Source organism: Cebidichthys violaceus, unplaced genomic scaffold (genome assembly GCF_023349555.1).
Source record: "Cebidichthys violaceus isolate CVI_PGR_0920_01 unplaced genomic scaffold, fCebVio1.0.p SCAF_24, whole genome shotgun sequence".
Taxonomy (NCBI): Eukaryota; Metazoa; Chordata; class Actinopteri; order Perciformes; family Stichaeidae; genus Cebidichthys; species Cebidichthys violaceus.
The window spans coordinates 2206078-2268583 of NW_027176417.1; the positions used below are offsets into that span (position 1 = coordinate 2206078).

The window sequence follows — 62506 nt, forward strand, 5'->3', positions numbered from 1 at the left end:
TGTTCATGAAACTATATAACTATATGAATCCCACCTAGCTACTTCATTTTTTAAATTAATTAATGAATCCACTGTTACAGCTCAAAAAACAAAATAAGACCATTAAAAGGAACCCTACTCCATGTTGGCAGTAAGTTAACTGAAGAACCACCACACATAGTGTAAGAGAGTATAATGCTCTCAACAAAGTAATAATGACAGATAATATGGTTATGTTCAATAAAAAACATGTAAGGAAGCCAACTGCTGTATCGTTTGTACTTCAAATGGAGACATGCCCACTTGTAGCTTGAGAGCAATTAGCTCGCGTATTTACCCGCCGACAGTTGGCTTCCGTTACACTGTAATTTAACCACGATTTGTAGCGAACGGTCGACAACAACCGTTACAGTCTTGGTAAAAAAAAACGTTAACGTTAGCAGCAACGGCACACCAGAACTGAAACTATTTAAATACATACGTTCGACAACAACCGTTACAGTCTTGGTAAAACGTTAGCTGCAACGGCTGAAACTATTTGAGTACAAACGTTTGACAACAACCGTTACAGCACAACTGAAACAATTGAAATACATACGTTGGACAACAGCCGTTACAGTCTTGGTAAAACGTTAGCTGCAACGGCTGAAACTAATTAAATACATACGTTTGACGTGTCAAAAAGACGTGTTTTCTGAGTTCCACTCGGTAAAAAACCCCACAAATTTTAGCCGGTAAACGACTCTTCATTCCAAAATGCTCCTCATGAAGTGAGAAGGTGGCCGTTGAAAGCCTGACATTTTCACGCTAGTTAGTGGGTGTAGTCCACATAACGGTTCTCCTCGCTCATAACGTAACTTACATGTGGAGTTTTACAACCTAAAAAAACAAAAACGTTTGGTCATCATTAATTCACCACATTTACCAACAAAAAAAGAAACGATAAATTGTGACTACGTACGGCGAGCTACGGTGCGTTTACAGGCAGTTTAATGGGCACAACTTCGTACAAGTCGCCCTTTCTAACGTGTCGTTTACAATATAAATTGGGTGAACACGAGGATTTCCGCTATTGCACCAAACTTGGAAGAGAAGCTCATCTTTTAGGGAGAGGCAACTCACCGTGGGGACGAAGTATTATATCTTTAAATTTGATAGGAAAAGCCCGGTGTCTTCACACGTAACACAATATCCACGGTGGGAAATCCGTTCTGTTCGTTGTCCCTTATCTCTTAGTTGGTCTTGACGAAACAAATTCCCGCAGAAAAACCGTTGAAGTCTTAACAACCTTAAGGCGATTTGAGGTGCTAGTGTCGCGCTAGCCGGAGTACTACGGCTTCCGGTCTTAACTTTAAAAAATAAAAGCCTCCTGAAAGTTTGAGAAGAAGAAGAAAATAATTTATTGACTTTTAATATCATAATAATAACCATAATAATCTAATTGTCTCAAATACAAACAATAATTATTAAGAACAAATGTTAAATACAATTATCTTGAGAGATTATGCAGCAACGGTGCATCATTATGTCAAAAAAACTGAACAAAAATAACAATAATTTCACTTTGTATCTTAACAATCAAAGTTAAGGCTGCAAGTGAGGTTGCAAGACTTTTTTTTTGCACAGCCAAATTGTTTTCTCCCAACAGTTATTAATGTTTTAAGTTTACTTTGAAGGAAACATGCCTAATTTCCTGTCTTGTTTTCAGTTTCTGTTGCATACTTGACGCAGCTAATTGTGGAGATGTTCAATATGGCTGTCAGCAGCTGAGGAGTGGATGCATGGTATGTTTGGGGCATTCATCGTGCCAATAGCTGTATGAGGAGTGATTAATATCAGACTAAGTATTATTTCATAGACTACCTTTGTCCCTGGCAGACTGCATAAGTGCATTGGATTGCCCTAGAAATGTTTAATTTGGTATGTACAACAAATTTGCTGCAGAAAGAAGGAAAAGTGTGACCCTATTCTTTCAAGACTTTTGCATCCCAAACTGCCTGAAATTAGAAATAGGTTAAGTTTGAATAGTTAATCACAGGGACATGCGGTCAGGGGAGGCCTCACCTGTCATGACAAGTAAAAAACAAATAATGCTAAAATAAAATAAATATGAATATGTCTCTACTGATCTGTGCTATAAATGTAATTTCTGTATGATTCCAATCATTCCAAGCATTTGTATAATCAAAATCGCTGAATTAGCGCATGTCCTGTTCAAACAGGACATGCGGGCTGAGGCAGCGACGAGCTGTTCCTCACCTCAGACTGTGAATCTCTCACAAACTGGGTTGAGCGCGTGCCTTTTGCTTTCTCATTGTTTGTCACCACTGTAATATCTGTAGATATTTGTATTATATGTCCTTTCTTTCCATAGAATAGGTATTGTATTTCACGTCTGTGTAGAACATATTTAGTGTTGCTGATCTGACATTAAACCGCAGTGAAAAAGCACAGAGGGGCAAACAGTACCTCTGCCTCACTGAAGAGGGCGTGCGAGAGCCCACGGGTCGGGTTCATGCTTGTTCTGTCGTTGCTCTTCTTCTACACTTCTCTTCTTCTTATATTTAGCTTTGACCGCGAAAATGTAAGATTCTATATCCAAGCTTAAACATGTCTCAAAAAACAGGGAAATATGACCAAATCAACAGCAATTCAACGTCGGACAGGTAAAGTAACCGTTTATGTGTTTGTTGTTCTCTTTATACATCCGGGGTTGTTACTCACGATTTTCGCGGGTGGCGCTCGCGAGCGCTCCACTTCTGAAACGCTCCCGGTGTAATCAAATATGTACCTTACCTATGTGTGTGTGTAAACAATGCTGATATGAAAAACAACCAGTAGTCAATGTGCAAGCTGCAAATTGAATGGTGATTGAAGCTACTCTATTGGGTTCATATATTTGTAAATCTGACTTCTGTAGTGTCAGTGCCTCACCAGCCACGAACCTCACCGCACGTCACTGGTTAATCATAAATAACCAATAATCCAAGGACCTGTTGTTGCCTACAACCACAGAAATACATCTATATCCAATTTTACAATGTAGGCTAGTGATGGTCACCGACTAGTATCATTCCAACTGCAGTTCAAATGTATCATCATGCTTTATTTAGACAGTAAAAGCATCACCTTTAGGCTTGCACGTAACATTTGACAGTCAGTCCTTTTAGTCATGCTTCTACAGCTGATCAGTTTCGGCCTATAACCTGGTGAAATAAACATTTCAACTTTCTGGCATAGAGCAGGTTTGTTTGTAAAAGTTTTTTTTGTGCACTTATTTTGTTCTACCACCAGAGGTCATGGTGTCCCTCCTCTTGCTGTCCTAGACGACTTATTGAAAGTCTGGGTAAAGCTAATTGAATGGGCGGAGCTGTTTGCTTTGGGGATAACGTGCAGGTAAGGACACGCCGTTTATATTAGCTATTAATAGAGTGCACACATCATTCACAATAATAACTCAATAGAGCATGACATCCTCTTTGATGTATTAATGCACTGTCCTAATAGGATGCACGGAGGCAGCACCGCTGTGTCGGTAGGCGTGCTAATTATTAATCTACGGATCCGTATGAAGATGTTAGCGCGCCAAGTTCCATTATTTATCGGGGAAATTAAGTGTTTGCATGTTGACAAAGGAAAGCTTTTCAACCCACAGTGGACATTTAAATGAATACAGTCAGGCTGACAATTCGGCATATAAATTGAGTTCTTGTCACTAACTAAATTTAATTTAATGTGATTTATGCATCATTCTCAATGTCCAAACCATCGCATACAAACATTTGTATTGGTTGGAACATTTGGTTGAAACTGAAAGTGAGCGTGTGAGGTTTTTTTTCCTTGGAAAACACCAAAGCACTTGAAATCTGTTGACTCTTTTATTTCCATGTGTTCTTGATGACATCCTTAAGGCCACGTCTGTGAACTTGGCCGGTGGAAGTGTCACATTGTATTGCATGTGGGACTAGCCTCGGTCTTTATTTAGCCTGGCATATCACCACGTCACAAGATCTCTGTCCATATGACTCAGGGCATGCTGCTCTATTGTCAAAGAAATGAAAGGAGCCACTGTAGGGAAACTGGTAATTGGATGCATTTGCTTCGATGGATCAATCAGAAGTCATCAGATGTGTGTGTGTGTGTGTGTGTGTGTGTGTGTGTGTGTGTGTGTGTGTGTGTGTGTGTGTGTGTGTGTGTGTGTGTGAGAGTCTGTTTTTTAATTGACTGGAACTAACACTAGAATTACAATTAGTTGAAAAATAAATAAAACGCTTACATTATATCTGCAACAGTTAGTGGAAAAAAAACATCTGCTAATTGGGCCTTTTAACTTGCATCATTCAGCAGATGTTGGCTCAGATCACTGCAGGCATCAATAGAGTCATGCTATTTTGTATATTGAATTGCTCCAGTAAAGTACATCTCTCTAAAAATATATTGTTCTTTTCTTTAAGGGAAGTTCAATTTTGTTATACCAGTTTACAGTAAGATAAATTGCTGCACAGCACAATTTAGAGAAAAGATCAAATTAGCGCCGGTAATGTTGTTAACGCCCCTTTTTGGTGCACAGAGGCATGGATGTTGTTATGTGTTACGCAATTGCGAAAGTGCCCTCAGTGTCCTGTGTGTGTGTGTGTGTGTGTGTGTGTGTGTGTGTCTTCCTTCCTCCCTCCCTCCCTCTACACTGCTGACCAAATTAAATGTACAGTGCATCAGTCTCTTTCTGTTCCCGTTATTCCCCCTGGGTTCTTTCACCCGAGTCTACTGCTGGTCACGGTTCAGTATTCCCTCTTCTCGTTGCTGTTCGAGTAATGTTTGGTATCTTTTAGGAACCTGCGAAGTCCATGTGAAGAAGAACGTCTGCTGAGCTTTGGTGTCCCCGGGGCAAAGATGGGACAGAAGCTGTCGGTGCCGGACGACTTGGAGCAAACGCTGGAGGTGCTGTCGACAATCAGTGGTAGGGATCCCTGCAGTAACTTGTCACTTTATCGTCCTATTTGTGCACAGACGGTCATCTGTGCAATATGTCAAAATGAGTGAAAGAGAAAAATAACCTCACGTGGCAAGTCACTGCTTGTGTTTTGCAAATTTGGGTTTGAAAATGGGATTTTGACCCGAGGTGTCTTGTCGGAGGTTCCACCATAACAAGGAGTAATTTAACCCAGTGAGACGATATGAGAAAGTGACTTAACGGTGGACAAAACATTGTAGTGAACTACAACATCCGTAATTCAAATACAGTTGTACCTTGTGCATCATGTTCTCCAGGCGGAGAGCGACAGGTTGCATGCAAGCCCCCTTTATTCCATTGCTGTGTCTCTCTGGGACGTTGTTGTTTAAAAGACGGATATAAATAGTACCAGTGTAAATAGTATCAAATACTATAACCAGTATTATTAACTATTGTCGATCATGCTAGAATGTGCTTTACCAAGAACAAGTCCGAATAATTGAGTTTTGTTGTCGGTGTGGTTCGTTTTGCTGCCATTCCAGATAAGGAGGGCATAGGTTTAGATTTTTTTGTCCTTCTTGATTGATTGATAAATCTAATGAATGCCACATAATAAAAAGGTTACGACCATCACCGCTTACTACCTTTTGAACTTAACATTGGGAATGTTTGTGCGGCTGTGAGACGATGAATTCGGTGGAATAAAGATAATGTGATTTAGCTGGGTCTAAACCCAGCGATGCTGCAGAAGCTCCTGTTGTCTGAGCTGCTGCAATAAATCAGGACTGAGATACGAAGAAGAAACTGAAAGCAGCAAGAAACCATTTGTAAAACAGTTTTGGTTTCTCCAGCATTCTGCTTTCTTGTTCCCCGCTTTCAGACCTTTTAATAAGCTGCCCACGTGTTCGATGTCACATTAAATAGTGTGTAATATCATCATTCATGGTGTTAAAACGTAGCCTTGTGCAACTTTTGGGATCATGTGTTGATGAAAAAAAATCCGTCACCAGTTTCCTCATAAGGACAAAGTGAGTTGGTAGTTGTTATTGGGAAGATAATATGGGATAGTTGACACTTTCTTTATCTTAGGGAAGAAAAACACACATTATTGATTAACTCCGACACCAGAGAATGTGTTGATGCGCTTTTAAGTTGGAAATAAAACCAAAAAACAAGGTGATTGTATCTGTTTATAGTGTACTTTTGTACCCTGGGCGAACGTCCAAATCTCTCACACACACACACACACACACACACACACACACACACACACACACATCTGCTAAGTTTGTATAATTAGCTGTAGAGGGGTTGATGTCATCCCCCCCAACCCGCCCCTCTCTTCCTGCGATAAACACAGAGTCGACATGAAGTGAGATAAACAATCACACGTTCACAAGAGCAAACGCAGCGGCTCCATCGAGGAAGAGGAGAGGTCGGGCGGCTCGAAGAACAAGCTCTCAGACGTAGCATGAAAGCTGCTGTGATGTGACGATGTCTCTACTGGAGTTGGTTCAAGAGGGCCAAGAGGTGATGAGTGGACTGCTTCGCGATCTGTCCTCGTCCATCGGCCTGTTGACCCGCAGGAGCTGTGGACCGACGGGACCAACGGAGCGTTCTGGTCAGTAGCGTCTGCTATTTTAAAAAAAAATCAATGTGACAGGATGGCAGGACAGGATTTCCCCTCTGCCGTGTTTCTCCCCTTATTATTCAAACATAATAGAGGAACTTACTTTTTAGTTTACTGCTGATGCTGCAGTATGTCTGCGGTAGTTTTAAGTGGCTTGAAATTTGACCGTAGGGAACAACACCACCACCAAATGCCACACGTGATTTTACATGTACTTCTCACTCTAGATAATATCAATGCATATTATTTGAAGAGTTGTTTACAAGTTCAGGGACCGACCCCTAAAACAATAGGACTTCATTCCCAATCTGTTAAATGAATGCATTATTTAGTTGCTTTTGCTAGAGGTTATGGTATTTGAAGGGGTTTTCTGCAGCTTATATTATGCTGGATGAATAACTTTATTACTCGGATCAGTATACCAGGATTGTCCTCATGTTGCGCAATAGTGAGTTGTTCTCATGACACTTGCGAGTAGAGTTGTGAATTTGTGACGTGTATTATTGGATATGCTATACATTAATACATGTAAATATGACGGCAGTGGAGTTGTCAAAAGGCACTTTAAGGGAGCTGAACTAACTGTCTTCCTGCTTCAAGTCTCTGTGCTGAGCTAGGCCTTTAGGACCAGTGTCTGTGTTGTATGAAGTCGGCAATATTCTCACCTATCATCCAGTAAACGGTAAACGAATGCACTGCGCTTCCCAACATGCTGCAGTATTCCTTAATGTGCAGACTGAGCGGACCAGCAGAGGCACTAGCTGTCACTTTCTACACAGTGTAAATCCTTGAACGCTGCCCTCATTGGTGTTTGACCTCTGTAACTGATTACCTGATACCTTGTGAGTGGCTTAATTGATAACTCACCGCATGTCTCAATACACCAAGCGGCAGAAACGTTCGCTCACGGACGGATAAACGGAAACTGATTTCGAAAGTCGAGCGGACTGGTGTCGGTCTTCATCATGTCTGCAAACCTTTGCTGCGTCTGTCAACCAGCGGAAAGGAAACACAATCGTAAATCCACGCAGACGAGCAGACCAGGTGAGTGTTCACCGGTCGGTTTTCGGAAAGGAGTCATTTTAAGGGTTTTAGTCGGATAAAATGCATTGATTGTTAACAAAAACGTGTTAGTCACGCGGCACAGCCTAATCAATACTTGTCCACATGAACAACTTTCTCACAGGGCCAGAAGCCAGACGGGTCAGAGGAGTCCTCTTGGTTTGTAGACATTATGGGAGGATGACTTTGTGTCGCCGCTTTTCTATCCAAACACTGTAATCCTTTTAAGATCTTTATGTGTTTATAAAGACATCTGACTTCCAGCGTAAAGCTGATTCACATTTGCCGATGACACTGAGAGATCAAGCTGAGAACGTCATAGTTCCAGCTAAAATAACACAGCCTCTGCTAACAAACCGTGCAAACCAGCACAGGTCTGATATCAAGGTTGTCGCCAGAATACTAGTTTGTGTCGCTGCGCTGTAGATTAAAGGCTTTCAGTGTAAGGCGGGAAGTTAGAGACACTGACAACCAGTTCCTTGCTGGACTATGAACCCTTTAGTATATACAACTCTTATCTGCAGCGTCAGCGCTCTTGTTTTATAATAGTCTTATTGTGAAAGGATTCTAAAGAAGTTTAGGAAAACGATTTGTGTGCATGTGCTTGGTGGTGTCTTGATCCAGTCAGTGCAAGTGATTATTTATCAGCATGTATTGTGAGTGTCTCGTCCAGATAGAGGTCTACAGATCTGCACAGCAGCAGGGAGGGGCGGAGGAAAGAGGAGTGGTGTAATCACTCCATAACTCGCACAGGTGTGTGTGTGTGTGTGTGTGTGTGTGTGTGTGTGTGTGTGTGTGTGTGTGTGTGTGTGTGTGTGTGTGTGTGTGTGTGTGTGTGTGTGTGTGTGTGTGTGTGTGTGTGTGCGCAAGAGAGACAGACGGGGAGGGAGTGGAAATACAAATGAGGAGAGCAGGATGAGGCGGGCGATACTCTTCTGTCTCTGTCGCTGAGGGAGGAAGAGGAGAGCAGACGGAGGGACGCGATGAAGGAATGCACAGACGGGAGACAGGAACATGCGGGAGAGAGGTTTGTCCGCATCTCTCTGGAGGAGATGGAGAGCTACTTCAGATGCACCCAGTGCTGTCAACGGCTGCTTCGTGAGTTTTGCAGGGGTGTGTGTGTGTGTGTGTGTGTGTGTGTGTCCGTCCGTGTGTGTGTGTGTCCGTGCGTGGAGAGGGCTCGAGTTGGGATGGAAAACGTTTCTTTAGGGTGGGGAGGACAGAACTCTTAAGTCGATATCATGATGTTTCGTAGGTAGCGTAATCTCTTGCATTTGTTTGCCACATGATAATTACATGTATATTATTCCAATACCCTCAGGAGCTGCAGGCGTCGCATATAGACCCTTAAATGTTCAGAAAAGCACCAACTCATGTTTGTTTCCTTAAGCAAGACCGTCTCTGCTCTTCTATCGTGAAGAGGAAGCATTCATCGCAATCACAAAGAAGTAATTCTAGTCGAGTTGGAAAATAAGTGAAAAATGCAACAAACTGCAGCGTTGGCTGACTTTTGAATTCATGTGCAAAGTCAGCGGGGTAACGACAGTAGAGATGATGCGTTCTGTCTTCAGGGCGTTTCTACAAGGGGTCTTTATTAATTGATTTAATGGAGAAAGTTAATTTTCTCTTCTTTGGAGTTTGAGTGGAGCTGCTTGACAACAAAGTCAGTCTCATATTTATATATATATATATATATATATTTATATATATTTATATATACAAAGCTCTCATATTTCCACATTTTCATATTATGTAAAGTGTAGATTTAAAGCTGGACAAGAAAACATAGCGACTTTATTTCTGCCTCTGATAAATGTCTCCTGTGGCCTATCAAAGGAGAACAAAGTACATGTGGGAAACAAGCATAACGTAGCATCCTCTATCCTTATTTACTCAAGGAGGTCCAATAAAAGGTGGCTTAATGATCTGACAGCCTGTGTGCGTATGAGACTATTTGTGCTCCATCGATCGGGAAGACTCCCAGGTGTCTGAAGACTGCTGTGTGTGCTTAATGGTTTTCAGATCGGTGACGATTCAGCTCTATTCTGGTCTGTTTCCTGTTGGCTTTGGTCTGTATTTAGAGACGACGTGTGTATTTTTAGCAAGAGCTGTTCTAGCAATGCTGTGTCACGGAGACAGGTGCTGCGTTTCTTTTGCTCTTGATCTTATTTTCCTCCTTGCTGTTGCTTCATCGACTCACATTCCCACAACTTGCTTGTTTTTGGGGGTTTAAAATGTCGACGCAAGCTGAGATGCTTAGCGTAGATTTGTCTTGTAGATCTTTAAAGCCGTGGTTTTGTTTTGGTCAGCTGCTGTAACTTCCTCTAGTGTTTCCCTGAATGATGATCCATCGTGACATAGTCCCGTCAAAACTTCCTCTTTCACAGGTATTCTCATGATTGTCTTTCCCGTGACATCCCTCTGGCAGCACGCTCTTTGTTTCTTTGACCTGTTTGACACCTGCTGACCTTTTTTAAAGATAAAAATCCCTGCTCATCATCTGAGTGGTTGTTGACTGACCCCGACCCTTCGACACACACTCTCCTCTCCCTCGTGTTCATCGTCCTCCTCCTGATCGGGGATTGAACATCACTGACTCCCCGGATGAAAGTTGCAGCTAAAAAAACGCTTGTGACACATCTGTCACATGTATAAAGCATGAGTTTAACTGTGGTCAGTGGTTTGTTTTTTAAATTAGTGTTTTTTTTGGCAGGTGACCGTATAGAAATAGGAGGAAGAGGAAGATATCACATGCAACAAAGGCTCCTGGCTGTGGTCTTTGTTTGATTGACTTCCCTTCTCCAAACCAGTCAGCCACAGTTGGTGGTGATTATGATGATGCATGCACAGTTAGATTATCATAACTGTTTGATTTTTGCACAGAGAAAGAGTCAAAAAGACAATAAATTGTGAGGCAAGTTGGATAAAAATGGCTCAGAATCGCTTGTAGATTCTCTTTTGTTCCACAAAATTTGTTTGAGTTTTCTGCTCGTTGTTTTTCTGCTCTCACACTTCTCTTTACTGTCCTGCTCTTCACTGTATCTTTCAGACATTGCAACTGGTTTCCAGCCAGTTAATTGCCGATTCAAACTGTTCACACCTTTTCTTCTTCTCCTCTGCTGCTTGTCTCGGCCTGTGAGTCACTTCTCAATTGGTCTCTTCCTGTTTACGCTCCGGCCGGCCAATAGTGTTTGATCTTTGGGTCTCAAATAAATAATCGAGCTGGGAGTTATTCTAGCTGTAGTCTGCACCACATCCCTCACGCACACAGGTCTCCTTTATATCCCGTACACACACACACACACACACACACACACACACACACACACACACACACACACACACACACACTGAAGTCTGCTCTGCATCCCATGTAAACACACTCGGATGTCCCGTTGATGTTCGAGGCTTCGCACGTGTCAGATTAACTGATGCACTAACGCACACCGTTTATTGTTGAACAAATGAAGTCCTGCAAATGACCGGAGGTCGGATGACGACGACCCTTTCATGAGAGAAGATCGCGTCACAATAAAGTTTATTTTGTGGCTGATTTCAGCCGTGATGATTCCCTCGTACATAAGACAATGCACGGCGTCTTAAACCAGCTCATTATTGACACTTGTAGTGTACCAAAATAAATGTGAGTGTTCAGGGTGTGACTGTAAATCTGGCACCCGTGGGTGAAACTGGCTGCTGTCAGAGCTGCTGGAGCATAAGGCAGCAGAGACAGGAAATGAACCATTATAAAGCCTCTGGCTTTTCCTGTCGCACAGTCAACGTGCTCTATCATCTAAATCTGACAGGAGGTAAACACACACACAGTCACACAACTCTGTGACAACACGCTAACCGACCTCCATTCTCACAGCCAGACCTTTTTAAATCCCGTCGGCTCAAACTCTGTCGAATCCCTTCATGTATTGATAATCTTATCTCAGACTAGACGGAGAGATCCATCTTTAATCTAACTCTTAATCTCACACATGCATTGTTTTTCATCTGCCTGTGTTCTAATCGCGGTCCTTCTACAATTTCTGCCACCATGACCCCATATTTGAGTCCATATTTAGCTAAATGTTGACCCCTAGTGATGAACGCATTTCTGTTTTTGTCCAGAGAAACAGCCAAGATGAAGCTCGTGTCCTATTTGGACTTTATCATAAATGGATGGACTACCCATCCCACAATGCAGCTCTCTAGCCTGTGCCGTGAGACCATCTTTTTTTATGCAAACTAGAATTTATTTTGAGTGAAGCGCTAATTCCAGAGCACACCGACCGGGCTATCCTGCATAGATAAACAGAAGCAACCACGCCTTGTGTGTCTTAAATGTCAAAGTTTTTGACATGTATCCCAGTATCAACAGTTAAGTGAGGCGATAATTTGGGGCAGGTCGGGAAGATACAAGCAGGCTTGATGGCCTCGTGAGAAAATCAAATGTGAGGAATTACTGTATTCCTTGTTCATGTGAAGGAGAACGAGCAACAGTTTAAAAATGTGTGTTTTTCCTCAGCAACAAAAGCATTTTATGAATTGAGTTCCTGAGGGGTCCATTCACGTTTTCACCAGTCCAGCTTCTCACTGCATCTCTGTGTGAGAGAATGTGTTCTGTGTGGCACACTGGGTCCCCCTGCTGTCTTCACTGGCATTGTGTGTGTGTGTGTTTGTGTGTGTGTTTCGTGTCTGTGAGAGTGTGAGAAAGAGGCCTCCGTTCCCTCTGGCACCATGAGTACACACTTTGTGTTGACTTTACATGAGCTGAGATGAGAACAAGTTGGAACTTTTTGTTTCACTGCTCTGCCAGCTCGATGCGTTCAAACGTTGCTTTGAATCTGGGATATCGGACATTTAAAAGTTGAGCTTATTCACTAAAGCCAGAAGACGAGCAGCTAAGATGAACTCAAGACGAGAGTGATTTTGCATCATTCACTAAAAAGGCTATTTACATTATTCTTATGCAAGATTGAGCAGAACAATGTAAACCGACTTCTAACAAATTAGATGAAGAGATCCTTTGGTTTCAGATAATTTAGACCATATTTCATACAGCACAATGTTCAAAACAAATAAATGTATTAATGCAGAAATGTAATTCATCAACTAAATAGCGACACTGGTGAGATTATTCATAAGAAGGATGATCATCATTATAATTTATGAGCAGTTGCTGTCTCTGCAAAGGGCTGAAGCCTTTCAGTGAAAACACTGTGACACGTGAAACTGGAGGCGGATCATGTGAAACTCCGCCTCTCTGGCTGGTACAGATGGGGTGGGGGGGAGGTCTGTGTGTCTGTGTGTGTGTGTCTGTGTGTGTGTGTGTGTGTGTGTGTGTGCGTGTGCGTGTGTGTGGGCTGCGCTGATGCACTGACAGCTCAGTAAGCGGCTGAAGTCCTCTGCCGCGGTGGAATGGACCGCCTGAACTTCCACCGCGATGTGCTCTGACAGAATATACGGCTGTGTGTGAGTGTGTTTTAACTGTGTGTGTGTGTGTGTGCATGTGTGTCAGGGGGGCATACATGTACCGGCAAAACAATGGCTCTAAACCGAGTGTCTCTACTCTGCCACGATATCACCAGACTGTGGCTGCAACTGAAGATGATGACAGGTAAAGTGTCTGAGGATGAACTGGACTGTCGATGTTGTTGGGGTGTGTGTGTGTGTGTGTGTGTGTGTGTGTGTGTGTGTGTGTGTGTGTGTGTGTGTGTGTGTGTGTGTGTGTGTGTGTGTGTGTGTGTGTGTGTGTGTGTGTGTGTGTGTGTGTGTGTGTGTGTGTTTCTTGTGTGTGAATAAGTTTATATATAGAGAGAGAGAGAGAGAGAGAGAGAGAGAGAGAAAAATGTGAGAACTCTGCAGGTGTTTTTGTGTGTGTGTGTGTGTGTGTGTGTGTGTGTGTGTGTGTGTGTGTGTGTGTGTGTGTGTGTGTGTGTGTGTGTGTGCGCGTGCTGCGCAGACACACACTTCTTGCAGTTCTTAAAGGTTTTTGTGTGAGTTTTCTTCATTGTTGTCCTGGTACCAGCCGTGCCACAAGTTTAACTGAACACTGCGGCTGTTTGCTTTCCTTTGGTTCTCCGTCACGCTTCGCGAGACATGGAGAGCGCTGACGCGTCTGTTTTTCATCTGTAAAACGTCCCTCTATATAGTGGACGCAAGTGTTAGACGCACTCAAGTCACCGCCGCCGTTACAAATGTCTTTACAAGTATTCCGTAATCGGCTGTTGAAAGCATATCGGTCGTAAGTATGAACGAGCAAAATGAATGAACATGACCTGACTTTGTTACCCACATTGATTTCGTCTCATTGTCCAAAGATGCTTCCCCTGCCGAAGGCGTTTGCGTCCATCAGACGGTTGCATAACCTAATGTGAAGTGCTCCTCAGGCTCTAACTCCTACCGTGTACAGTACGCACGCACACACACACACACACACACACACACACACACACACACACACAGCGGAGAGCACGCTGGCAGCATGTTAATCACATCGGTCCCATTAACACAGTGCGTTTCCTCCTGTCAGTTGGGAGCAGCGTTGGGACAAAACCCTTTTGAGAGTTTGAACGTCAACATCTCCTCCCCTTTTATTTTCCACTCTCACTTGTGTTCGTTGGTCGACTCTTATTTATTCAGTTTGTGTTTGCGCTGATGTGCGCTAATGGAAAACCTGTGAACCTCAATGTTGATAATATTACAAAGAGAGCTAGTCGTGCTTTTCTTGGCCCTCTGTGGGCTTTTTTTTTAAGGTGTGTCGATGGTGAGTTTTGCTTCGTGTTGCTGTGCAGTGACCCTGTTTGCTCTCCTGGCAGATGGACTGAGTGTAGCCTGCTCTCACACACACACACACACACACACACACACACACACACACACACACACACACACACACACACACACACAGTTAGTACCAAGGTATCAACCTGTCCCACATTTGCTTTTTTGCCAAATCAAGATTAGTAGTTGACAAGTCTCAGCTAAGCTGCCGTAATGCAATCAGGGGTGTGTGTGTGTGTGTTTCACAGCAGTTGTTGTCGTGTACCAGTCAGTCAATTTATTTTGTCCTCCAAAGTCATTTACAGCAAAAGAAGAGCAGCAACACACAAGCAAGACTCCTTTATCAATAAATGTACTAGAGAGCTAGATTGTATAAAGTGGATGGGATGAATCTATAATGATCCCTGAGGGGGGATAGGATGACATCAACAGCAAGACACAACAAATCAAACATATTGATTTTGAAGGTAGCAACATATCGATCAGGCTAACACACAGCTCAGAGCAGCTCCAGTGACTTCTCACAGCATTGTTTTTTTATGTTAGACGTGTCCTTTTAAATGCTACACCCCAAGTAAAATAAACCTGAACTATAAAATTGCCCCTTTTTAACATTGGTCAGAATGAATGCATTTGGCATTATGTACATTGTCGTCGGCCAAAAAGATGCAAACACACCTTCTAACTTAGTTGAAATGAGTCGACGCTGCATGTGACCCTGGGGCAGATCTCCCTCTCATCGTGCCCGACAGGTCAGCTTTTAAGAGAAGGATCACTTTCTGTTGAGGATTGCTGACCTTTTCATTATGACCTGTTCAACTTCAGCACAGATGCATTTTAGTATCAACTTATTAGGATCACATGTCTGTGCAAGCTAAGTTCAGGTTACTCTCAATTTTGAATTGAGGTGGTTTTCTTGCACAAAGCAATTCCTACTGTCCTCAAAACCTCCTAAAGTGAATCCAACACGCCCTCAGCGACCTTTTAAGCGTACAGAGGATAAGTCTTACTTCCAGTGCATGATGTCATTGTGTAAAAGAGTAGTGTCAGTGTTTTCCTACAGCTGCGGGTTTCTTTGAGGGCAAGTAAAAACACAGACCTCCTGGATTCTTTAGTCATTCGCTGCCTCCCTCTTCTTCTCTCTGTCTTCCTCAGTTTTCATGTTCTTCTTTGTTCTGTGTGGTGTAATCACCGGCATAGCCAGAGGCAGCTAAAAAAAGGCTGCTGTTTTTTTTTTTTTTTTTACTCGAATGGTGGCGAGAGAGGAAGGGAGGAGGACCTGCATTTAAACCCACAGGATTGCGAGTGTGCGCTTTGTAGTTTAGTGCGTTGCACAACACATGCCTCAACAGCTCACATGTGTTTAGGTGGCGCTATGATTGATAAATTCCCACGAGAATATCGACTGAAGCAGGTGGAGGTCCCATCTCCATGCAGAAAGGGTGGATGCACATTTTTAACTTAACATTATGTGACAACAGCTATTTTTGTATTTACTTAATGCAATTCAAGCCCAAATCTTCTCTGCTAATTGTTAGATTTTGCAACAGATTTGCGTGAGCGTTGGATGGGTACTCGTCCTCCGATCTGGTGTGTGTGTGTGTGTGTGTGTGTGTGTGTGTGTGTGTGTGTGTGTGTGTGTTGTGACGGCAGCACAGACTGCAGACAGGGGGACAGTAGTGTATTGTTTTGCTGAGATGATGATGCCACCATCTATTCAGTAAATCGGGGCTCGCTGCCGGTGACGGAGTCGGGCCTGAAGCCATTGTTGTGGATTTCTAACCGTTGGAGGAAGAGCACATGACTTTCAGCTTCTTGGCCTCAACAAAGACACACATGTGTCGGAGGTTTGATGCTGATCAAAACGACTCAACCGAGGAAACTATTGCAGAAAGCAAATATAGATGATGGAATATCCTCAGTGGGGTGTCCCCTGATGGCACAAACGATGAGGATTGAACTCGTGTGAGTAATATTAATAGTAATAGTAATATTTTAATGTTCGTCTGGCTGCTTTTCTTCCTGATCTGCACTAATTCAAGCTCCGGGAGTTGGACATGGGGCACTACACACACACACACACACACACACACACACACACACACACACACACACACACACACACACACACACACACACACACACACACACACACACACACACGTTGAAGGCCACTGTTGGTCGTCTGACCCAGTTGTTGTTTGGCATGGTGTGTGTTTGTGCCCTTGTCCTGTATGTGTGTATGTGATACCCCACAACAGTGACAGATGGGACTTTGGTAAACCCTGACTATAATGCCAGATAATAGAGCTCAGATTCCCTCACACACGTGCGCACACACACACACACACACACACACACACACACACACACACACACACACACACACACACACACACACAGCTGCAGAGCGGCTGGCAAATCCTTGCTTCTCTATATGCAAATACACACAACGCAGCTGGCCATCTCTCTCTGCTGGCATTTGATACCAACGCAGCAACTTTTAACCCCGCTGCCACACCCTCCACACACACACACACACACACACACACACACACACAAACCTCGTTTCTCTCTAGTGCCTTCAAGTCTACGTTCCAAGTCGGTCCGTTCCATTTGTTGCATACCAGAGCAGCAGATGGAGGGGCGGAAGGTCTCAGTGACGCCTGAGTGCTGGACGTCCGTCTTATAAATGTCTTGATCCACTACTTTTTAATGGCAAAGCATTAGACGGGATCGATAGCTGAGCTCACTCGACATCACCGTTTATTTCCTATGGCGCTCCGTTGCAGCCCGAAATATTGGGATTATCGTTTTAGACAGAAATCTATTGAACAAACTGCTTGAATCTAGCGGAGAAGTCACTGAAGTGTGACTAGATTCTTGCAGCTGTAGCATCCGAAACATGTTCGTAGTGTCTCGTGTCTTTTGTCATCCGTCAATATCAGATGTGTAACTGCAACTTCAGTGCATTAAATTAGAAATGAAGAAAGTTTGATCCCAACAACAAATCATGAAATAAATGTATACTGTTATCAATGGACCCGGATTTGTTTGCACGGTCCTCGGCCGGGGTCCCGTGTGTGTGCATGAGTGTGTTTGAGCGAACATCAGACGGCTCTCACAGCTTCCCGTGGCTTTGAACTTTGACCAGCACACCAGCACCGGCGGCCATTAACCTGCACAGAACAGCTGGCTGCCATCTTTGAACTGACAATGTGTTGTCGGCAATGAAAACCTGTAGGAACTGGAGCGCGGAAACAAAGGAAGAGGAGGAGGCGGCGTCGTGGTTGAGATGGTCATAGGCGACGCTTTGTGCGTGTGTAATGGACTGCACCTTCATGAGCCTTAATTGGGCCGTTGCCTCTCTTTCACCTCCCAGTGCTGACCTAACCAAGAGTGCGTTTCACAAATTGAGTTTTTACAAATTACATTGGAAAGGAGTGTTGGCTGTAATCAAATCCAAACACATGTACACAGTGTGTGCACTCACTCATTTAGTGTTTAAGTGTGTGGGGTGAGATGCTGAGACAGATGAGATAATCAGCCTGTAGGCTTTGCCTCAAACCAACATGTGTTTTGCTGGTATTTTAGACCATAGTGCCGTTTGAAGGCCAATAGTTGACATTATTCAGTTAGACCGATACTGGCCTTATGATTTCAGCATACTGATTCATTAGTTCAACCCTAATTTTTGAGGCTGGCAGGACTCCAAGCGCCATAGAAAAGTGGTTGAAAAATGCATGTTTCATAGAATAAGATAATACCTTCACAAAGTTGATGATTGTGTTGAGGCCTAAAACAATGTTTTCACTTATAACATGGAGACAAATGTCTGTTGTAATTCCAGGATCTCAGATTACTGTCATACTGTGAATAATAAATCGATTATCAAATGATAGCAATTCTTGAAACGGTGGCTCAAAATGGGAAAGAAAGAGATGGCCACCTTGTCGTATACAATGTGTGTATTTTACAGTGAAGTGTTGTTCTGTTGTTGACCTCCCACCACACAGAACACACATCCACAGTATCAACTAGCACCAGGCCAACACATTAAATATGTAGGCATGTGTAAAGAAACCCTGTCCTCCATTTCATCCTATTGAGACCAGAGCACCTCCACACTCTTTTTTTCCGACTGCCCCCCCCCCTCCTCTTCCTCCTCCTCCTCCTCCTCACTATCTTTTCATCTCTAAATCCTCTCTCACACATGCAGACGCACACAAACAGGCTTTCAAGAATCTGTGTGATTCAGTTGGCTTTTGCTTGTTGTTGAGTTTGTCCCATATTTAAATCCTGAAAACGTAAATATAAGTAATGACACAAGTTATTACAACATTTCTTTGAGAGCAACTTAAGGGTGACTTTAACAGTTGAATAGAGCTGAAGTGACACTGCTAAACTAGAGATGAAAGCTGTAATATATATACTTCTAATGGGCCGATAGTTGGGTTATGTATCAGTTTTCCCCTCAGCTAAGCCCCCGAAAAAGGATGAATGAAATAGTGAAGGGGTGTCGGGGCTTGGGGGAAGGGTACAAGGAGGCGGAGGGACATTCTTTCTAGGCCCCCCATAATCACTATTTGTGTTTGGCCGCATTGCCCCACTTCCAGAGTGTGTGTGTGTGTGTGTGTGTGTGTGTGTGTGTGTGTGTTGTTTGGTGGGTAAAGGGGTTCACTTGCAGCCCTGGCCGCTATAGTTTAATTTCATTCATTCGGCTGAGGACAAAGCGGGGAGTTTTAGGGTTTCAGCAGCAGTGAAAAGCAGCCCGACGCCTGAATGTCTGATATGTCCTCGCCCATTCACCCCAACGAGCATGCGTGGTTGATGAACGTTTGTTTATTGGTTATTTACATTAAAATCAAAAGACATCTTTTTTTTCTTTTTTCCTATATTCCGAAAGATGAATTGTTGAAAAGTGGACGCTAAACTACACAGCTGGTTTTAATTTGAGTAAGAGTTGTAAAAGTGGAGAAGGGGTCTAATTAGCTGCTCTCAATCAGCTGTGTGTTCCCACCTGCAAACTACATGCTGAGTGACTCCTGGGTCAGAGTTCTTTTGATGGAGACTCAAAAGCTGTGATTCCTATCGTCTACATTTTTACACACACACACACACACACACACACACACACACACACACACACACACACACATATATATACACATACACACACACTATACAGTAGAGTCAGAGAGGGATGCACATGTCTGGCGGTGCTCCAGAGTTTGGGTCTTAACCCCAGCTTCACTGCCCGACACACTGAACTGACAGCTGTCCGAAACACACACACCCTGACACACGACTTGCTCGCACACAGTCTGAACATCGGAGCGTTTCTAACAGACAGCCGTGGCTCTCTCAAGCTCTACTTATTGTGTTTTTTTTATAGAGCCGTTCACATTTCCAAAGCACATCCTCTCTTCCTCCTTTCTGGTTTCTGCTAATTGTGGCAGAGTTGTTGTTTCGGGTTAAATTACAGGGCTGGTCGACTTTGATGGAAGCTCTGTGGTCTGTTAAAGTCTATTAAAGTGGACCTGCTTTACCATCTCTCTAAACTGCATCCTGCTCTTTTAGACTCTTCCTTAACTATTTCCCTTCTTCTGTCCTGTTTTTCTACTACCCTTTTTTTTGCCTAATTATATAATTCCTTATATAAATCCTTTAATAATATCTTCCCTTCCCTGCTTCCTTCTTTCCTCTTCTGTCCCTGCTGCCTCTCTCCTGTAGCGTATTGCTCTCGAGGTGGTAGAAAATGTATGACTCGTGTCAGCGGGATGGTGTTTGTGTATCGAAGCCGGATGATTCCTGAGTCACTGTTGTGTCATCTTAATGTAATCCCTTGATATCAGGAGCCATGCCCAGTGCCTTACTGGCATTACAACTCTGTGTGTGTGTGTGTCAGCCAGTGTTGTCCCCATCCAGTGTAATAGATTCCTGCCCGACCACAACTACATGTGTTTTGCGTTGCCTGTTTAGTCGTAAACGGCTCTAACGCATGCTGCTAAGTGCGGACTACACATGAGACCTGCGGTGTGCGTCACAGTCTAGCCAACGGTGCGCTGACACACTGTACGTAGCATTACCGAGGATCTAAGCCCTTAATCTGCCGGGTTTCTTCATCACATGCAGAAAAACAACGGTGTCCTCAGGTCACATCTGATCATGATGCAGAATGTGCAGTTTTCTTGCACGATGCATTTATGATGGAGGATGCTCTTCTATGATCTACAAAAACAGCCTCCTGGTATCGGTTTGTGCACATGGAAGCCCGGTGAAGTATCAGTAAGAAAGCCGTTTGGTCGGCTGGCTCTCTTCTAAAATATGAACAGTTTGCTCGTTTTGCGCTTATATGGTAATTGATGGCGCTCGCTGCCAGCCTCGCCATACTGCCTGGAAACCTTGCAACACTCCCCTCGCACCGCTCTCAGCGCCAGCCTTTGTCCATACTGCTGAGCGCACACACACACACACACACACACACACACACACACACACACACATATGCACTTCACAATGACGCTGCTTCTCACTCACACACACACACACACACACACACTGACATGACGGAAACATCACAGTTTTCATTCACACACGATTGTACACAATTCCCTCCCTTGTGTTTTTGGCATACATGGGTCACACATGGCAGCTGAATGGGTGGTGGAGAACGTCGTTTTTATCTCTGTGTTTCTGTGTCTACATGTCTCGGAGGGCTAAATGAGATTACTGTAATCCAGCTTGGCCGGAGAGAGGAGGAAATCTTACCTCGCTTTCTCCCCTCTCCTTCCCTTTCTCCTCTTTGGAAGCTCTCCTCTTTGCACTTCCTGGTCTCTTCTCTTAGTGTCATCTGAACCTATACGCATATACAATTTATTCTTAACAAGGCTTGCGATGGTTACATAGTGGGACACCAATAGCTAGCCAACAAGTTTATATATATATACGTATACACCTCATACACACCTCAGCTGTTGCCTATAAAGATGGGTCACACTGAATTATTGGCTCCATTTCTGAACGTGGTTAAACTGCCACGACGCTCCCCACAGTTTCGTCTTCGTCTTTGCCGTCTGATCCCGTTTGTAACGTTTCAGCCGACCTCAGCCAAATGCCGTCAGCTGTTCTTAAATCGCAAAGAGCTTCGTCCGCCGGTTCTACAGGGTGACAATAACGATGTGTTTCGGGTCTTTTTCCTCAGATGGCGTTCTGCAGAGCGAGGATGGTCCCCTGTGTGCTGCAGAAATCGGCTCTGAACTCCAGAAACAGTTTGCCATCCGGCCAGGTTGGTTTAATTCCTGTCTCGCACACACACACACACACACACACACACACACACACACACACACACACACACACACACACACACACACACACACACACACACACACACACACACACCATTCTCGTGTTATTGTACCATCGGGCTTCGTGGTAATTAGCTTGTGAGAGATGCTCGTTTACCAAAATTGAACTAATTAACTGCAGCTCTAGCGACCACTGTTTTTCTACATTCTAACACAATTAGACCCAACATTTTGAATACTTCACAACTGCAATTGAATGAAACAATGCATTACTGTTGAATGATTGTGTTAGACTTACAGTGAAGTAAAGGTCAGGATGAACTAGTGACCCCAGAGAGGTAGCGTGGATTAGATTAGATTGGGTTGTTTTTGCAAATCCGCATTCAAGTAAACTAAAGGTTGATTTAATTTACAGATTTACAAATAATGCAACAGATGTCCACCATTTTTTCTTAGTTCATTTTTGTGGATTCACTCCTGTTGCTTTCTTTTACCAACATGTTTTGTTGTTCTGCTTTTGTGCTGTTTATTTTTCCTGTGATTTATATTTTAAAAAGTAAGAAAAGTACACAAATTCTGTACTTGAACTAGTTCATCTAAAGTAGTCCTGTCATGGAAAGTAAATTTCTCATGAAAAGAAGCGTCACGTTTTAAAGTTTGACACAAACGACTGCTCACATAGAAACGTGTGCACACAGAAACACACACTTCGGGCCCAGTGTTGGTTTACCATGGCGATAATGCCTGCCGAGTGACAGCATGTGAATAATTCATCATCATGATGATCTGCTTTGCAACTTGACCCACCAATGAAAGACAAGGCCGTGTGTGTGTGTGTGTGTGTGTGTGTGTGTGTGTGTGTGTGTGTGTGTGTGTGTGTGTGTGTGTGAGGCCCGTCTGATTTTACACTTTTGTTTTAGTTTCTGTCCTTTCAGAAGTGATTTGTGGAAAACGGTTTTAAAATCACGTCGCATGTATTTCCATCTTGAATCATGACCTCTGTGTCTCCAGGGGGCCGCGGGGTGAACGGCAACCCCGTCATCGTCTTCCCAGAGTTCCCAGATTTCAGCGAGCTGGAGGAGGAGGAGGTCCAAAATGTCCTTGGTTACCTCAGCAGCATCCACAGGTTAGCGTCTCACACACACACACACACACACACACACACACACACACACACACACACACACGCCCGCACACAGCATCCTCCTCAGCTTCCTTTGGTTTGACAACAAACAAACTGTGACGGGGATCTGGTCTGTGAAGGTGCGATACCACGTGGAGCCAGCAGATGTCAGCAGAGCGATACCAAAGGCCTGCCGCAAGGACAGCTGCTGCACAAAAGACATAAAGAAATACATTTTGGAGAGAATGGAAGATTACACGGAAATATATTTTGAGAATGGAAAGAAACAAGAAACATTATTTAAATATTAAGACCCCCACTTATAATCACGTGATTTGAATCTAGTTGGATAGAAATAACATACCGCAATAATCCTCACCTTGAAAGAAAGGTTTTAGATGTGGCTTGAGGTTGAATTTAACACAATTTGTTTTGCTCATTGAATTGAAATGAAATCATTATACACACCTCTTTCCTTCCCTCTGTCTTTCCTCCTCCTCTCCTCCTTTATCCTCTCCTCCCTCTCACCTCCCTCCTTTATTGCTGAGCACTGCATACTCATGCATACACACACATAATTAAGGGGAGGAGAAAGGATGGAGATGTATGCATCTCTATAGAAACGTTCTTGTGTGTGTGTGTGTGTGTGTGTGTGTGTGTGTGTGTGTGTGTGTGTGTGTGTGTGTGTGTGTGTGTGTGTGTGTCATGGCGGACTCAATTTTTTCTCTTTTTTTTTTGTGGCTCATCACCTTTCTCCCCCCCCCCCGAGTTCCCTCCCTTTCTCCCCGCCAGCTTTCTGCACCAAGCTGCCAATCGGCTGCACTCTGCGCCCTGATTGGCTGTGGGAGAACAGCAAGATGCAGGGCCTGTTTTTAATTGGCCGAGGCTGGGAGGCAGGTGGTGGAGGAGCAGAGGGAGAAGGGAAAGGAGGAGGGAGATGCTCTTTAAGGATGTGAACGGTCACCTCTTTCCATCCGCAAGCTGCAAACAGATGATTGTGGATGCAGGGATTGAACACTCACTACAGCGGAATAAGGGAAATTGAAGGAGGACTGGATTATTGCTGGATGCAAAGGGATATTAAGGATTTGTGTGTTTTTTTTTGTCTTGGAATAGCAAAGATCTCCCTCAGATTTTCAGCCAGGTTCATTCAAGTGGTTCGGAATTTTTTTTTTTTTCCAGTAGAGATGGATTGAGGATTTGATGTCGCAGCGTTCACTGGGTAGTGTTATATTTTCTTAATGTATCTGTGAGTGATGATGGAAATTGGCTGATAATGACGCACAGATGGACCAACTCAGCAGTATTTCTATGTTGGCCCCGCAGTGTGTGTCTGTGCGCGTTAGGCTTTATTCGTTATTCTTGTGTGTTTAGATGTCAGGATGCCCAGCAGGACCTCAGCCGGAAATACTGCATTCACACACACACACACACACACACACACACACACACACAGCTTAATGAGGTTGCTACATATGGTGCTGCCTGTGGAATGAATGAAATGGAATGAATATTTTCACACACACACACACACACACACACACACACACACACACACACACACACACACACACACACACATATTAACGCAGAGCCAAGGTTACCATGGTAATCACAAGGGTCTCTAATATGATGATTACCACAGACTCACTGGCAGTAGTTACAAAGGTTTTAACCTCTCCCAGCATTGCTTTTTAATCCCCAAATAATATTCTCTCCTGTTGTGAAGACCACTGAGTACCCGTCATTTTTACATAATTTTTATATTTGCTAGTGTGTGTCAGTTGCAGTGACCTGGTCTGATGTAAAGAAAGCTTGCACTTTTGAAAGATGGGGATACATTTGAACATTTGCAACTTATTTGTGGGTTAAAAATTCAAAGTATATTTTCTGTGATTGGGCTGAAATCTGCAAAATTGAATTAGCGGCTTGTGAATTTATTCCTTAATCGTCATTTGGACCTGTTGTCTAACAACTGACGTGGTGTCCAATCCAAAGGACACAGGGGTGATAACGGCGTGTGCTTCTCCCCTGCAGCGTTGCAGCATCAGCCGTGGGTTTCATCCTGGTCATCGACAGACGACTGGACCGATGGGCCGCCGTCAGGGCTACCCTGCTCCGCATCGCTGTAAGACCGTGTGTGTGTGTGTGTGTGTGTGTGTGTGTGTGTGTGTGAGGGATCAGTTTGTTTGTGTGCATCATTTGCTGATCATGTACCTCTGACGACTACAAATGGCTGTTTTGGTCTGTGTGCATTGCTTCTTTAAACACAGATCTGTGGGTGTCGTTGCTGGTGTCAGCTATGTGTGTGTGTGTGTGTGTGTGTGTGTGTGTGTGTGTGTGTGTGTGTGTAATTTGGTTTGTCACCCCTTAGAGTAATGGATGTTTTTGTGTGCGTTTGCTAGCTTGTACAATCTTGACATTATGTGTGTGTGAGTTTTGATTTATTCGCCGTGTATAGGAAGAACACGGATGGCAATTAAGCGACTGTGTTGTTTTTCCTTCTGGATGTTGAAATGAAGCAGGAGGGGAGTTATAAATAGCGTATTATGCCGGAGTGGGCGGTGCATTCTCGCAACGTGTGAACACAGTGTGTGCACACAGTGTGTTTGCAATGAGATGCCGTCCTGTTAGACGCAGACAGAAAGTCCAAACTGTGCGAGCCGTTAGCCTACTAGCCCACTAGCCCACTTCCTCTTGGACCGTGTCAAACTATCTCTCCTCTCTGAGATGATGAATCCAAGAGGCGTTACACGAGTGAAAGAGAAGGGGATGTAGGGGAGTGTTTAAAAATGGGGGGATGACGAGTTTAGAAAAGGCAAAGAGGAAGACGGGAAAATAAACCGATAATATGAAAAATTTTAAAAAGTAGAAAAGAAAACAGTTGTATCTGAAAGAAGTGTGTGTAAGGGTGAAGTCTCCACACTATCACTACCTTATTAGCTCCCTTTGTTTAATATCTACTCTATCAGCTTCCTGGATTCCATGCACTCCACCTTTGAATCATGATTACCCAACATGAGGACAAGGCTTCACCACACCCTACACATCTGTTGTTAAGATGCTCATCCTGCATTACACCGCCTAGCATGTTCGGCATATGCAGATATATGCTAATATATGCTAATTGGACACTGATTATAATCAAATCTAATCGTCCTGTCCTGGTATTTCTAAGAAACTATCCCCACTGTGACAATACGTCTTTATGAAGCTCCTCGCTTTATAATTACCAAGTCAATTTAATCTGGAGAAACAAACCTCTGCATACTCAAGACACCCCCCCACCAATCACAATGGACCATTCCAGGTCTATTATCTTAGTCCAGTCCATTGGCCCGGTCCATGTCCTTGAAGTTGATGGACTGTGGGTTTCTCTGATAGCAGGGAGCCAGTTAGTCGCTGGCTCTCTGTTTTAATCCGTGTGGAATAATGAGAAACAAACCGAAATACATGGAAACACTTGTATTTTATCAGTATAATAAGTATAAATGTTAAGGAGGAATTGATATTAATGCAGAACACTTCAGCAAACAATAAACCAAAGTCCTTTTAAAAATGTAAAAAAAAAATGCTTATCTATTTTATTGCCAACAGTTGGATGAGATGATTAATACTAACATGAAGCTGGAGCCAGCAGCCAGTTAGCATAGCTTAGCATTAAGTAAACACTGTGTCCAAAGGTAACAAAGTCCACCTAGCAGCACCTGTAAGGCTCATTTATTAACCTGTTATAGCTCGATTGTTTAATCAGCATTAAGCTCAAGTTCTATATTTGAGGACAATAAAACTAGGGCAATAAAAACATAATAGCTAAGATAAAATCTGTGTAGAAAAGCAGGTCTTTTTTTATCCATTACGTCACTTCTTTGCTCTACTTTTGTGATTCTACCGTCTCTTTGCTCCTCGGAGTCATCTTCTACTTCCCATCCCACACTCTAAACACCTGGGAACACTGCATCTCTTATTTTCGGCTGTATTTGTTGAAATGTTCAGGCTTTGGTTGAAGTTACCGTTTGTCTTCTCTGTTGTGGATTATCATGTCGGAAGTGATTTCTGCAGCTTTTAAATCTCCTGCTGCGGAGCGGGTTAGACGCTGGTATTCTTGTCGGCGGTGCCTTTTGTTGACGGGAAGCTTACTAATATTTAAAAAAAGATTGCAGTAGTGATTTACTGATCCCAAGATGCTGCACCTGTTACAGACATGTTGCACTCAAGAGGACACCAAACAAGCGAGAACAAGGTGGAATGATGTAGTGAATGAAAAATGCAAACAAATCACTGTGATATCTTGTATGAGGACAAAAGCTTTTATCAGCTAAATCAGGTCGGTCCTTATTTAGTCAATTAGTCCCTTAAACATGAGTCCCATTTAAAAAGATACACCAGGTGTTTCATGTATAGGGAGCAGAATTGTGTCCCCAGATGTTCGCGATGGAAGCGGGCAGCATTATAACGTGACCTGAAGGCGTGAGGAGCAGGTGTCTCACATGTTCTCCACCAGCCAGTGACTGCAGGACGAAGGTCGCTCGTCTTCCCGTGAGACGCTGTGCTCACCAAGGCCGTTCAAGGTTGCCCGCTGCCATTTGCCGGTTCTCCCGCCAGATAGAAAAAAAAGAAAAGAAAGAGAAGACGAGTCATGTATAGCCAGAGACTAGTGTACAGCTGATGCTCTCACACTGCCATGTTGTTCATCTGACCAGCAGTTTGTAGTCTCCGACACAGTGATGTGCTCCAGCGGTAAATAAAACTAATGGTGAACTTTGTCGTCGCCTTTGAAATAGGCAACAGTTGCTTATTCTGGAAGGAAATTAGGGCAAACGGGGCGAATCCACATGCTTACGCAGTCAAATGAAGATGGGGTATTTTCGCCGTGATTTGGGGATAATAGATATGCAGTCATTGAAGCGTACGGGGAACATTGCTGCGGGGCTGAAGACGCAGGCCGCTCCATCAGCTGGTGCAAAGAAGAGGCTTGAATTTAACATACCGGCTAAAAGGCAGTTACGGGACGGCGTCCTTTGTCAATCTCTTTGTCATAGGGTGGACACTTTTCATGGCCAAAAGCAGAGATGCAGACAGAGGGGGTTTGAGCGTGTGGAGGGAGGTATATCCAGCTCCCAGGAGAACAATGTGGATGTCATTAGAGGACACCACTGGAGTGGTTTTCCTCCCCGAAAGAATATAAATCACCCTGGTCAACAGAAAATGATATTCTAATCCTAATCATTTATTTATGTGCGCTCTTTATCTGCGAGAAGTGTGCCCCGCTTTAACGTCGAAGTGTGTGTCCAGGGGATGTGTGTGCGCATTAGCATGCCTGTGTTCATCTGTCAGGGGAATGCGCCCAGCAGATTGTGTATTATCATGTTAATGCAGAGGCACAAATTAGACCGCGACCTCTCAGGGTTTATTGAATTTAATGGATTCCAATTACAGAAGTATTGCTTGCTGTGTTTTTGTCTGGTGTGTTTTTAATATTTTCATCTAATTAACGTCCGAAATAGCAGTTATTTTGCTTTTTAGTTGCATCTATCCTACACTTTATCATCTGCGGGTGTTATGGAAAATACGCTGTCGGTTTCGGTGAAAATTAGAGAGGAACCTACAGTATGTAGAGCGAGCGTTGAATTTTCCAACCTGGCTGTCTTTCATCAGCATCACAGCAGGGTGTGTGTGTGTGTGTGTGTGTGTGTGTGTGTGTGTGTGTGTGTGCGTGTGTGTGTGTGTGTGCGCCAAAAATAAATGAGTGGAGCAGCAGAGTGACTTTTAAAAGACTCCCTCATACACACACACACTCTCTCTCGCTCTCTCTCTCTCTCTCTCTCTCTCTCTCTCTCTCTCTCTCTCTCTCTCTCTCTCTCTCTCTCTCTCTCTCTCTCTGTATCATCACTCTCTCGCATTCCTTCATCTCTCCATCTCGCTCCATGCGTTTTTCTCAGTGAGAATGGTTTCCATGGCAACGTGGTGCAGTCATTTAATGACTGTGATGTATGTGCGCCCCTGTGTGAGCGCAGGCCTACTTGCAGACTAAATTTAAGCCATGTACGATATTTATAAAAAATGTTTTACCGGTTCTGTCGAAGCACTCGTGTCTGTTTTTACGGGATGTTATTCTGTGATTCTGATGGACATCGGCGACGACGGATGCAGGCCATGGGTGGCACCATTTTGTACAGTTACTATGTTGTTTCCTCACATCCCTCGAAATGGTTTAAAGATTTAAAGAACCAAAACATTTCCATTGCTATTCTACTATGTTTTCGTCTGTTGGTTGTTTGCATGAGCAGCTCAGGACACACCACTGCTACTAAAATGTCAGCGACAGAAAAGCCAGGAACAAACAGGAATGAGGTTTGATCGGGAGGTGATCCAGCTTCATGCGTCCTGATTATTTTCAATGCTTTCTACAATATCCCTGCTTAATTTATGCCAACGCTGAGGATTTAATGAGCTTGTCACACATCTCTCAGCTTGCCTCTGGCCCTGAGTGTGTGTGTGTGTGTGTGTGTGTGTGTGTGTGTGTGTGTGTGTGTGTGTGTGTGTGTGTGTGTGTGTGTGTGTGTGTGTGTGTGTGTGTGTGTGTGTGTGTGTGTGAGAGCATGTCATCCTACATCGATTTATGATGCCTAACAGGGTGGAGCAATCCACCCAGGGTTTTAGAGGAAGCCATAACCAATATAGCCTTTCAGCTGAGTGGCCTCTTGGGCTGTTGTCTGTGTAAAGGCAATTCTACGCTTTTAACCTGTTAGCGCGGAGGTGGAAAGACAAAGGCTGTGGTTACTCCCAAAGCCACAGGACTAATTTACCTTGTAGTCACAGCTTGCTAGATGAGGAGGGGCAACAAGGGAGCAACTGGGAGGCAATGTGGGAGATTTAGTGGATATTAAAACCCAGAAAAAAACCAACTCTTCATGGTTCAGGATTGTAGCAGAGGGACAGCTGTTTTACTGCGTCTAGCTTCACACCTCTCCAGCAGCACTGAACTTGATATGTTACCAAAAAAATGAAGCATAAAAGTGAAGAAAGCAGCTATATTAAAACATTGTTTTTTAGTTGTGTTAATCAAATCAAATATGGCATCTGTGACCATTTTCTTTCAACCTCACTATAAAAACAAAAGGTGAAGCCCTGAATTTGATCCTGACGGATTATTTCTACACCTGATTTCCTCTTAAACATACCTGATTACTAAAAAGTGAACTACTTCCTGTTTTTCTCTCTCAGGGTTCATTTCCAGGGAACTTACACTTGGTTCTGGTGTTGCGTCCCACTACTTTGCTCCAGCGGACTCTGTCAGACTTCCTGTTCAAGTACAACAGGGATGAGTTCAAAATGAAGGTGTGACTCGTGCTCTGTCTCTCCTCCTTTATGCATTGTAAGTTACGCAGGATTTTCCTTTAACAAATGACACTTTGTATAATCAGCCGGTTGTGTTTTATCAGGTGGTGATGCTGAGTTCGGTGACTGAGCTCCATGCTTATATCGACCCAGGACAACTGACCACAGAGCTGGGAGGAACGCAGGAATACCGCCATGACAGCTGGATCTCACACCGCACGGTGTGTACATGCAAACATTCATTTTGTTTAATTTTTTGTGTTCCATGGCAAAAAAAACCCACCCAGTTTGACTATTCTTGTGCGACCTGTATGTCTACCTCCACAGGCAATCGAGGCGTTCGCCCTCATGGTGAAGACCACGGCTCAGACCCTGCAGGCGTTCGGCACTGAGCTTGCAGAGACAGAGTTGCCCAACGATGCCGAGGCCACCACCAACCTGCTGCACACACACACTCTGAAGAAGGATACGATGAAGGTCAGATATGCGGTTTACGATGGCAGGCACAGTGGAGGTGATTGTTCTCTGTTGCCACAAAGTGTTGAAGAAAATGATTTGTTGTATTTTTCCAGGAGGACCTGCAGGTGGCTCTGTCTCAAGGGGAACGGCTGTTGGAGTGTATAAACGAGCCTCTACAGGCGGACCCTGAATACAGCATGACCAACGACGAACTGGAAAACTTAGCTACTGTGCAGAGGTAGAGGAAGGGATGAATGTAAACATTAACGGACAAGGAAGTTGACCCTGAATGCATCAATGAGTCCTCCCTCCTTCTCTCCTCCTTCCTCTCAGACTCCTGGGTCAGCTGGACGAAACCGAGACAGCGTTTGATGATTTCTGGGAGCGTCACCGCACCAAGCTGGAGCAGTGTCTGCAGCTCCGCCATTTTGAACAGCACTTCCGTGAAGTGAGTTGAATCATGGGAAGTGTTGCTTTGGACGGCCGAACGGCAATATGTGTGTCAACACGTTGACGATGTGCTCGTGTGCTCGTTCGCAGGTGCGCGCCCATCTCGACGTGACATCAGAGCGGCTGTCAGGTTTCTCTGAGGTCAGCGTAAGCCCCGCCCACGCTGAGCACGTCCTCCGAGAGCTCAGCGGACATGAGGACAAAGCCTGTGTAAGACACACACACACACACACACACACACACACACACACACACACTGTCCTGATTCATCATGCGACATATGCCCGACACTTTCCCCTTTGATGCATCCTTGAAGCCATATGACTAATGATATAATCAATGTGATGCTCTATCCCATCCCCCACTCACTGCGCAAGCTTCACATGTGAAAATGCTGATATAGGTTCTTTAAAAAAAAAAAAAAATGAAAGAGGTTGATTGATTTGTACAAAGCTCCATCCCGCTCTACTTGGACACAGAGGACAGAGAAGGAGAACAGGTTGTTTCATAGTCAGCAATTGATTGAGGACGTGTCCACTGCTGACAGCCCAGCATTCTCCACATATCCTCAATATTCCGATATTAAAAAAAACCCGGACATCTCCGCTGTGTTTTGACAGGACGCACTGGACCATGCCCTGTCCCTGGCGTGTGAAGGTGACAGGCTGATAGACAATTCCCACTACGCCGAGGACTCCATCAGGCCTAAGTGCAGCGAGCTGAGAGCAGTGTGCGAGGAGATCAGCTCCACTCTGAGGAGCAAGAAGAGCCTCCTGCTCAAGACGATGGAGCTCCACCACGCTCTGGAGAAGGTAGGAGTGTGGGCCAGATTGTGTGTGCATGGGATGTGGAGAAAGATGATGGAACATTGTTCCAGACTTTGTGGTCCATAATTTCCATGAATATTTTCCTCCTAGGCGTCACGGTGGTGTGAGGAGGGCATCTTCCTGTTGGCCAGTCAGCCAGTGGACCGCTGTCAGTCTCAGGATGGAGCTGAAGCAGCTCTGCAGGAGCTGGAGCGATACCTGGACACAGCGCCGCTGCACACCATCACCGACCGCAGCGCCATCTGCTGCCAGCATGAGGCGGTGCTCACAACTCAGCTCAGGGTCAGTAGGACGTGGATTTAACAGATGAAATTATATTCGGTTGAAGTTTTTAAGTTAATTCGCTGCAATACCTGCGATCGTGTTTGGTCTCCATCAGGACCAGGTGGAGAGGGTTTTCCAGAAGCAAAGCTCCGTTCAGGAGATGTTCGAGAAGAGACGCGTCAGCCTGAAGAAACTCGCCGCCAAACAGACCAGACCAGTCCAGCCAGTGGCACCAAGGCCTGAAGTGAAGTCTCCGCTCTCCTCTCCCAGTAAGCCTGGATCAATAGATAAACTGGTTTAGCGAAGAAGACTTGGTTTTTAAATCTTCTGACCTGGTAGGCGTTTTTTCTCTGTCCTTCAGATCAACAGAGAAAAGAGAGAAGATACTCTGCAGATAATGCCATCTGCAAAAAGGTAAATGTATGACTAGTAATCAACTGATTGGCAGTCAATATTAAAACTAGATTTTATTTCATTTTTCTTACTTTATGATGATTAGTTTGAGTCAATTATCCCTTAAAATGATTAGAGATGTTTAGTCAAATACTCCATATGAATGTGTGCATGTCCAGGTGGAGTCTCCCATACATAACGGTGGCACCAGACATGCTTCTCTCTCAGAAGAGGAAGAAAACCTGGCAGTGCTTCGGCGGTAAGGGGGAGGGGTCAAAGATCATCCTCAGAGCCATAGATAAGAAAATCAGTGATACTGCAACTGACGGAAACTTCTGCTTTTGCTGTGTTGCAGCCACGTGATGAATGAACTGCTGGAGACGGAGAGAGCGTACGTGGAGGAGCTGCTGTGCGTGCTGGAGGTGAGCGTCGGTCGTGTCACCGAGATGTAATTCGGTACATGTGTGCATCTGTTCTCCGTATCTGTGACGCATCTGTAATGTTGAAACTCCAGGGCTACGCGGCCGAGATGGACAACCCAGCCATGGCTCACCTCATCCCCAGCACCCTGCTGAGCAAGAAGGTCGTCCTGTTTGGCAACATGTCTGAAATCTACCAGTTTCATAAGAGGTACCACCACCCCCCCAGTATTTATGCTAAACTAAGCTGCCGGCTCCAGCTTCACGCTTACCGTACAGATGCGAGAGTGGTATCAATCTTGACAGGAAGGTGAATAACTGTATAACCGACACTCTGAACCTTCATGTCGTTTGTCTCCAGGACGTTTCTTAAAGAACTGGAAGCGTACACTGACTGCCCAGAACTAGTGGGCCACTGCTTTTTAGAGAGGGTGAGCACTTACCTCCTGCTTTCTGGTGTGGACTCATAATGAGCCAATAAAAAAACCATATCTTTATCTTAAAAAGTCAAATCAATGACGGACATGATTTTACGTCTGTCTGTAGATGAAGGACCTGCAGATCTACGAGGCGTACTGCCAGAATAAGCCTCGCTCTGAGAGCTTGTGGAGACAGTGCTCCGACTGTGCCTTCTTCCAGGTAGAGCTTTTCACCCCATACTTTAGCAACACCTTCCTTTCCGCGTGGCTCATAAGAACGATGAACTCAAAGTGTCCTCGTTGCTTTGTGTTTTATGTGAACCAGGAGTGCCAGAAGAAGCTGGAACATAAACTTGGTTTGGACTCCTACCTCCTGAAACCTGTCCAGAGAATCACCAAGTACCAGCTGCTGCTGAAGGTGAGCTGATGTTTTTTTGACTGTGTATCCATGTGGGTTTATTTCAGTCTCACTGTATTCACACGTTGTGTTGTGTGTTTGCAGGAGTTGTTGAAGTACAGCAAGGGATGCGACGGCTGTGATGACCTACAGGAAGCTCTCTCCTCCATCCTGGGGATCTTGAAGGCTGTCAACGACTCCATGCACCTCATCGCCATCACGGGATACGAGGTCGGAGACGGTTCGGATGATTCGGATGCAGACGTTTAGTCAGTTGACGGAGGATTAAATATCTGTCCGTCTTCTCCCTACTTCAGGGTAACCTGTCGGATCTGGGTCGCCTGCTGATGCAGGGCTCCTTCAGCGTGTGGACGGAGCACAAAAAAGGTCACGCCAAGGTAAAAGACCTGGCCCGGTTCAAGCCCATGCAGAGGCACCTGTTCCTGCACGAGAAGGCGCTGCTCTTCTGCAAGAGGAGGGAGGAGAACGGGGAGGGCTACGAGAAAGCTCCGTCTTACAGCTTCAAGCACTCCCTCAGTGTAAGCTCTCATTAATCAGGTTTTGAGTTGCCGGGGGGGGAGATCAGGGCTGACTGTGTGCCTTCATTGTCCTCTCAGATGACTGCGGTGGGCATTACAGAGAGCGCTAAAGGAGACAACAAGAAGTTTGAGGTTTGGTGTAACTCCAGAGACGAAGTCTTCATAGTCCAGGTGAGCTCACTCAGCCTCGCTGCTTTGATAGACAGAGAAGAAACCCGATCACTGTTAATGCCGTGTTATTGATTTTCTCATCTAGGCTCCAACACCAGAGATTAAAACCTCATGGGTGAACGAGATCCGCAAAGTTCTGACCCAGCAGCTCAAAGCCTGCAGAGGTATCGTGAACACACCCGGCCGCACAAACGCCAAATCATTTAGCATTTCTTCTTCTCTGTCTTTTTGCGCAACACCGCTCTCAACTGCAGTTCATGTTTTAGATGCCAGTCAGCAGAAGAGCTCAGACTCCGTTTTCCCGAGTCCCACCAGCAACAGCAGCTCCCTCTCCCTCAGGTGGGTGTCTAGCCTTGTATAAACATCGCGCACACAAGGCTCACCCACGGATAAGATGCCTTTTATTTGTGGTTTTTTTACGTTTCTTTCTTCTTGTTCCCAGTCCATTTCGTAGCAGTGGTCAGAAAAATCAGAAGAAGCAAGAGGAGAAGAAGGCGGAGACGAGCTCGGTGTTTGACTCCTCTTCTTCACCGAGACTCAAAGGTAAAGGTTTGATAGATCCTCCACACTTAGACATGAAATGTATTAATCTGTGGCTGAGATGCTCCTACGGAGAGCTGCAGAGTAAACTCTCACTAATCTTCTTTTTCTTCATCACCTTCATCTTCATGGTTCCTCCTTCTGTCTCTCTACCTCTCCATTTATTTTTCCATTCTTGCAAACCTTTCTTTTTCTTTTCCTCCATTTCAAACCATTGTTTCCAGATGAACCAGTGACCAGTCCGACCACTGACAGGTCTTCAGTGGCTAAAAAGCGTTTTACTTTGCAGGGCTTCAGCAATCTGAAGAGTCCGAAAGGTAACATTGGCAGACCGAAAGAGGATTTTAGCTTTCATTCTGTCTTTAACGAATTAAAAGTTTGATTTATAAGCACTAAAAGGAACCCCTCATTTACATAAATAAGGAAGGACAGTGTTTTCCCTTCAGCCAGTATAGTTATCATCAGTTTTATAATAAATACAGTACATACATGTGCTGTGGTATTCATTGAATATCAATTATTGCATTATAATATGGCTGTGAGGTGATTCTAGTTGTTATGTTGCAGTCACTCTGCCTCCTGGTGGTAAAAGTCAAACATTGCTACTGCTGTAGATGCACCAGACCTTAAACAAGCAGTTACTGCATGTTCACACTTCACAGGAAGCAGTATTAATTCTGTGTTTTTTTTTAACCTGATGCTGACCAAAGACTGGAGGTCACACTAGGCACAATATGTACCATCTTCTCGCTGGTTTAGATATTTAATAAGTGTCGTATTCTTGCTCCGTTCTCTTTCTCACTCTTCTTCTTCTCCTTCCCCCTCTTCACTTTTTTTCTGCCTGTGTGGCCAGGCTCGGCCCTGAGCCCCGAGCACGGCTCCAAACGCCACTTGGTCAAGAGTGACCCCACACCGTTTGGGTTCAAAGGTACATTGTCGTCCGATATCAAGGGGCCGTCATCCATCCTCCCATCCCTCACCACTAAAGCGTACTCCAGTGTGTGTGTTTAGATTTCACCCGTGTCTCACATAGAAGGATGCAACTGGATGTGATGCGACACCAAACATGAATCCAGCCGTATAAGCTGGTCTTCATACCATCACCCTGCATTTACCGTCACAGTACTGTACCAGTGTTGAGAGAGAAATGTGTTCAAAGAATATCTGCAGGACCTTGAAGTCTTGAAATGCTGTTGCCATGTGCATAACAACATTTTTTTCCACAGGTCATAATCATCACTGAAGTATAACAATAATGTTTGTAACTTTTAATTTTGGGAATTATTTTTCTTTGAGTTCTTACTTAGTTAGCTTAGCTTAGCATAAAGACTAGAAACAGAGGGGAGCGCCTAGCCTTGCTTTGTCCAAAGGTAAATAGATAGGCAGGCTAGCCGTCCCCCTCTGTTTCCAGTCTTTATGCTAAGCTAACCGACTGCTGGCTCCAGCTACATATGCAGCATATAGACATGAGAGTAGTATAAAATAATTTGTGAAGATGCTGTGGCGAACAAATGCCTGATTACACTAATAAGGGGAGAAATCCCTGCGTATGTCCAGCGGCAGTGATGTGGAGCGGGTTTACACCTGCAGGTCTTTCTCCTGGTCCACTTTGCCGACTCAGCTGTCTGACTGCAGGACTAGCTGTCTCACTGACTCGCTGGCTGTTTCTCCCCCGTCCATAGAGCCGACCCGCCATGTCACTCTGAGCAGAGTCCGCTGGATGAGTACCTCTAGTCTGTTACAGAACAAGCGGCGAGGTACAGAGCCGCTCTGAGGATCAGCCACTGTGGGTGTTTGCTGTGGTGTGTGGTGGACATGATTGATTTTTTTTAAAGGAGGTAAAGTGTAGCAAAATATCCACTTTCCTTTCATTTAGCCTTGTATTGAGTCTTATTTTTTACTCTTTGCACTTGCAAATATAAGATTTTAAGTCTCACTTCAAGGCTAAATGGCACCGTTTTCTGCAAGTTACCTACTCTACCTCAAATCAATCACTCTCTCTTCTTCTACTGTTGGGTGTTTTGGGTTAGGGATGGTGTGGCGTGGACAATGAGTATTAGAACTTATTTTCCAGCACTGGCAGTCAGGGCAGCCTTGAAATGAGTCCACGTGATTCAAATCGCTGCGTCCTTCTGATCATGAATCTTGATTTAACTTTGGTTTGTGTTTTACCGGGACCTGTCTCCATTGATCTTCCATTGATTTGACGTGTGTGTGTTTGAGTGTGTGTATTGATTTGTCATACAAACATGTTTTGATCTGATGGTCCAGAACGGATCGTGTGGTTTTGTGGTCCTCATGGGAGATTTGTGTGTAACTGGGACTCTTACTTCCAAGTGGCATTCAGTTTGCTCCTGACAAAATTCACATTCACTGAGATCTCTTTGTGTTTCTGTCCTTTTAATATCAACAGAAAACATCAATCTCACTTATATTCCAACCATGAATATCCCGACTATCCACTCAGTGCAGTCACTCATCATTCTACATGTTTTAAATGTTCCTTAATTAGTGAACCAGGAAGCATTTTAATGCCACGTGGAGTGGGAGTGTGTGTGATACAGATTCCTCAAGTCACCTCCCATGTCTCATTATTCCACTTCTCTCCTCCCCCTACAGGCTGGACCAAGGCGTCTCTCTCGGTGGACGCCTCAGAAGAGAATGATGGGTACTCCAGCGGCGAGGACCCCATGAACTCTGACCCCGAGGACGAAGTAGAAAAGAAGCTGGTGAGCCTGAACCCGAAGACTTCTCTTTCCTACACTCTGTTGTTTGCCACCTCTAACCGACCTGCCACCCCTCCCCCCCTCAGGCTCCGGGGAAGTATACGGTGGTAGCGGACTGCGAGAAGGCGGGACCTCAGGAGCTGTCTGTCAAGAGCGGAGACATGGTGCAGCTAATCAGAGAAGGAGAGGAGGGACAGTGGTAAACATCTGGTTTTCTCCAGTCAAAAGAACCCCAAATCACTTATATCCAGACCTTAGTTTGATTATTAAAGGTCCGAGCAGTTTTAAAATATATTCTACTTCCACAATTAAGCACTTTATGGGGTCTATTTTGTTATGGAAATATTGTGTAGAGTTGTGAAATGAATGAAGTCTCTGCAGGCGTCCTGTTCAGGAATAAACCAGAATGTATTTTCCTCCTTAATTCATACAGTCACTACAATAGCTGGTGTAGCAACTGTGTTTGGACAAACCCCAAATCCATTCAATCCTCTGCAGGTTTGTGAAGAACCTCCGCAGCAGTAAGGAGGGCTGGGTGGCAGCAGCGAACCTCCTCAGCCTCATCACAGAGGCCAAGTCGTCCCAGTCGCTCAGCAGCTCAGGTATTCGTCCCGTGTGCACTATATTACAGATAGATTTTTATTTTAAAGCCGTGATGTGCTCCTCCAACACCGTTGTTGTCTGTCCCTACAGACGGCAGCGTCTCGGGGAACCTCAGCACTTCTTCCAGCTGCAGCGAGACCTACACCAGCTTCTCCGACATCAAACCCTGACCTGCGATCACTGTCCCAGCTCCCCACCCCCACCCCACCCCCACCCCGTCGACCTGAACCACGTTCCATGTGGAATATCTCAAAAAAACATGAAGGTGACAGAACGGATCGAGGTGTTTCATCACACAGACCATCCATGTCACAGTCCAACAAATGCTACCAGAGTTTTATCTGACGGCCGACTACGCCTGATTATTTATAACCTTACCTGTCAGTCTTATTTCCACCCAGCAGTATTAAACTCTCACTTTAGATTCTTTTTTCCTTCAAAGAGATCAACATGCTGGCCTTCTTTAAACATCACAGTATCTGTGGTGCACAGAGGAGAGCTAAACGTCCTCCGTCTCATATTTAATCCGTCTTGCGATGTAGCATTACAGTGGACACATTTGAAGAACATCTGCACTTAAAACTGAACCCCTTCAAGCCGACGACATCGCGGCACAGCGACAGATTCTCGTGCGGGACGTCCACAGGTACAGATACGATCGGAGTCGGTATTTCACATGATGCTTTAGTGTCGGACATTAATCGTACACTGTGAAAAGTGGCAGCTGGCTGCAACAAGAGAAGAAAAAAATGCTTCTTGTGCATCTCTGAGCAGGTCCAATCTTCAGGACGTGTCACTGTGAGTCTTGTCACTCGCAGGGTGAGGTGTTGTTAGATCCCTGCAGTGTCTGGCGGGCCAGCGGTTGCATTCCTCCCATGTTGTTGTTGTTAAGAGCTTTCCCCAGCTACTAGAAACACAGAGTCAAATGCATCACTAGGCGAATGTCACCCACAGCGCTACCTGGTGGTCAGATGTCATTCACTTCTCAAGCCTCACATCCAAATCCCTCACACAGCGAGCCGCAGCTTGGAACAACTTTTGGACCTCTTTTTTTATCTAAGCGTGATTGTCTAACTCGCCTCTGAGCTGCTCTGGATTTACCTTCTCAGGAAGCCCCAGACGTCGCGTGGGCCGGCAGGTGTGACCGCATACCTGCTTGTGTCGACTAAGCGCCTTTTGTGTGTGTGTGTGTGTGTGTGTGTGTGTGTGTGTGTGTGTGTGTGTGTGTGTGTGTGTGTGTGTGTGTGTGTGTGTGTGTGTGTGTGTGTGTGTGTGTGTGTGTGTGTGTGTGTGTGTGTGTGTGTGTGTGTGTGTGTGCGCGTTCTTGCACAAATCCAACTAGTGTATGTCGCCCTCCGGAGGCTCGATGGTCATTCTAACGCGTTTAGCTGCTGGATTAATGTCGAATGAGTTCGTTGATACCCCCCCCCCCCGCTTTGACAGAGACAGATAAAAGTCAATACTCTGCACATGACCACTGCGCTCACCTATCTTTGGTTTGCACTGCGGCAACAAAAGCAGGCTTTGTCCCCTCCCCTCCCCTCCCCTCTGCTCCCAGCCCCACTCAGGCATGTGACAGGAGCCACAAGCAGCGCTAAACCGGGGGCCCGGACCTTTCTCAACATGTTTTGCAACCCCCCCCCCACACACACACACACAGCAATATTTGCTTACTTAACCATGTAGCCGAGTAATCGAATAACAAGGTGCAAATAGGAAATGATGAGAAAAGTCTGACAGGGGTGGTGAGTAAACTAAGTCGGCTGTAGTGGAAAGAAGGGTGTTGATAGCGCGTGTCTGACAAACCAGCTGCACACAAGGAAGCTGTGCTGTTCTGAACACTGAATGACACCTTTTTATCATACTTTGTTTTTCAAAGGCAAACATGTTTTTACATCCACAAGAGAAAACAGTGCAGCATGGTGTTACAGTCGAACCACCGCCACCCCGTGGGTTACTGTTTGTCCACCACTGTTTATCACCACTGTGGTTTTGTTGCACACGGCCCCCGACTATGATTAGTGCTCGTGATGGTTTTCTCGAGCTCTTTTTGCCGGAAAAAAACAACAAAAAAAACACCTTTCTCACTCAAATCACAACACGCATGTCCTCCTTATGAAAGGAAAGATTCTTCTCCAGTAAAAAAAAGAAAAGAAAAGGACGCTTACGGGCCTCTCTGTGTCAAACTGTGAGCTAAACCAGAGAGTAAACTGTGGCTGGCATTATGCGTCGACCCGCGTGAGACCGAGAAAATGTATGTTACACTTGTACAGATGTGTCCTCTATACCTCGCATTGTTTTCCTCGAGAGCATGCACATTGTGAAGAGGATCATGGTTTATGTGAGTCTCCTTGTCTCTCTGTAGCGTCTCTCTTTGTGGCATGTTCCTCATGAACCTCTCTTGTCAAGGCCCCCGAACAAGGCAAGTATTTTTTACCAGGCACCGTCGTATGTTGTGAGAGTTTATTTTCTGCCCTCCTGGGAGCTGACACGGGCACTAAACTTAAGTCAGTGTTCTGTCACGATCACACAATAAAGCTTATTGAAGGGTTTGTACTTTTTGACCTGGAGGTTGGAGAGATGAGAAGGGTTATATTTTTTAGGTTTCTTTTTATGCAGCACATTGCAGCGACCACTGTCTTTATTTTCCTATTGTATCTACTCAGTATGGTGTTGATATAAATATATTATGAGACATATGTGTATATTTGTAAATATGTAATTCTGAATTGTATGTAAAATGAAAAGCAGCTTTAATAAAGTCTGAGATGGTTTCCTCTAAGGGATTTTGCCTTTTTGTGTGGGAATTGAAGCTATTTTATTTTATTCAAATTTTATTTGAATAAAGTTATAATTGTAACTCTCAATTAGACCAGTGTGAGCCATGTAGGCTTTTGGAATAACTATTAACTGGCTTATTTTTTTAAATAAATGTTTATTCTTCAACATAAAAATACATGAATATATTGACTGTTATAAAAGATGTATTTTGATCCGGATGTGTAAAGTTTACCACGTGGTATTTAACCTCCAATGGGCTTTTCCCAGTTTACACTGTCATGATTTGTTCTGGGGTGCGTTCCAACATGTACACCATCCGACCTTCAGTCTCTTTTCTCCTTTATTTATACCTGTCGGTGGCGGAACAAAAATCAAATCATGTCAAATAGGTAAAATAGTGTTTTCTATTGGTTAGAATACCATACATTATGGTAATATCTGACGCAAAGTGGGTAAAGGGACTTGATGTGAGAGGATGCGAACGAGACTCAGACGCGGCTGGAAAGATACAGATGTATAAAGTTAGCATGCGGGAGCCAGACTCCTACCGGAAGTGACACGGTTTGCTCTATAAAGCAAATTTGTCTGCGTGACAGTGAAATATTGTACAAATAGGGAATTTATTGGTTGTATTAATTAATACACGTAGTATTTCGACTAGTAATAGTTGTTTTCGTTTTAATTAAACCCTCGCTTTCCCTTCTTCGTCCATTAATTTAAACGGACGAGCGTCCGCGCAGGTTTTACTACGGAGGTTTACGCCGGAAGTTGTTAGCTTTGTTCACGCTACCTTGACAGGTGACTGGAAAGCGACCAGATGGAATTCCGCACTGGCTTCTTAACAGATTCCACACATTTTACATTGTGTCGCGCACATTTTTAGCGGACTTTCCTGCTCTCAAACAGCCCTGGCGTGACTACAAGAGCCTGTCTGTGAACCGGGACAGAAGCGGTCAAGACATTTAAGGATACCCCACCAGACATCCTCCCTCTGTAGGTATCGTTTGTAGCTGTCGAAGAGCAATAGCTCGAGATGGGTGTAGCCTTGTTAAATCACTGTTAACGCAGCCGTTTGTGTTATTTACTGCCGACTTCTCTACGACCTCTTATTCCTCTAAACACTGTCGTTCACGTCTTCTTTAATTCTTCAGCAGCACAAATACAGTGTGTGTGTTTTTTTGTGTTTTTTCCTCCTTGGCTGTTACTTTAGATGACCAGCGTCATGCTAGCGAGGACGAAAACATTGCAGCTTCCGGTAACATATTTCACAATAAAACCTGTCAAACTCCATCTAGTGCTCAAACTATTACTTAATTCATCTATTAAATGATCTCTAGAAAGTTAATCACCGACACATTAAATAATTAATTAATTGTTTAAGACAAATATCAAGTCAATATGGACGTATGGATGAAGTGAGTTGTCTATTAATCCATTAGTTTTGATAGGTATTGCACATTTTATGTTTAAGACGTTCTAAATCTGCTCTGCTTTTATTTCTAAAGCACAACCACATAACTACCTGCAATAATATATCAACCCTCGTTGACTCATTACAGCAACTCCTGATGAAGCAACTGTACTAGTAGTACGTTTATAATGTATGGGAGGTGGGGATACGTCATACCTGTAACCGGTCACTTTGTGGCATACAGGGAAGAACCTCGCTCAGCCATGTTTATCTAAAGCAGGTGCAGCTCTGACTCTACCAACAGCAACGAGCTGCACCTGAATCTGTATTGGGTCTGCAAACGGCAGTGAAGTGCATCGAGTCTGAGTGAGTGTTTGAGGGTTAACCGTCCTTCCTTTGCTCTTCCTTGAATACTTAAATTCCAGTTGGATCGTGAATGGCTGCCTCTGCATTCCAAGACAGTCGAGACACAAACCAAAGCTGCTCAGAGTATTTAGGAATGTGCGAGTAACTTCGTGAAAACCTGTTCCTTCAACTGTCCGAGTTGCTTTCACCACTAGTGCAGGTGTGACGGGTGACTTTTCATGCTACACCGGAATGACTTCAATTAGTCACCAACACCACCTGGTATAATCTTCCTGCGTTGGATTGCACCTAAACAGAGCAGCTGGCTGTGTGTGCCACATTAATTCCTTTACATAACATTTAGTCAGTCTTAATCACGCTGAAGGCTCCACGGCAACCTGGTGCTTAAGATGATTAAAACGCACCCTTTGAGTTTTCTTTTAATAATCAGAAACACGTAGTTCCAGCTGCAGCAACAGGTTGGAAATATTAGACGTTGTTTACAATAGTATTGGATTAGAAAGCAGGGGAGCTCCCCTCTTTTGATCGCTGCTTCCTCATCGCTCGCTTATCCTTTGACAAATATTGACTGCAGCTGTGTGGGCGTGGCGTAATCTGATGATAACGTGTGTTATTGCAAGTGAATGCATCATGTTAAAGGGACTGAAGTGTACTTAAGTATTTTCTGTTGTTAAGAGAGTCAAAATTGCCCGACGGTACCTGAAATATTTTGTGCGCTCAGCAGCTTTTCCCGGACGTTATGAGGCCTCTTGTTCGTTCTTCTTCTTCATTCTTTGCTGTGCAGGAGCGGTGAATCAAGGTTCCTTCAGCCTCTTCGGTCTTAGATAGTGATGTGCAACTGATCAGAGTTCTGGACACGGTGAAGAATGCGATGCCCTTTTACATTCCTGGATGAGGATTAGCAGTCACAAGTTCTCTGCCGGTTCCTGACCTGGCCAGGGGTCGTGAACGCCACTGCTGCCTTTTTTAAAATGCTCACACTCAGTCACGGACCAACCTGTCTGAAGACCCCCGTCACTTTTTGCAGGAATATTTTAGTCGTAAATTGATTTTTAAATTGATGAAATTGCCTTTTTCCACACTCAATAACAGACCACACTGTTGTCATTGACTGCTCCTTTATGTGTCCTGTATGTGTGTGTGTGTGTGTGTGTGTGTGTTGTCCAGGTCCCTGAGGCGAGTGTGTGTGTGTGTGTGTGCCCACCATGCCGCTGTTTGGTAAATCCCACAAGAGTCCGGCGGACATCGTCAGGACGCTGAAGGAAAACATGGCCATCCTGGTGAAACAGGACAAGAAGACAGACAAGGTAGAGACGGACAAGGGTGTTTCCAGGGGCCCCCGAGGGTGACGGCCCTCTGTGAAATTGGACCATGGACCGGCCTGGGCCTGTCACACTTCACTGTCAAGACATTTCACTCTCACACACATGTATAAACTGAGCAAAGTTCAGGCTCAAGTCGGTCTCAGATTCCAGCTCTCTCTCCACCTCTCTGTTCTCCAGGCGTCTGAGGAGGTGTCCAAGTGTCTGGTGTCCATGAAGGAGATCCTGTATGGCAGCAACGACAAGGAGCCTCACACCGAGACGGTGGCCCAGCTGGCCCAGGAGCTGTACAACAGCGGCCTGCTGCTGTCGCTGGTGGACAACCTGCAGGTCATCGACTTCGAGGTGAGGAGGGGGCTGAGGGCGTGGTCGCCGGTCTTCAGCCTTCAGCCGCGGAGGAGTGTTGACGTGTTTTTTGTTTTTTTTATTTCCGTGCTTCCAGGGGAAGAAGGACGTGTGTCAGATCTTCAACAACATCCTGAGGAGGCAGATTGGGACGCGGAGCCCCACCGTCGAATATTTCTGCTCCCACCAAGATGTCCTCTTCATACTGCTGAAAGGGTGAGACACACACACACACACACACACACACACACACACAGAGTACGTACTCTACAAAGTTGGATGGCTTCCAGAGAGGCGACACGAACGCTCTCTCTGTGTTTTTGAAGGTACGAGACTCCGCAGGTCGCGTTGAACTGTGGGATCATGCTGAGGGAGTGCATCCGCCACGAGCCGCTCGCCAAGATAGTTCTCCAGTCGGATCAATTCAACAGCTTCTTCCACTACGTGGAGATGTCCACCTTCGACATCGCCTCCGACGCCTTCGCCACCTTCAAGGTACCTCGTTACTGGTCGAACCAGGAACTATAGAAAACATCTGTAGGACAGCGGTTTGAGTCGCAGTGTTTTGTGATGTTTAGCTCTATCTTGTGATGGATTTACAACACGTGTTCCCGTCTTTATTCGCAGGATCTCCTGACGAGACACAAAGTGCTTGTGGCTGAATACCTTGAACAGCACTACGACGCCGTGAGTGACGCTTTACTCCTAGTCTGGGAAACACATGATGGATGTAATGGCTCCCGCACGTGTTAGAGCGAGTCTGCCCTGTTATTTTTCAACCAGCGTTGCCAGGTGGAACTTTTTTTAGTCTGTAACTTGCATCAGGCCTGACCACATCCATGCAACACACACACACACACACACACACACACACACACACACACACACACACACACACACACACACACACACACACACACACCCCCTTCCACAGGCAACCAGACATTCAGCAAGCATTCCCAAATTCCATCTGTTAATAATACTGATCCACCACTTTGTTAGTAATCTATAATAAGATGTGTTTCGAACGTCGCTACAGGTGTTTGCAGACTACGAGAAGCTGCTGCACTCTGAGAACTACGTCACCAAGAGGCAGTCTCTAAAGGTCTGACCGGCTCCTATGTTGATTTGTAGAGCATTACACATACATAGATATATATCTATATATCTATATAAATATATATTGATTGTCTCTCTCCTCCAGCTCCTGGGCGAGCTGTTGTTGGACAGACATAACTTCACGGTGATGACGCGCTACATCAGCAAGCCCGAGAATCTCAAGCTGATGATGAATCTGCTACGAGACAAGAGCCCCAACATCCAGTTCGAGGCCTTCCACGTCTTCAAGGTAAAAGCACAACAGTCGCGCATGTAAACGCAGCAAATGTCGAAATTCTCTTGTTTGTAAAAGAATAAAAAAAACGTGTCCCCCCCCCCTCCTCTCCGTCCTCAGGTTTTTGTCGCCAACCCCAACAAGACGCAGCCCATCATCGACATCCTGCTCAAGAACCAGACCAAGCTGATCGACTTCCTGAGCAACTTCCAGAAGGACCGCACGGACGACGAGCAGTTCAACGACGAGAAGACCTACCTAATCAAACAGATCAGGGATCTGAAGAAACCGGCCTCCTAGACTTTTTATTTGATAGGAAGACGTAGAAGAAAACCGCACATTAACAATAATTAAAAGACGTTATCTGTCTTTATTTCTCTTCATTGGTTCATTTAAAACTCGTGCGACAGTAGTTCTCAATCACTGATCTTTTCTTTTGTAAATTGTTTTGATCATGAAATCTTTTTTTTTCCTTTCATCCGTAGCATGTAGCGCCACAACTCAAGGTGTCGGAGGAGCTGATTAGCTCTGTTGGGAGAATCACAGTCACCAGATGCAGGTGCTCTGGTAGTCGCAGCACGCCTGTTGATTTTTAACTATTTAAATGAAGTAGCTGCAAATCCCAAAAACAAATGAAGAAGAATATAAAAATATGAAGAATTTCTGCTTCTTTTTTTTTTCGTCTTTTAGCGGGATCAACATAGATAATATCTTTCAGAGATTAAAAAGATTTGGCAAAAGGAAAACCGAGAATAGAGGGAACTGGTTTTAGTCACAGTCGTATTATTTTAATTGAACTATCGGTACAGTGAGCTTCAACCCGTTTTCATCACTGGCTCTCTTTGCTGGTGGCTGATAGCACTTTCTGTATTATATAAAAAATAATGTTCTTTTTGTTTGTTAATCGTATCACTGTTTTCTCACTGCTTGAAGGGTAATCATGTTTTATATATAGTTTCATTTTCTTCTCATGTACAGTTTATGGTTTGTACGCCTGGAATCAGTGCCATTGTGAGTGCGAACGTTAACGGGAGGCACGTTGCCGTGTGGAGGAGCCGTAGCGATGGCTGCTCGTGTCTTTGTTTCTTCTCTCTGTACTGTGACAGTGTTCTGCTCTGATGTTGGTGTTAGAAAGAAGAAGATTCAGAGGTGCCTTTTTTTTGGTTTTGGTGTGTTTTCCTTTCTTCCTTTTGTATTTCCAGTATCTTTCCAGGGGGAGCTCGATTATTACGTCAATGAGAATATGCTCTGAAAAGAACATATTTGTTGTGATTGAGCAGTGAACCTCTTTAACTCGCAGCATTGTGTGGAGCTGACGTAACACACCGTGTCGGCTATAACTCAAGCTCGTCACAGAGCGAGGCCAAAGTTGTAATTGAGAAATGTAACCGCTTCACAATCGACATGGAAGGACCGTAAAATGTACAAAAACCGATGACGCTGAAACGCTACTTTTGAAAGTGCTCTTGGTTTTATATTTGACTCATCATAATTCCATTTTCTAAAAACAGTCTGAATTTATTTCCCACTTGATATTTGAAGTGCATCCATTAGGGTTATTTTGAAGTTTTGTGTTTGAATCTCTTTAATTAGAACTCTAAACAGTACATTTGAAGACTAACACGAACGGGAAGTAGTGGAGTGCAGCTGGGTGACAGTAACAATTATAAAAGGACGTTTCTGCTTTCGCTTTTCTGCCGTAAAATAAATCATTCAAAATAAACAATACCAGCTTTTTATTTGACGCTGTAAGCTGTGACACATCGTACTATATCACAATATAACATGAGATGTGGAGCGACCGGCTTTACATCCGACTTGCATCCAAACTCAGCAGAGCTCCATCATCTTCCCAGTGTCCTCTGGTCCTCTCTGACAGCAGCCACCTTGTTTTCCCCATTGATGCTATTGTACCACATTCACCATGAATAAAAGGATGGGAATTCATGCTGTGTGTGTGTGTGTGTGTGTGTGTGTGTGTGTGTGTGTGTTTGTTTACAGGCAGGTGCTGTGCAACTTCTCATCTTTTATTCTCATGTGTATTTATCTCCTTAAAAGATGCTTTAGCTTACTTAAAACACCAAAGGACACAATGTTTTTTGGGATGAAAAGAGTACAGCTTTGTAATCAAGTTCCTTCTTCCTTAAAGCTGCTTTATGCATCATATCAATAAATCTGTAATATAATCATGAGTGAAATACTCTCCCAGGCTTGTGTACCATCCACAATTCAACATCCTTAGTTTAAATGAACAATTAAACACGTATTAAAATAAATACAATGACAGACAAATCCACATATCAGTTTATATTCCTATTTAAAATATAGTATTTTCTTGTAGTATCTCTATTTCCCGCTCTCGCTCCTTTAGTCCTCACAGTTCCATTTTGAGATCAGTGGTCCAACATAGAGGCTGACCAGGGATCAGGGTCATGAAACCCATCGCAGTGACTTCATGAAATCAAATGATGTGCGGCACAGACGTACTGTAACGTGCAGATCTCTCACAGTTCTATCCGCGCTGATGCGGCTTTGAAAAAGGTGACCCTGCAGCGTTACACCCGTCCGTCTGCGGCCGGCGCTCAGCTGACGTTATGCGAGTCGTGGGATCTGTCGGTGCACCGCTTCTTGTTGCTGTGGCTCTCCCGCTCGGCCTGCCTGCTGTGCTTCCCGACATGACCATCTGGAATTTAAAAAAAAAAAAAAGACACCAAAGGTCACCTTTTCTGAGACATGTAGAGGAGCATTTGAGGACGCCGAGGTAACGAGGTGTGACTCACTGGCGTGGTGAGGAGAGGACGCCGAGGACACCGAACTGCTCCTCTGCCACTGTGAAGACAGAACAAAAATGTCACCTCCTTGTCTGCTTTTCCTCAGCAGAGAGAGACATCATCCTGGCGTACTCACTATGAACTTGCTGACGCCTTTCAGGCTGCCGAACCTCAGGTAGGAGATGTCTCCCTTGTCCTTGTCCCGGTCCTGGTCCGTGGTGTAGATGTGCGTGATGCCGGCGCCTCTGATCAGAGGGACGCACTCGTCGCACGGGCATTTAGTCACGAACAGCATGGCGGGCTCCTCCGGTTTGATGGGTCGGGTCCTGAAGGTGAGGGCGCTCTGCTCGGCGTGGACGATGTATCGGTATTTGCGTCTCTGCCGGTCCTCCTGCTTGTTGTCCATCTGTGGGTACTCTGCATAGTGGGAGCCGGCTGGGTAGGCGTTGTACCCGCAACCCACCAGGCACAGACACCCAGTTCCATCACTGGCAGCCTGGGACAAGAGAGCACATCAAAGTGAACTATATTAACAGGAACAATGATGTTATTAGTAATGAATGTGCATTCTATTTCTTGTGTCCAGGTGTCTGCTATTGTGCACACTGACTCACTGGCACACCTTAATATAAAATGAAAACAACAGAAGTTAAATCAAAGGAAGGAAGGTGAGCTCACCGACGGTGCTTTGGCCCAGATGACAGCGCCCACACCCACTTTGGGATCCTCTGGAATGAAAAATGACAGCTTTACATGTAAGAGGCGGGTGGAACGCTGTTTAATAATGACTGTGACCTTTTAAACATGAAATTCAGGAAAAACGTCCAACAGGAATGCAGCTGTGTCCTCGAGAGTCACTGCCGAGATACTCACACACACACACACACACACACACACACACACACACACACACACACACACACACACACACACACACACAGGAATCTAATGCTGACCTCAGCTATCTTGTAATCTAGGAATATTTGTAATTTAATGAAAAGCTGGCGTGCTGTTTGATAGTTACACAATCACTCATCACCTGTTGTGTTTTAACCTGAAACAGATGATGTGTGCTGGGAAGAACCCTGTCTGTGACAAACAGAAGAACCAATCAGACCTGTTCTATAAGCCAGCAGCCTGGCTTGGATGATGCAATGGCGGGCCACTTCTTGGGACAGCCCCTCGTGACGGGGAGGCGGCGAGGACTCCGGGGTTGACTGCTGCCACCTGGGTGACAGGAGCGACACAGTCAACAACAAATAACAGCAAAACGCAGGACAGACGCGTGAGGGACCGGCGAGCGTTTTTTCTAACCTGTGGAAGCCGTAGCGCTGCTGCGGCACGCCGGCAGCCACCGTGGCCAGAACCTCCACCAGCTCCCTCATGTTGTGTGTCAGGTTGGAGAGGTTCGGCTCCACACAGAAGTTCTTCAGACCCATGCGGGTCAAGATGTCTCGGTGCTGCTCGGACGTCTCGACCAGGAGCCGCGTGGAGAAATCCTTCAGGTGTCTCGTCCGCTCTCTGGAGAGGCAGGAAGAACGTCTTACATGCAACACACAGCTACGGTTCACCAATACGTTGAGATGCAAAGGACGGTACCTGTTGAAGAGCTCCTCTGTGTTCAGCCCCGGCTCATCGTCGGACATTCTCTCCACGAAGTCACACTCCCGGGACGTCTCGTCCACAAACTGCGCCAGGCCGGGCGCCAGCGGCTGCAGCAGCACGCAGATGTGGGAACGGCTGTTGGACTTCAGCCTCTTCACTGCCTTGGCGTCCAGTGCGGCCTCCTCCGGGATGCAGCCGGGTGGACCGCCGGAGCGGGAGCTTAGGTGGTCTGCGGAGGCGGGCCACAGCATGCTGACCTCAGGGTCTCCGGGCCAGAAGGAGATCTGACTGACCCCAGCTGGAAGAAGAGAAAGCAGCATGGTGTATTGTGGAGGAGGTGGAGCCGAGCGATCCAAAGTCCAGCTCATTACTGGTGTATAATCGGTCAGTATGATTGTAAAACTGCAGTTAACAGTGTGAGCTGCACTGCCCCTTTAACTCCTCAGACCTCAGACTTAAGACCTTGGCACACAAACTTAGTAATGGATTTAGGAACAGCTGTTGCAACCTAATCACACTTTGAAATATGTGTGTTCAGCATATCTTTGATTTCTCCTCACCGTTGATGATCATCTTGAGACAGGAGGCGCAGGGCCTCCGCGAGAAGTACAACTGACAGTTAGCCAAGCAGGCGCCATGTTGGATGATGGCTGCCTGTCCTGCGTGGAGCTCGGGTCCTGAACAGTGGAGTCCCACCACCTTGCTGTCCCGCACCACCACCAGACCCGTCCTGCTGATCTGGAACACGACAGATGTTCATTACTGAACATCGAGAACGCTCGAGTGCTGCAGCCAACGATAACTCACTGTCCCACAGCTGTGTGTATTTCATTAAACCAACCTCACTGTTGTCCTCTTCTTCAGATTGCTCTTGCGGGAACAGCTCCATCCACAAACTCAACAAGGTGAACAGGTTTACCTTTGATAGCCTGGGGCCAGGACCTGGAGGAGAGCCAATGCAAAGTAGACCCACTCAGCAGGACACATCTGAGACACACTGAGCTAACAATACATTTAGGCTGCTGTCATGTAAGTCACTTGCTTTTCTGTGGTAATCATGATGAATATTTACAAGCTGCTGCCATAAACATTCTCAGAAAAGATGCAGCAGTAAGTACAGATTAAGTACAGATCAGCTGCTCACACATCAGCTGTTTTATGACATCACAGAAGTGTTGCTAAACAACCATAACACGAACCATTCCTCCATCTGGCTCACCTTGTAGTCTGCTGTCAGTCTGGGTGCTACTGTATCTCGTATCGCGACCCGACGTGGACTGGCCCGGATCGGCTCGGTTCCTCATCTCGTTTCCTTCCATTCAATCAGGCGAACGTACACTTCCTACGTGTTACATGTAACAGGTTTGGGTTATCCTACATATTCTGCGCACAAGAACTGACCTTAGATCTGTACAGTGGTTGGCTGCTTGACACACTTCCGGGTTAGTTCCGCAATAACCTCTGACGTAACAAAGAAGGCGGGGCAACGATGAGTACGTTGTTGAATACCCGTTTGTTCCAGCAGGTGGCAGCAGAGTACCACGAGAGCATACGTCACCATAGAAGTGCTGCTTTTATTACACTATAAAGAAATAGCTGCCTCAGTATGACATACAATTAAATGCTGAATAAGAATAAGAAATAATATTTTTAGAATATCTGAAGTCTAATCTCAGGCCAGGTAATGTGTATAAAATAAGAATGAACTAATAAGAGACTCGTCTAGTGCAAAGAAAACCATTACATGGAAACAAAGCAGTTTGAGTTATTTATTTCTTCAGAGACCTGTAATTCCATAACTAAACCAAATTACCCGCAGCTTTATAAACGTGTCCTATGTAAATAAAATATAAACACAGTACAATAAAAATATACTTTAATCTTAATATAGTAAGAGGAACAATCCGATTTTTTTCCGGTTTGCTTCTCATCTAAAACAAAATTGTAAACTTGCTCCTAATTCCGCAAAAAGAACAGAAATTTAAGAGTTCCTACTTACCAGCAAGCTCAGACCAAATTAAAGTGCTCTCTCAAGCCTCTGAATGCAAGGAGAAATAGAAACCTAACAAAACAAAACTGATCTGACAAGTCAGCTGACTTGGCCAACAACCAATAACACTCTTCATCTACTACTTTCATACATTACCCAGTAATGCAACAGAAGTAATAAACAAGGACCTGCAGGCAGTTATTGGTCATGATAAACCCAAGCTGACAGAATATTAACAAAACATCGCACTTTTTAAAATCACGCAGCATTTCAAAGCGTTGATATTGCTTTTCGGCCTTCAGTGTATTGTGCTTTAAAGTGTGATTAAATTACAGAGGAATCATTAAGGACTCATTTTGGTCTCACTGAGTTTGTTACATATAACATAAGCAAACACAAACAGACGGAAACAGTCACCTCGGATCAGTGTGTTGGAGGTCCCAGAGTAAAAAAAAAAGGAATAGAAGGTTATTCTTGGAATATAAAGCGTCTGCAACAAGCCACCCGCCTTCGATACATTTCAATCCTTTAACTCAGATTTCTTGTCTTCCGCAGCAATCTGAACTATCACAGTTTCACTGAATATGAAGAAAATAAAGAAGCGACCGCCGTTTCTCAAAAGTGCCACAGAGCAAAACACTTAAGTCAGGTAGAATGAGCATACAAAACAAAACAGACTCGAGTATAAAAAGGAAATTATTATACATCCCACAATATTTTCAGAACTTCTAAAATACACAGAATAGCAGCTGAGATAGATAAGCGACCCAGAGCATGATCTGGATCAACGGTGTTCGTTGACGCCGTTAAATGAGCTTCAAGAGCGACTTTAAAGTTAAACTTTCAACACATCCAAGAGCTTCAAAACACAGAGACTGCAAATTGATGTGTGTTTCGGTAAAGTGGTTCTTGTGTCCTGGCCAGTTTAAGTCAAAGCTCTTCTTTCAGGTCTCTGTCCTCTGAACCAGGTCCACATTCCTTCCAGGTCTTTGGTCTCCCGAATGAACCTCACCAGAAGTAAAAGGAGGTCACAAAAAAAGGTCAGCACTGGCCGAGAGAACAAGCAAAAATTCAAGTACAGCGTGTGGAGAACTCAATGCAGCGAGACAGAAAAAAAAGTAAAAGACAGCATGACGTCGTTGAGCGACTCCACAGGAAATGGCCAAAGGGCTGACTTCAGATCTGTCGATAAAGCAGCTTAAAATTCCAGTCCATATTGTGAACGCTGCCGATCCGCCTCGGCAAATATGAAAATCAACGATTCAAGGAAGCTTTCTTTTCGGAACGTGATCCGACCTGATATCTGTGGAGCAGCGGCGCGGTGACGCCGGAGGGCCGCTCAGTTCTTGAAGGCCCCGCAGCGGCTGGCTTTGCTGATGAACTCTTTGAGCATCGCTCCGTCCACCTGCCAGAAGGCTCCGGTCTGAGTCACCTGAGTGAGGTGGTTCACGCAGAAACGGAAACAAAACACTTCCAGGTCCTAGAAAAAGAGAAATAACACGAGACGGGGTGACGCGTTTGTACAACAGTGTCGGCTTCAAAACTATTTGAGGGAGAGTTTAGACGTTATTTTCACTAGACAGGTTTGTCATGCAGCCTCTCAGTTGCTTTAAACTCAGACTTTTATTGTACAGTATATGGAAATATCTGTAAAAGTAGGCTGAAGCTCTACAGTATAGTAGTGCAGCGTGCCTGTACTGTACCTCAGCGTCGTATCGTATGGCGGCAGACAGCAAGGTGAAGGCGTTATCGACGTTGATCCCTCTCTTGATGATCTGCTGACACAGTCGTTTCAGGCGGTTCTCACAGTAAGAGGTGGCCAGGTCCAACAGGCCTGCGGCCAACACACACACACACACACACACACACACACACACACACACACACACACACACACACACACACACACAGGTATGAATAGAAGCCACACAAATGAGAAAACAGAGCGTTTGACAAAAGTGCGTGCTGACCGATGGCGTCCTCGGGTGGAAGGTCGACGGCGTCCGTGTAGAGGAACTGGAGGAAGGATCTGTAGACGGGGTAAGAGAACTGGCCGATCTCGATCACGTCCTGCTGGTCCTCCGTCCACTGGGAGCGAAACATGGACCGGAAATGCTCACACCTGCTCAAAACAACACACATTATCTGTCGTGAACCTCAATCACAATTTCTTTTGGATGCCAGACTGGTGTGCATGGGAAAATAAGAGCTCATTTTTTTAGTTAAATCTACGTCTTAACTGCACATGGGACACGCACCTGATCTTCAGCACGGCTTTGTGAACGTGAATGCACTTGCCGTCGACGCTGAACTTGAGGTCGGCCGTCTCCGGGCTGTCGAACTCTTTCCTCAGAGCCTCCGCGACGGTCATGAAGTCGTCGTGCTCTGGAATAAAGCAGAGAGCAACAAATCAAGCGTACGGTTACGGTTTTTGAGAACAGATCTGACGATGTTAGCGAAGAAAGGATGAGGATCAACACCCTCCCCCTCCCTCCCTCCCTCCCTCCCTCTCACCCATAGACATGAGCCTCCACATGACGGAGGGCGTGGCGAAGCAGGCGAAGACGTCGTCGGTGGTGGTGAAGTGCGTGAGGTGTGGCATGACGATGGACTGACCCCGACACTGACCCCACATATACACCTGCAGGGTAAAACATGACCATGGCTTACTGAGACGCTGGTGCTTGAAAAGTCAAAATGGCTAATTTACCACTATTTATGAGGCGGATTTGATTTTTTTTTTTTTTTTATATACAAAATTTGGCTATTTAAGAGCCGTGACCAAGATGTGTACTGAGCGGGCAGCTCAGTCAGTGCTCTCTGGTGGATTAGCCATGACCCAAAACTAAAATGAAATCCAAGGGAACAAAGAACACACAGGCCCGCTTAAAATATATGGGACAAAACTGAGAAACACTCAATCCTGCAACAACAACAAAAAAGCCCATTATACAAACTCTGAAGCCAGGAAATACACAAACCCACTCACATATGAATACATAAGGAGCCATTGTAGACTAGATTAATTGCATATGTACCTGACCGCTTTGGGTCTTGGCTGCTGAAGTATGTGTTGAATGGCAAGCTGCGACCTCGACAATCCTGACAAACGAGAGACGCGTTAACAAATTGTCACAGATTCGCATAGAGAGTGTTAATTACAGCCACACACTGCAGGGTGTTATTATTGTCTACGACGAGTTCCTTTTGCACACTGACCACTACTTAAGACCAGGAGCGGAAAAGGTACAACGGGGGAGGAAATGAGGACAGGAAACAGGAAGTAGAAGTCTAAACAGGATGGGAGGAATCTGTCTCTTCTCCAAACACAAAGACGTCAAGCCCCTCTTTTGCGCCTCACCTCTCTTTGTCCGCCATGATCAGCACCGGGCTGAGGTGGTTGCTCTTGTTGCCGGTCCCCAGCTGACCGTAGGTGTTGGCTCCCCAGGAGTACAGCAGCCCTTCATCAGTCAGTGCCAGGCAGTGGCTGTTGCCCGACACAACCTGGAAAACAGGGAACAGTTGAGTCACGCATAAAGACAAGTGTGTGACGATGACCCCCCCCCCGCCTCTCCTTGTTATACACAACATCCCCAGTCAGCATTACATTGGGTTGTCGTCCTTACCTGTTGCATGCACAGCCCCTGGAGAGCAGTGAGGCGGCAAGGCGTCAGCTGGTTCCCATTGTTTCCGATACCCAGCTGTCCATTTCCATTATAGCCCCAGCCATAAACCTAAATAAGCATAAATAAACATAAACAACTTTTACGGTATGAAGTTCAGGTTTTTCCTCTGTGAAGTTTTCCCGCAACGCCGCCGTCGTCACCTCTCCGTTGTCCATCAGAGCCATGGAGGAGGTCTGTCCGCACGTGATGGCGACCGCGGTCTTGCCCTGCAGGCTGCCGGTGACTTTCCTGGGGTGGGGCTGGTTGGCCGTGGAGCCCGAGCCAATCTGGCCACAGTTGTTGTAACCCCACGCAAAGACCTGGAGGGGCGGGGAGGCGGGTCAGGACCAGGGAGCGCAACATTCTGCTGTAATGTCAACAACACTTCTTAGGTGGTAAGAAAAGAGCTCCGTGTGACTAACCCTGAGACAATTTCACATCTTATTTTTGTGTAATATTAACACAACACTGTCAAATGTACTACTGTAGAGTTAGTATTTAACATGGTAACAGCCTTTCCTGCTTGCCACACACACACACACACACACACACACACACACACACACACACACACACACACACACACACACACGCACACGCACACACAGCCTAATTAAGCACTAGCTTAATGCCTTGGGGTTAGAAATAAGCTGCTTAGTCGGAGGTGGCTACGTCAAGGTTTTCACGTGACGGGAAAAAAACCCAGTGAATGACGATGAAAGCAACGGCTACCTCTCCGTCCAGAGTGAGGGCCATGGAGTGATGCGAGCCACACGCCACTTCTTTCACTTTCTTGTTCTGCGGGTTGGTGGTGACCAGCAGCGGGGACAGACCCTGGGTGGTCGTCCCGTTCCCCAGCTGACTGTAGCCGTTGTGGCCCCAAGCAAACAGCTGTCCGTCTGCAGTAAACAAACACAGAGACGAGCAGCAGGGTCTAAAGCTTGACAATCCAGATTCTAAGCTCAAGCACAGGTATGATTCACAGGCTGAGTGATTGATATAGATAACATAATAAGTAAGTACTGACCCTCTGTCGCCAACAGGACATGAGGCCCACTTCCATAGCTGAGGGCGGCTACCTTCTTCCCCCGCAGGAAGTCCAGTTTCTTTGGCACAACGGTGCTCAGACTGTCTCCTGTGCCGAGGCAGCTGCTGCAGTTCAACCCCAACACAAATACCTGGGAAATAATAACACACAAATCAACATTTAAAAAAAAAAAAAGAGAAGTTTTTGTTACCAGAACTGCATGTAGAACAAATAAAACTGCCAAGAAAACAACAAGGAGTTTGTTGTAAAAGCTTACCATTTAGATCACTGAGGACTATGGACTCACCTCATTGGCATGTGTGATGTAGATGGCCTCATTGGCAGAGTTTCCAAACACACAGGCCTGTCGAACCGTGGCCAGTTCCTCGGTGCTCAGCAGAGAGAACAGGGGCCACTTACTGACGTCCACCATGGCTCCTGTGAAACTCAGCCGTCCTTGTTGGGGAGCAGCGGTCAGGGCCGACGGGGGAGAGGAGGGAAGACCACGAGGGGGAGGGGGAGGAGGAGGAGGTGATGCTGGAGGAGGTGGGGAGCAAGAAGCGGAACCATCCCTGCTGACACTACGGAGAAGGAGAAGATGAGAAGCGGTCGTGAATATATTAAGAAACGCTCCCCTTAACATGTACATAAACAGACATAAGACGGATAGGACATGTATGGACACAGATGCACTCAGAATTACATGCAAATAAGTCAGTAGTTATTCAGCCAAATGAGAGAATCAGTAAAGAAACTAACTTTCTTCTTTGACAGTAATAATTGTGACGTTAATTGCATCACAACAAGCTAACGGGCACTGAAGCGCACGGTAAACAACAGAAGCTAGTGGCTTAGTTCCTGAGCTCTTCCTACCTAAAGCATCGCTCCATGACAACTGAGAAGAGACAAACAGACACATATTTCATTACAACAATAAATATCACTATCAGTACAAAATAACCCACATCTATAATATATAGAGTGGCGTAAAGTTACCCGACTGAAAACGTCTCCACGGTGTCAACAGTACAGCTGCTTCTCTCAACTGTTGTGGTTGTGTTGGGTTCAGCGACTTCTTCGTCTTCTTTATTTCCGGTAGAGTAGACTGCGTGGTTGAGAGTTGCTGCCCTCCTCCGGTCACTGGTTGAACTGCTGTTCCAGAAAGTTATTGTTTATGACCATTTTTGGGGGGGAAAACCCTCCCACCGTTGTCACCCAAGCTCAGACAGAACAATGCACAATTTATTATTATTAAATCAAATGTTTGATGCACATCAGCATTAGTAAAAAAAATAAAAGCACACCAGGTTTGTAGCTTTTGAAATTATTTAATTTGTAGAAAGTTACCTTCAAGTCAAGACAACTCTATACAGCACATGCTTGCATTTGGGATCTAAAATAAACAGTTAACCCAGTGTTTTAAACTATCTTTCAATGTACTTGTAGTTTTGCTTGACAGCCAGCAGATGGAGTACTAACACATAAATCTGGGCTCATCGGCCTGTGATGTTCTGAATTATGTGAGAGATCAGTACACAACTGATTTGTCTGTTTGTGCTGAATGTAGTTATTTAAAAAAGGGGATTAAAACCAAACATTTTGAATTTGAAGTTCTTTACATTAAGTGTACAAAGTATGACGTATTTTGTGTAGGTAAGGTAAAAACTGACCCCCTGACAATCACGCTAAGTGACACAAATCAAACACACCCACGGTGTTGCGTCAAAACAGGTGCATGCTGGTACTAGCCAAAACACAAGATGCTAATATGCGCGCGGTTGAGAGCCACTTAAACATTAAGCTAGTTTAGTGGGACCAGGAGGCAGAGTGGACTGGTTTTAGTGGGACCAGGAGGCTGAGTGGACTGGTTCGGCTATTTATTTTGCATTAGGAATGAAGAAGCAGAGAAGTTGAGCCTGGACCAGATTGAGGAGGACTTCTTCAAGACTCGCAGAACGACGTTCGGACTGGTGAGTAAACCTAGAAACATGTTCGTGGATGTGAAGAGTCCATAGAGGTCTACTTTACTTGGGGAGTTTAATGTAGCTTAATTGTTAACAATATAACCTGTGTAAAGATGGAGACACCATATATGGTTGGTTATGCATGTATTATTGTACACTTTTCGTTATAACCACTGCAATATGTTATAATGTAATACATTATAACATATTTTTTCACATATTATACATACGTATAACATGTGAAAAGGGCCTATTGCGTTAAAGCTGTTTAATACAAAATTACACAATGAAGTGTATCTGTGATATATTTTTGTCTTTTTACACTTACTTGAGTCAAATTTCTTTAAAGTAACAGTACTTTTACTTGAGCAAAGTGCTGTAGTACTAGTAATCTTCCTGCAGATTTTATGTTTCTTTCTATCTATCCTCCTGGAATCAGATTCATAATGAGTTGAGAAGCTTTGGAGTCTTTATGATGTAAATCATCTCTCTGACTGATAGTCACCTCTTTTCTGGTTCATTTGCATTTCATGAATTCCCACTCTGCAAGCGTCACTCTCACATTTCAGTCTTTTGCTTCCTTTTTCCCCTCCCCGTATTTTTCTCTTGCCCCCTTCTTTCTCCTCGTTCACCTTCTTTCTCTGTGTTCTTTCCCCCTGACTCCTGCCATTACTCCTTCTTCCTCCTTCTCCAGCTACTCTCCTTGCTGTGTGTGACAAACACACACACACACACACGCATGCAGCTGTTTGCTGGTTGGAGCTGACCCCTCCATGTGCACACAGATGATATTGTGCCCCTTGATGACAGTAACCCCATGCTGCAGCCTTGAGCTCCTCAGAACAATGCAACATGTCAACAGAGTGTCGAAAAAAAAATGTGCCAGTCGTCCTGCAGTAATGCGTGTGTTTGCATCCCTTATGGCGCTCGTTGTGATTCAAATGTCAGAATATACAAGACTGCATGAGCAGGAGACCTGGTTTGTGGGGAGCATCAAATAATGCTCAGAGCTTCATTGAAGGTCCTCTGCTGCCTGACAGGAGCTATAGAGTCACACCAGCTATAACCTATAGATACAATTTTAGTCTTTTAGTTTAAAACCCTTCATATGTATAGCTCATCACCATTTCTCCTTAAAGATATAAAGGCCTGTTCTTGTTGAGAGTGCATGTGTTTCATTTTCTTTTCCTAAATTCCCAGGTCCGCACCTTCATTTCTGTCGGCTCAGTGGGGGATTTTTTCATCACACTGCCAACATCAAAGGCACTGAAAGTCGTTTCCTTTTCCCTCAGTAAAGCTGCTGTTTTTGGGTTACGGTTTAGTAATGGACTGAATCGCAGGCAAATGAGCCACAACATCTAGAGGATGGGTGGTGTGTTTTAAAAGCCTTTCGGGGAAAAACGCTCTGAGGGACTTGATGGATGTGCTGGACAGATGTGTCTGTCTAAACGTATTCTATCGTTCACTGGAATTGAATGATCTATCTTAGTAAAACGTAGACACATGATGTGACTTTGGTGATTGATATCTGCAGACAAAATGAAGTCCATTTGTTGCTTTTCGTTGCGGTGTTGTTCGTTTAATCGGTTTGAAACACTAACTGTTATTACAGTCCAGAGAGCTCGCATGCATACTCAACAGCTGCCTCCTGATAAGGTTTCTCGAGGGTGTGTTAGTCTTTTGTTAATGTGGATTCAGCACCACGGACAGCGCCAGCTCGCGCCTTTCAAACCACTGCAGTGTTTTCAGCTGCAGTTTCAACTGAGATACGCTCCTTTTAACCGCTTTATTTGTGGTCGTTTGAATGTCTGCGAAATGCACCGAGCAGCACTTAAATCCACAACTTTTCAACCCTAATAAGTTCATCAAAAACGATAATGACAAACAAATTCCAAAAGATAACACTTCGTTCAGACTATGTGCTGCTTCGTCGACCCCATCATGCAAGCTGAACTGACTAGAAGACCCCAGTGTTAAAGGGAGTCGTGCAACAGGTGTGCGCATTGGCCGATGGGCCAAGGAACTCCCCGGGTTCTGGACGGAGTTTGGAGTAAAGCCCGATGGGTTAGGGGGTCGCTCGTAAAACAGCAGTAAAGAGAGACAAGCCCCCCCCCCCACACATCCCCAAATCTTGCTGGTTACGGTTCACATCCAGTCGGTCCAGATGCTGACGGTGTGTGGGAACCACGTGTCTACGTAACTGCAAGTAGCTCCTCTCAGTGCAGGGCTGCATCAAGCTGCACAGCCAAACCGGAGGTTACGATTTCCTTCAGATTAAAAGTCGAGGGCAAACCGGACTGTGCTCATTTCTTTTAAAGAAAAAGAGCTTGGGCAATAGACAGAGATCTATAGGTTGTGTAAACAAAGTGTACATTGTTTTGAAGGTATAGCCTGACGACAAGAAAGTCATACTGCAACATTTTACAATATTTCCATGTTAATTGGAACTTTTATTAATGCAGTAGTTATAGTTTGGGGACCTATTATTTCCATCTGATTTTTGAAACGTTTATTTGGAAAATATCCCTCAGTGAATAAATATAAATAACTAACTTTAGTAACCTATTGTTTCTGCCTTTTATGTCACTGCAGATATACGATCCTATGATGAACAGTTATTATTTTAATTTCAATTTGCTCCACATTTCTTATGCATTTGCTATATTACTTTCTTCAGCTATCAAGTACATTGATACAAATGCTCTTTAAATAAATAAAGTAGTATGGTGTCACAAAATAGGCTGTAAGAAAATAAAAAATAATTCATATTGCAAAAACAAATAGAGAGAAATTGTGATGGTTCGGTCTTTTGTTTTGAAGAGGCCAACCGGAAATGCTTTTTTGTTGAATCGCTCCCACTTTGTTGCTGGTTAGGTATAGATAGTCAGTGCACCTCCTTGCGCCTCACCGGCCGTCGGTCGTCTCGAGCGCTGCTGAAGAAGACGCTGAAGCACCAGAGGAGCGCGAGAGGACCACGAGCCGGACCCGGTCGTCTTCTTCTTCTTCTTCTTCTACTTCTTCTCATCTAGTTTCTGGAGTAGTAGAGACATCAGAGCCACAGTCCAGCAGCTTCTTTCACCATCAGCAAGGTGAGGAAGAGGAAGAGGAAGAGGAGGAGGAGGAGAGAGGAGAGAGGAGAGGAAGAGGAGACAGACAGCAGCAGTATCTTGGCGCATTGGAGCTTATGGATTATTGAGAAGTGAAGGCCAAAACGCGGATGAAATATTCATAAGGACTTTTGAAAGAGGAAAAGTGGGATAGTGCGGAGATCCCCCGCAGTGATTCACCTGCCCGGTTCAGCGCCACATGCGCGCTCACTGACCAGAGACCTGAGAACCAGCGCTGCTGCTGGGGAACGATTCTGCATCTCGCGCGTGTGTGAGTCTGAGTCTGAGTGTGTGTGTGTGTGTGTGTGTGTGTGTGTGTGTGTGTGTGTGTGTGTGTGTGTGTGTGTGTGTGTGTTTGGAAAGGAGCCCCCTGCTGCAGTACTTGTCTGCTGTAGCCTACTGGTACAGGGATGCCACCGACTTGCTGACGGACTCCCGGTAT

General features: G+C 44.9%; 5 protein-coding genes across 13 annotated transcripts in view; 2 read left to right on the plus strand and 3 right to left on the minus strand.

Moving 5' to 3' along the window:
• Nucleotides 1–1296, minus strand: part of LOC137878890 (radixin-like) — a 16752-nt gene extending 15456 nt beyond the window's left edge. For 2 of the 3 annotated variants that reach the window (XM_068719384.1, XM_068719382.1), the window contains exon 1: nucleotides 1102–1296. The gene's annotated coding sequence lies outside the window, so the exon portion shown is untranslated. Of the gene's footprint in view, nucleotides 1–646; nucleotides 984–1101 lie in introns of those variants that run through there. The other variant, XM_068719383.1, reaches the window with a different exon arrangement.
• A 7221-nt stretch (nucleotides 1297–8517) lies between these two features.
• On the plus strand, nucleotides 8518–41159 carry mcf2la (mcf.2 cell line derived transforming sequence-like a). 4 transcript variants are annotated; one of them, XM_068719284.1, is made up of 33 exons: nucleotides 8518–8720; nucleotides 21601–21684; nucleotides 22718–22832; nucleotides 24867–24957; nucleotides 30057–30170; nucleotides 30275–30391; nucleotides 30498–30647; nucleotides 30743–30867; nucleotides 30963–31077; nucleotides 31170–31289; nucleotides 31700–31891; nucleotides 31997–32188; nucleotides 32286–32439; nucleotides 32532–32584; nucleotides 32743–32822; nucleotides 32919–32985; nucleotides 33078–33193; nucleotides 33344–33413; nucleotides 33529–33621; nucleotides 33727–33819; nucleotides 33904–34029; nucleotides 34116–34337; nucleotides 34416–34508; nucleotides 34594–34672; nucleotides 34775–34847; nucleotides 34951–35051; nucleotides 35273–35365; nucleotides 35902–35976; nucleotides 36731–36805; nucleotides 37668–37777; nucleotides 37861–37973; nucleotides 38273–38376; nucleotides 38468–41159. In XM_068719284.1, exons 1-33 carry the CDS (start codon nucleotides 8606–8608, stop codon nucleotides 38545–38547), a joined length of 3600 nt encoding a protein of 1199 aa, XP_068575385.1. In that variant the 5' UTR covers nucleotides 8518–8605; the 3' UTR covers nucleotides 38548–41159. The 4 variants fall into 4 exon arrangements, with proteins under 4 accessions (XP_068575385.1, XP_068575384.1, XP_068575381.1 ...); XM_068719280.1 differs by lacking the exon at nucleotides 36731–36805 and having other exon boundaries at nucleotides 8519–8720; XM_068719281.1 differs by lacking the exons at nucleotides 8518–8720; nucleotides 36731–36805 and adding an exon at nucleotides 12938–13230.
• A 789-nt stretch (nucleotides 41160–41948) lies between these two features.
• Nucleotides 41949–47882, plus strand: cab39l (calcium binding protein 39-like). Of its 2 annotated transcripts, none has more exons than XM_068719825.1 (9): nucleotides 41949–42151; nucleotides 44103–44242; nucleotides 44438–44602; nucleotides 44700–44818; nucleotides 44929–45097; nucleotides 45230–45289; nucleotides 45642–45707; nucleotides 45807–45950; nucleotides 46056–47882. In XM_068719825.1, the coding sequence occupies exons 2-9, from the start codon at nucleotides 44141–44143 to the stop codon at nucleotides 46233–46235; spliced, it is 1005 nt and encodes a 334-aa protein (XP_068575926.1). In that variant the 5' UTR covers nucleotides 41949–42151; nucleotides 44103–44140; the 3' UTR covers nucleotides 46236–47882. The 2 variants fall into 2 exon arrangements, with proteins under 2 accessions (XP_068575926.1, XP_068575927.1); XM_068719826.1 differs by lacking the exon at nucleotides 41949–42151 and adding an exon at nucleotides 42790–42935.
• On the minus strand, nucleotides 47657–52372 carry cdadc1 (cytidine and dCMP deaminase domain containing 1). Of its 2 annotated transcripts, XM_068719821.1 has the most exons (11): nucleotides 52311–52372; nucleotides 51531–51653; nucleotides 51153–51253; nucleotides 50872–51049; nucleotides 50306–50609; nucleotides 50021–50227; nucleotides 49824–49933; nucleotides 49385–49434; nucleotides 48843–49202; nucleotides 48716–48764; nucleotides 47657–48618 (listed from the first exon to the last, which is right to left on the minus strand). In XM_068719821.1, exons 2-11 carry the CDS (start codon nucleotides 51628–51630, stop codon nucleotides 48518–48520), a joined length of 1560 nt encoding a protein of 519 aa, XP_068575922.1. In that variant the 5' UTR covers nucleotides 51631–51653; nucleotides 52311–52372; the 3' UTR covers nucleotides 47657–48517. The 2 variants fall into 2 exon arrangements, with proteins under 2 accessions (XP_068575922.1, XP_068575921.1); XM_068719820.1 differs by lacking the exon at nucleotides 52311–52372 and having other exon boundaries at nucleotides 51531–51854.
• Nucleotides 52067–58065, minus strand: rcbtb1 (regulator of chromosome condensation (RCC1) and BTB (POZ) domain containing protein 1). Of its 2 annotated transcripts, XM_068719823.1 has the most exons (14): nucleotides 57990–58065; nucleotides 57867–57888; nucleotides 57301–57574; nucleotides 56994–57144; nucleotides 56699–56865; nucleotides 56128–56286; nucleotides 55928–56035; nucleotides 55663–55805; nucleotides 55340–55403; nucleotides 54816–54942; nucleotides 54560–54686; nucleotides 54272–54423; nucleotides 54005–54135; nucleotides 52067–53781 (listed from the first exon to the last, which is right to left on the minus strand). In XM_068719823.1, the coding sequence occupies exons 2-14, from the start codon at nucleotides 57881–57883 to the stop codon at nucleotides 53641–53643; spliced, it is 1761 nt and encodes a 586-aa protein (XP_068575924.1). In that variant the 5' UTR covers nucleotides 57884–57888; nucleotides 57990–58065; the 3' UTR covers nucleotides 52067–53640. The 2 variants fall into 2 exon arrangements, with proteins under 2 accessions (XP_068575924.1, XP_068575925.1); XM_068719824.1 differs by lacking the exon at nucleotides 57867–57888 and having other exon boundaries at nucleotides 57990–58053.
• Between the last annotated feature and the right edge of the window lie 4441 nt (nucleotides 58066–62506).

Excerpts from the sequence above, each read along its gene's own strand:
- mcf2la (XM_068719284.1), top strand. The coding sequence starts at position 8,606 with ATGAAGGAATGCACAGACGGGAGACAGGAACATGCGGGAGAGAGGTTT. Across the intron at positions 33,194-33,343 it reads ATCTACCAGTTTCATAAGAG|GACGTTTCTTAAAGAACTGG; the intron begins GTACCACCACCC and ends GTTTGTCTCCAG. Across the intron at positions 37,778-37,860 it reads ACGAAGTAGAAAAGAAGCTG|GCTCCGGGGAAGTATACGGT; the intron begins GTGAGCCTGAAC and ends TCCCCCCCTCAG.
- cdadc1 (XM_068719821.1), bottom strand. The coding sequence starts at position 51,630 with ATGGAAGGAAACGAGATGAGGAACCGAGCCGATCCGGGCCAGTCCACG. Across the intron at positions 51,254-51,530 it reads GACTGACAGCAGACTACAAG|GTCCTGGCCCCAGGCTATCA; the intron begins GTGAGCCAGATG and ends GCTCTCCTCCAG. Across the intron at positions 49,934-50,020 it reads CAGCGCTACGGCTTCCACAG|GTGGCAGCAGTCAACCCCGG; the intron begins GTTAGAAAAAAC and ends CCTGTCACCCAG.
- rcbtb1 (XM_068719823.1), bottom strand. Across the intron at positions 57,145-57,300 it reads ACATCACACATGCCAATGAG|GTATTTGTGTTGGGGTTGAA; the intron begins GTGAGTCCATAG and ends ATTATTTCCCAG. Across the intron at positions 56,036-56,127 it reads CTCTGATGGACAACGGAGAG|GTTTATGGCTGGGGCTATAA; the intron begins GTGACGACGGCG and ends ATGCTTATTTAG.
- cab39l (XM_068719825.1), top strand. The coding sequence starts at position 44,141 with ATGCCGCTGTTTGGTAAATCCCACAAGAGTCCGGCGGACATCGTCAGG. Across the intron at positions 44,603-44,699 it reads TGCAGGTCATCGACTTCGAG|GGGAAGAAGGACGTGTGTCA; the intron begins GTGAGGAGGGGG and ends CCGTGCTTCCAG. Across the intron at positions 45,290-45,641 it reads TTGAACAGCACTACGACGCC|GTGTTTGCAGACTACGAGAA; the intron begins GTGAGTGACGCT and ends ACGTCGCTACAG.